This window comes from Mytilus trossulus, unplaced genomic scaffold (genome assembly GCF_036588685.1).
Source record: "Mytilus trossulus isolate FHL-02 unplaced genomic scaffold, PNRI_Mtr1.1.1.hap1 h1tg000373l__unscaffolded, whole genome shotgun sequence".
Taxonomy (NCBI): Eukaryota; Metazoa; Mollusca; class Bivalvia; order Mytilida; family Mytilidae; genus Mytilus; species Mytilus trossulus.
The window spans coordinates 3,903,722-3,975,810 of NW_026963340.1; the positions used below are offsets into that span (position 1 = coordinate 3,903,722).

Genomic DNA, 72,089 nt, shown 5'->3' on the forward strand with positions numbered 1-72,089 from the left:
AGTTTCTTTCGTAGTAAAACGATGTAATATTTTGTATTTCATTTAAAACCATCCATCTTTTTATATGGATCATCACACACTTTTCGTGATTTATCCATTTTGTAAAGTGAGCTAAAGGAAAACAAAACACACTCTTTTTCAACCTTAAGAATATTCATTCTGCTTTTTTCAGATATTGACAAACAAACAATCACGGGGATGGATATAAGGTGACCTGAATATATCATTTTCTCATGACTGGCTTAATGTATCCCATTGGACGTCTAGTAGCCCAGTTGCCGTTTCTAGCCACATCTGCCGATTGTTTTTCAATGTTTTCATTTTGGACATTGATGAGGTATTACGAATGTGTTAATGTGTATGAATAGCTAGATATAATATATTTTCATGCATAGAATTTGTGTAGCAAAAGTTGACAATATATCGGAACACGTGGTAATAAACCAAAACAGCATGCTTTGTGAAAATGTACAGAATTTTGTCTCAAAATACATTTATACACACTTTATCACTTTATCAAATGAATGTCCAACTACAATGCCGAAACTTACCACATGTAATTTTTAACTAAAAGTTTAAGTTGTTCTTGAGTATCAATAAAACGTATTACATTAATCAGGACAATTGATCCACCAGCTTTTTTTTTTCTTTTTTTTTCACGGTTTTTATCAATAAGGTTAAAGGTCAACAATCATAAAGTATTAATCTTTGGAAACAAAACCGGACAAAACTGTACACTTTCCGTAATCATGAAACAATATAGTTTGTAAAATGTATGTAATAACCATGAACTGTAAAACTAACAAACTATCTATAAATATGCATTCACTGAATAAATTCCCTTCTTATCCAGTGACTAATTCACAGGGATACTTGGCCAATTGCTGTAGGTCGAGTTATTTGTTACAACAGCAACGAAAAGTGCAATAAAGATATTTAAAAAAAAAAAAAAAAAAAAAAAAAAGACGAATGTGTTAACTGATCGATTATATGTCTTCTTTCTAAATGAAACCATTATGAAAATTGCCAAACTTCAAACGTACTTTTTTTTTGGTTGATTTTTTAATAACGATTACTAAGTATTCAATAATTTGTCTTGCAATTCGTCCGTGATAAAGGTTATTCAGAATAGTTGAAATGATAATGAAGAATTTCAAATACTATTTATGTTATTATAAATATATATAGTTATCAAAGGTACCATGATTATAATTTAGTTCGCCAGACGCGCGTTTAGTCTACATAAGACTCATCAGTGACGCTCATATCAATATATATATCAGTCTGTTTTTCTTTGGAATTTGAATAAGTCATAACTAACAAAATCACATATTGTAAATTAATATTGGTACTAACAAACTTATATTCAATATGGCAACTTTTCAGAATAAGATATTGGAATCGCTAAGTTTACTAACATCGTATCTTGATTTATCGGTAATTCGTATATTTTCCCTTTGACTTTTACTGCCTAATATTTAGAGTTTTAACGTACTGGCGGTATCACTGAAAATATTAGGCAATACATTGTGTGACGTCATAATTACCGATAAACAGAATAATAGGTAGTTTCGTTTTTTATACTGACTATATCATGTGGAATATCTTAACTCTATTCCACATGATTCCGACTTTTTTAAATTTGTTTGGAAAAGAAGAATGCTTAAAAATCAATTTTATCAATGTTATGGACTTTCATTCATTTTCTAGCCATACACCTGGTATGAAACGCCATGTAATCAAATTGAATCGTAAGCACAGACTTGCCGTTTTTAAATGTTCACATTTTTATCTTTGTTCTCTGAAATCAAATGTCATAAATATAGTTGACGGAAAAGCCTAATACCGATTGTTACCATTGATTTGAATGTTTTAAACTAAAAAAAATCAAAAGATGTATTCTCATTTTTGTGTAAATTTTCTGTGGACAAAAACTAAGATTCGAAACATTTATGATACAACCACGTTGAATTTGCTTTTTTCTGTCTATTTTAAGGTTGAGTATCTGTTTGCTTTGTCACAGAATTCACAGTCAGCTATTCACGTACACGTATTGACAATTAATTCTTTAAAAATGTGCATTTAAAACGATGCAATTTAACGAAAATACTTGCTATGATTGGAAATTGTGAGTCAGCTATTCACGTACATGTATTGACAATAAATTTTACAAACTTAGGACGTGAACGTATTTTCAGAAATGATTTTAAAAAAATAGAAAAACGAATTAAAAAACGTTATTTAGGGAAACTTTTACTGTAGAATACCAATTACAAATTTTGTTTAATAATATTTAATTTTCTACAGATCTTGTGTTAGGCTAGTTGTTAATTTTCTATTTAGATTTCAGTCTAATTAATAAGTAGCTAACAGGTATGAACGCCGTAACTGGTTAAAAACTTATCATTTAAAACAGTGACGACATGATAAGTCAACTCACAACCTCTTTTATTAATTTTAGATCTTATTTTGATTACTATTATTATATAAACAGGTGTTTTCTTATTTTCTGATGTAGTTTATAACAGGAGAAAACGTATTTGAAATATTGCCAATTAAAGAGCAATAACCCCTATTATTATGACTATATTTGTAGAATTTGTCTTGGTGATAGTTGTTGCTGATCAAAGTATAAGAATTTATATTATAGTAAAATAGATTATAGTAAAAAAATCCAAAACGAGAAAATTTAAAGTACTTAAATGTACTTGTCTTTCGATTCGACTTTACTAAATAAGTCTCATTCAGTACTTGATAATCTTGGTGTAGTCTGAAATGGTCTCTACAAATCTTCGACCGGTCTCGGCTCAGTATTTGCCTTCAAATACAACCTTGACTGGTCTGAATCAGCTCATTTTACTCAAATATATATTGATCTTACAAATATCCAGGTAATTTGGTAATTTGGTTTATTCCTGTAAAATTAAAAGATTTAATTAACAGGTAATAAAGCAAGATTTTCAGTTTTGATTTAATCAGATAGTGACATCTAAATTGTTCTATACCTTTTTTCAAATCAACTTGGCTTTTCATAAAACTTCACATCTATCTCATTTATAAATTGACCTCAAATAATACCTTGATGTTTGGGAGTTTAGATGTATTGTTGTCAAATTTAAGGATTTAATTGAAAGTTAAAAAGCTCAAATTTTCAGAAAAAAAACTCAATTTCAGATAGTCAACTTTAAATTTGTTAATTCTTTTTTTCAAATTAATTTGATTCTCATGAAACTATACAGCTATTCCAGTTATATATTGAGCCTAATGATACCCTTGTTGTTATATAATTAAAATTATTGCTGTCAACTTTACCTAAGATAACCCAAAGTTTTTGTGGGGTTCGTTTTGCTCAGTCTTTAGTTTTTTATGTTGTTTCTTTTGTACTTTTTAGCCTTCTTAACTTTGTAGTTCTTAGCCATGGCGTTGTCAGTTTATGTTTCGAATAATGAGTTTTACTTATCCTATGGTATCTTTCGATCCTCTTTTAATGATTTCATGTATCAGTTATTGCAGTAAAAAAAAAAGTCAAATATATTGCAGTTGAGCAAAAACAGTTTTGTAACATTTGATCCAATAAGTTCATAAACATTTTCGTGTTTTTTTTATATCAAAGACAGTCACTCACTGACAGAAATAGATAAATGAAAAGCAATATTGTCTTTCTATTAAACACTACATTAATGCAAAATAATTCAAAAACTATGACACAACATAGCAAATTAAAGAATAAACATCACGAACCCCACCAAACACTAGGGGTGATTTCAGGTGCAAAATAGTGGTTGTTTTATTGTCGTTCTTATTTAATCCATCAGCGCAAAATCATCTTCATCGTGGAAAACCAAATGAAATTGAGCACCGATGTGATTTATTGTAACATAAATGTGAATCAAGAATGGGTTGTCTCCTTGTTGAAAGGAAGGAAGTCAAAAACATTTGAAAGGAAGTGCTGTATATCAATATTATTGTGATGACGATTATCAATTAGTACCTCACGTAAAAAAAAGGAAGCACATGTTCTTCTTAATCGCATATAGTGGTATTTATGACACATTTTGTATGTCAGTAAATTCAATATATATTCTAAGAGAAAAAAAAAAGTTCAACAAAAAAATTAAACATTTTATCACTTAATTTTTTAAACTTCTATAATTGAAGTGTTTCACTTTTTTGGTATAGAGTTACAGGCTTAGAGTAAACGCATTTTGGAGTAGTTCCCATCCCCTTTCCATAATAGTTCTCAAAATTCAGCAATAGAACACGTTTTCAGTTTAATCAAAACAAATTTAGAATAATAGAAGTCCCCCACAGAGCAAGTTTATGTCCCTGTCTGATTATATTTTTATTATGTATTTAGAAGTATGCACAAATAGTGCAAGGTATACATATTTGTGTTTTCAACCCGTAAATAAGGGTTCTATTTTATGGTTCATACGAACTGAATTTCTAACTTGGTCCAGGCAATACACACTTTGTAAACCTATATAAAAGTATTTTAAATACTTACCTTCATAGACATATATATTTTTTTAGGTGTTTTGCATTTATTTTATTACACACACAAAAGTAAAATTCTCTGTCTAGGTTACCAAACATTATCTTTTCTTACATGTAGTGATAGGCAAACTTACACACTAGGAATAGTTGGTTATGTATATTTACACCTTAGGAATGCTTATATGCTAGTTTGTAGTCATGGTTTAGGCATACATATATAAGCATGTAACATATTTATAGGGACAGGTTTTATAGGACACTGGGCAAGTGTTTAACTAGGATTTAGATGTGTGTGCATTTGACTGATTGATTGATTTAGGTGTGGGTTCATATACCGTTAGTGCATGTGTACTTACCTGATACTTACCTAATTTGTGTATTTTTGTTTATTATACTAAGACATATTGTAATAGGAACATATTATTAATATCAGCTTTCTACCTTCCCCTGGGAAGTATGTATTGTATGGAAATAAAGAACATTTATAGAACATTAGGCTTTCATATATAGTTATAGAACCCCAGAATACTACATCTATGTTGAATTTAAAGAGAAACTTTGGTTCAATTTCGGGGAAAGAAAACTGATTATTGACGAGTTCTTACTATTTTGTTTAGATCTTTTGAATTTATATAGCCTTTGATAGTCGTTATTATAAAAACCTGGTTCTCAAATATTTGAGTTAGAGCATTTATAGTGAAAGTGAATCCAGAAGTACATTTTGTTTGCCTTCAATTATATTCTTATTGACCGGAAAGTCCTTGAACATTATCATATGCTGCTTGTTCGGTAGGAACGCAGCATATGTAAATAAGAACATAGAATGGTCCACTCTGATAGTATCTGTTTAGGATAACATGTCTTCCCATAGACTATTACCTAATTAACTATTACGTCACACTTGGCTTTTCGTGTTCGTCTATTGTACAGTGGCATACTACTGTTGCCTTTATGTAGAGCAAGTTTATACTATGGAATGACTGTGATATTTTTTCTGTCTATGAAGAAATAACATAAACAATTTGGTGCACACTGAATAACGCGCGTAGTATTTTCGTACTGTTTCCAATGTACTGTAAATGCAAGTCCGTCAATGTTTTGCGATAAAATGTATATAAAAAATGTACTGTGGTTTCAACAGACTTACATCTAGTTTTAGAAATTTTCTTTTGTTACCTTTTAGGGATAACCTGTTTATTTTCAACTAAGACTAAATAATATAAAATTAGCACGTTCTCGTCGTTATAACAAGACTGTTTCTTTAAATGCGAATCCATCAATGTGTGGCGGTAAAGTCTGCATCAAATCGGCACTGTAGTTTTGTCAGCGGATGAACGTTAACTTTTAGCAAGTACAAATTTTGTTTTGCTTTGCAGGGATAGTCCGTTAATTTTCAACTGTTTTATATGAACAAATACTGGTCAACTCTGATGCTCTCTGTTGAGGGTAATATGGCTTTCTATGGTCTATCACATTATGCTTTTTTTTACGTTAAACCTTCCTCACCGCGTTTGCCTGATATAGAGCAAGGTGATATTTAAATAAAATTAACACGTTCTGGTACTGATATCATGAAATGTTTCAATTGAACTTCAAATGTTAATCAATAAATGTATTGCGGTAAATTCTGCACCAAAACCGCACTGTAGTTTCAAGTTTTAGCCTTTTTGACTTGAAGGGATACATATGTATTTTAAGAATGTTATATGCACAAAGACTTGTCGACCCTGATTCTCTCTGTATAGGATAACATGTCTTCCTATGAACTATAACATTGTGTTTTTTCACGTTATATCTGACTCACCGTGTTCGTATGATATAGAGCAAGATTATATTCAAATAAGATTAAACACGTTCTGATGTTCAGATGTCAATCAATCCATGTATTGCGGTAAATTCTGCACCAAATAGACACTGTAGTTTTCCAGCGGACAAATACAAGTTCTGGTAATTGCCCTTTTGCCTTTTAGGGATAACCTGTGCATTATCAAGAGTGTTATATGAACAAAGACTTGTCGACGTTGGTTCTGTCTGTGTAGGCTAAAATGTCTTCCTATGGACTATTTCCCGATGAACTATTATGCTACACATGTCTCACCATGATCGTCTAGAGAAGAGCAAAGTTATATTGATATGAAATTAGCACGTTCCAGTCCTAATGACATGAAATGTTTCCACTGGACTTTAAAATGCCGAACCATAGATGTATTGCGGCAAAGTTTTCACCAAATCGGCACTGTACTTTTTATGAGCGGATAATGTTCTAGATTTTGTATTCGCCTTTCTCGCGTTTTAGGGATAATGCGTTTATTTTCAAGAAAAATATGAAGAGATACGGTTTGGTACATATCAACAGATAATTGCTACATGACATTATTAACACCGGGAGTATTCTTACAAAAGTTCAAAGTTTCCATCATAACGTACCATTTATAATATATTAAATAACAAAAACCTTCTAATGAATTAGAAGGCAGTAGGTTTCCATACATGAAATGGTATATTTCCTCGACTTTCGTTCCATGAAGATGTACATAAACAAAAGATAACATACTCTTTTAGACTATTTAATCATTCAAAAATGCCTGTACCAAGTCAGTTATATGACAGTGGTTTTTTTCTATTCGTTTGATGTGCTTGGGCGTTTGATTTTGCATTTGATTAGGGACTGTCCGTTTTTTGTTTTTTTTTCTGCTGAGTTCAGTAATTTTGTGATTTCAAGTTTTGTTGGTACAATTTTTCTAAAACAAACAACCCTTCTTCGTTAGGTAAAGTTTTTGTTATGCGTGTTTTTGTTGTGTTGTACTAAGCTTACAAACGCCATATTTATTATTTGTATTGTCAAATGTTATTATTTTTCATTTTCAATTGTTATGTCAAACTGCCGTAACGTTAATGATTTTGTGTTGTGCTGACGAAAAGTGGTTCAACCGATTTGCACTTAGTAATTGACAATGAGAGTTTGGTACAATTCAACAAATAATTACCACATGACATTATTAACACCGGTAGTTTTCTTACAAAGTTCAAAGATCCCATCGTAGCCTGCCATTAACGATATATTGAGTGCCAGTCTTTGTAAGAATCAGGCAATTTTGAAAAAAATCAAAACATGGCTGAAAAAACACCTACCTCGCCATCCTATTTTGAATTAACACTCATCCTGCGTTAGAAATGGTAGGTCTTTAGTGTCTGTGTGTCTGGTAACTTGAGAAATCGTTAGATAAACTTTGGTTAGAATGATAGCAAATTACAGAGTTAGCTCCCCTTAATTGTCAATTTCTAGTGCATTGTAACCAAATTTTATCTCCAATTACCAGAACAGGAGAAGAAAACGAGTGGTATATTTTTGCATCATAATACATTTTGAACATAAATTAATGTCAACTTGAGTGGGTTTTTGTTTGTCATGTTTTCACCGCTGACTGATTCTTAGGTAGACTAACACTTTTAAAAATAACAAAAATGTGCTAATGATTTAGAAGGAAAAAGGTTTACAGACATGACATAGTATGTTTCCACGACTTTCGTTCTATGAAGATGTACATTAACAAAAGGTAATATACTCTAAGATTATTTATTTATTCAATAATGCCTGTACCAAGTCAGTAATATGACAGTGTTTTTTTTCTATTCGTTTGATGTGCTTGAGCGTTTGAAGTTGCATTTGTTTGGGAACTTTCCGTTTTTTTCATTTTTAGCGAAGTTCAGTAATTTTGTGATTTCAATGTTACGGGTACAATTTCTAAAACAAAGAACACTACTTCTTTAGGTAAAGTCTTGTGTTGTTTTGTATTAGGCTTACAAACGTCGTTTTTATTATTTTTATTGTCCAGTGCTAATATTTTTATATTCAATTGTTATGTTGTTTTACATTGTTTTGTCAGACTTTCGTAATGTTAATGATTTCGTGTTGTGCTGACGGAAAGTGGTTAAACTATTTTTTTTAATCTTTGTCATATTTTTTGCATTGGAACATCAATGTTTGTTTACATCTAGTAATTGACAATACGAGTCGGTTGAAAAGAACAGTTAACAACAAAAGAGAGATGATTTCAGATTCCCAATTGTGAACCTTCCATTTCTATGTATCAACATTCGTGCAGCGCCTGCATACGGAGTATTTATCGCCCAATTAATACGATATACCCGGGCTTTTATTTCCTATCATTATTTCCTTGATAGAGGGTTACTGCTCACAAGGAAGCTATTAAACCAATAGTTCTAATGTTGAAGTTAAAATCGCCCATTCGTTAAACTTACGGACCCCATCACGAGTTGGTTGATTGTTATGGACTTTCCGTTTCACCAAAGATAGCGGATATGTTCTTTTTGTCGTAACTTTAATTCTGTTATCGTTTCACGAATGTGACCCACACATTTATTACCGTCTTAAACAACTTGCAGTAAGGTGAAATTTGTTTTGTTATTCCGTGTTTAAGGACTCACTGTTAATTTGAGATGAATCTTAAAATATTTGAAATATGTAGGGTTTGTTTTGGCTTTGCATATACAAGTCAATATTAAAAAAAGACAAAGCCAATATTTTAGAATCTTTTACAATGAACATAATTTATATCTTTAACGAATAAGTTTATTCCTATGAGCGATATTGGTAAATAGAAAGTCTAATGTTAAAAGATAAATAGGTGTTATGGGGCAAAATATTTTACCTTGTATCGTATGGAAAAACAATGAGGAAACTGAACGTTTGACACTTATTCCAAAACCTCACCTAAGTACATCCTTCAATGATGCTTGAGGCAAAATAACATGCTCTTGATGATGGTTATGAAGACGAACGACGAAAATAACTTAAGTTTAACAATAAGCAAGACAATTGACAAGACTGATGATTTGGTATGTGTATCACAGGTAACATATGTTCGTAGTCTTTGATCTTACTACAAGTAGTGTCGTATCTGTTACTTCTCCGATTGTGTCCTATTCCTAGTTGTGACATTCTGAAATAAGAATAAAGAAATTTACCGACCTCCAATGTAACTTCAAAAAGGTTATATCATTTACAACTGAGAAAATCAGACTGAGTGTTTCGCATTCAATATCATTGCGTGCACAATTTCGACATGTGTGATTTATCTCTGCTGGGAGTTCATGCGATTTTCCTTCATTGTTTACTGTGGATTCATTATTATTAATTCGATACCAATTTTTGTGGATTTCGTTGGTATAGGTGAATCACGAAATTTAATGCCCAACGAATGACCAATTTTCTAAATGCGTGTATAAAGATTTAGTCATACTGGCCAGCAGTGACGAGTTAAAACATGAACAAGTGCTATAAATGCTGAACGATTTACTGTAGCTCATTCAGGAACTGGTCTATTTATATTTTTGATGGAATTTGGTTTCCAAAATATACCATAACTGGCCTTTGCCAATGGAGCCAGGAGCAGACTCTTGTTATTGGAGTTCATATACTGTGAACATACAAGATCAATTGAGACAGCTTAACGACAACCGATTTGGCAGATGGTATTTCTACTGATATATCATGTATATTAACAACCTAAAGGTCTTCTTAAAAAATGATTGCTTAGAAAGGCCTATAGGAAAACACATGCAAATTTAATAATTGTATTCAGTTTTTATCTTTGAAAACATAGCTTTCAAATTCATTCTGATTTTAGTTAATAGAAAATAATAGGATATGGAGTAAATGTACATTAGACAAAATCGCACACAATACATAGAAAAAAAAACTATAAATGAACAGGATTTGTATTCCTGTTCTTCATTTTGACAGTTGATGTAGAATCTTCAACAATGAACGAATCTTTCATACCCTACAGTAAGGTCAAGACGGCCCCTAGCGTCGACTTAAGAATATATTCAGTATTCCTTTTCGGGATAATTGCTAAATGGTGGTCAAAATCTACCAGAGAGTTAGCCTGGACTTTCTTTATTTAAAAGGAAAAGACAAGATAAAATAAGGCAATTTTTTAACCTGAATTTGAAAAACAAAAAATCATTTTTAATCTACCATATTACATACATGTATTTCACATAATCAAAAAACATTAGACTATCAAGTATTAGTATTCATAATTTTTGAAATTTCTCTAACATGCTACAAACTTCTTGCGTTATATGGACAAAGCAAAAACTATCAAAATAGACTCATTAAGAGAATCTGTCATCTATATATATATATAAACAACAGCTTAATACAAAAAGACATTTTGCTACAAGATGTATTTCACAAAGACGCAAATATTTGTAAAATATCTTTTTGGGGAAGGCTGTTGCTCATATCTATTTTGACCAATAACGACATGTAAAATGGACATTTTAGATCACATATGTCAATTTTGACGCGTTTATGACATCAAAGCGACATCACAAGTGACCTTTTTGCACAAAATGTCCAGATTATATCAGTCAATTAGATCAGTCGAATGATTTTACTTTGTGTTGTCTTTTCGAGGTAGTTTTGGTTTTATAATCCCAAGCAAAAATTGACACTTTTGATGGTTTATTTTGAAAATAGAAATGTTCTGGAATATTGTCCACCATTTGTTCTTTAACCATGTGTCCGTCGTTATGTCTGACGGTAAGTTTACAAAACCTTAGGTATCCATTGTTTAGTGCTTAGAAATAACTAACTAAATCTCTGGGTACGTTCTTACTTTGCAACCTGCGATGTAAATAATAAGTCATCGTTCATGCTGTAATCGAGTGCTTTTAATAACAAACAACAAGCCGCTGTCTGACGTTTCGGTTATATTCCATGTTATAAGTAAAAAGTTATTGGAAGTAATGTGTTGTCTAATATTTGTAAATGTTTAATATTGCTCTGGTAAAATCAATAAGCTCACTTGTAATCTGTGTCAACAAAATTACTTTCCTTTTCTGTTTTGAATTCGGTATCAAATTAAGAGCCGTCTACATGTAGACTATTTCTAGTAGAGTTATAAATGCAATAATTTCCATAGAGCTCAATAGAATCAATAGGATGCCTTTGTAAAATAGGATTGTTGTTAGGAATATCTATATAACCAATGTGTAAGTAACCAGTCATATTTTAAAATTATAACTATGTACAAGCAAAGTATCACAAGCAGATAAGGAAATGCAATCTTTGCCACGTAAATCAAATAATTCTGTCGGGAGCCTCTGTAAAATAGAACGTTCTCATTTATGTGAACTAAAAAAGTTAATCGTTTGCATTAATGAGTTGTTTGGTTGACATCAGAGTAGTAGAGTTAATTTCATTATCGCCTATTATAAATGATCTGCACGACAAAGATCTATGAGTGCTTGATTTTTATGATATTGAAATCAATTTTACAAATATTTTCTTTGTTGAATTTTGGTCTGCTTGAATCGGTCCCGCCACTGCTCCGTCACTGCAGAGGTTTGAAAATATGTCTTACTTCTACAACTTCATACTGAAAAGATGGGTCATATTTATTAAGTGATTCTTCCACGTCTACGTCCAGTTGTGCCGCATTTTAGACTCTTGAAAGTGCAACAGGACCATGCATATCGGTGAGAGGCTTGTCTTTGATATCAAAATTAAGATGCTGTGACAAAACTAACCATCGATCGTAAATGGCTCCTATGAACTGATTTTGAAATAATCATCATAACGCCTGGTGGTCACATTCTACGATAAATCTACGCGCAGGTATCTGTTAAGTCAATTATACTAGTAACAAATCCTATCAATTCAAATTTAGTTGGTCTGTACGAATTCTTATATGAGTTCAATGATTAGAACCCAAACCGTACAACTCGGAATTATTGCCTGTAGCACTGTGTTTTTGTAAAAGCTTGTAGCCTATGCCCGTCGCTGAACTGTCTACTTTTAGAAAAAATTGCAAGTCAAATGAAAAAAAATCAGAAATGAGCAATACATGTATTTGTCTTGTGTAGTACGTGTCCTGCTCTTGTGACTTCACACATTTAACATTTTTTCGTTAATAATCGAGTAAGCGGTTCGACTACTGAGCTGTAATTTGGAATACACTACCGAAAACAGTAAAACATACCTAACGTACAACGTCGATGTTTAACATTTGAAGGGAGGAAAATTCACACAAAGCATTATACGATGAGGAGGTGGTCGGATGCCTACTGTTGAAATATGGTATCATAATAGATATAGGAAGATGTGGTGTGAGTGCCAATGAGACAACTCTCCATCCAAATAAAAATTAAAAAATTAAACCATTATAGGTTAAAGTACGGCCTTCAACACGGAGCCTTGGCTCACACCGAACAACAAGCTATAAAGGGCCCCAAAATTACTAGTGTAAAACCATTCAAACGGGAAAACCAACGGTCTGATCTATATAAACAAAACGAGAAACGAGGAACACGTATATATTACATAAACAAACGACAACTACTGTACATCAGATTCCTGACTTAGGACAGGTGCAAACATTTGCAGCGGGATTAAACGTTTTAATGGGCCCAAACCTTCTCCCTTTTTCTGAAACAATAGCATAGCATCACAACATATAACAACATACGATAAAATATCAATTGGCAGACTTAACTCAATCAAAAAACGTATGATTACACGATAAGACTACTGATGAATTTGCAAAAATACATTTTGTTTTAATTAAGTTTAAGTACTGCATTACGAAAGCGATCGAAAACATCATGAAGATCCGATATATGATGTTCTATATTTCAGACCACTAATATATCTTGTCTATTAATTACTAAATTAATAAAGAAGATCCGTGTAAATCAATTGTAGTCACAAACCTTTGAAAACCCGAACATATGTAAAAGGTGGTACACTTTGAATCATTTGGTGACAACTTCATTTGCCAAAAACCCACTTCTCGTGTCTATTGCCGATACATAATTTGTAATTCGTTTCGTAAACGATTCTGTTAGCTCTAAATTATCTGAAATAAATAATTAGAAGGTTTAATTTAGGTATTTTGAATAGTGAAAATCTACCCAAAATCTATACTGTATTCAACTAGTAGTTTGGTCACTTATTTGTTGAGGAGAACGTTTAGACCATTTTCCCACTGAAACAACTGGACGCGTAGTCGGTACCTTTTAAGTTGCGTAAAGTTCACAGATAACACCTTGTCTAAAAAGCTGATCAAGTGGTCTCTTAGTACCTTCTTTTTGTGAGGTCTTAATCTTTAAGATGTTTGGTGACATGATATCTTATCTAAGAATGATGTGGTGTTGAGCAATATTGGTTCATCCCAGGTTAGGTCTATCTGTCATGTCCGTTGTAAACAAATAAGTCCTTATTGTCATATAATGATTGATTTAATGCAATCTTTGAATTGTCCTTCAGATCAGCATTTGTTTCAAAACAGTGTAAAAATTCGCAATCTATGCCTTCCCCTCTTTCATTTGGACGTTGTTTCACTACATTAAAATGTTGCACATGTTAAACATGGGTCTGTGCTATTAAAATGTTGGACCTGGTATCATCGGTAAATTAACTCATTTTGACAATGGTTTCAACTTCCGGAATTACAGAAGAATTACAACCTAAATTAAGATTTTTAAAGTGTACCGTTCTATCCTGTGATGGAACTATTTCACACATATCTTTATAATCATAGTCAATATAATTATTTATCAGAGTGGATCTATACTAATGCTTTTCCGATACCTTATATTTGCATGTTTTTGAACTTCTTTAAACTCTCTAAAATCAATAGTTATTTCATTTTCTCCCAAATACAATGTCCCCAAAATAAATGGATGAAACTCCTGCTCCAGTATATACACTTGAAACATTGTTTGTCACCCTTAAAGTAAGTTTTCACTGTAACAGAACATTTTATCTTCACAATTTGGTCATTAGTCAACTTATATTTTTCTGAAATTAGGTCTATCAAACTTTTAATTTTTCAACCCTGTGTACCACCATTCCCCATGTGAAATTGAAAAATCGTCTAAAAGAAATAATCCACAATGAATGGTTTTATGTGATATCCGTTTGACGTGGCTCGGTACTTATACATCTCGTCAATGTGTTTGTATTGGCTTTCATTTTTTGGTGATTTGTTTTGTATATGTGACTCTTTGTATTTCTTTTGTGCTTATAACGTGACTCTGTACTTTAAAAGATCCCGTCAGTATGATATTTGTCTATAATATGTCATTATGATATATTTCTATTATGAATTACTATATACGTTGAACCACAAACGTCAAAATCAATCTATGGCGTAGTGGAATTGACAATTTTTGGATTCTCATAAATTCTATGTATAACTTTTGAACTAGTTTGAATCTCGGTCTATTTCTGTAATTTATTCTTACATACTTTTGATTTTTTAACTCTGTATGCGTACATTGCCTATGAAAAATTTTTAAAATTGTTTGTATGCACATTGAACAACAAATTTATGTGACGTATTTAATTTTTCTAACGTCAGACACTCAAATCAATCCATGTGTTCTTAGACAGTAGATGTTATTGTGTCCTGTTAAATTGTTTCCTTTATAAAGTTTTGGATTCTCATATATTCTATGTATAATTTTTGGACTAGTTTGAATCTCGGTCTTTTTCTGTAATTTATTCTTACATACTTTTGATTTTTTAACCCTGTATGCGTACATTGCCTATATAAATTTTAAAATTGTTTGTATGCACATTGAACGACAAATTTATGTGACGTATATAATTTTTCTGACGTCGGACACTCAAGTAGATCCATGTGTTCGTGGATAGGTTTTTGTGTCCTGTTAAATTGTGCCTTTTAAAAGTTTTGGATTCTCATAAATTCTATGTATAACTTTTGGACTAGTTTGATTTCTGTAATTTATTCTTACATACTTTTGATTTTTTAACCCTGTCTGCGCTCATTGCCTATGTAAAATTTAAAATTGTTTATAATCCAGGTACTTTTGATAACTATTGTATTCACATTGAACGACACATTTATGTGACGTATATAATTTTTCTGACGTCAGACACTCAAATCAATCCATGTGTTCGTAGATAGTAGATGTTGTTGTGTCCTGTTAAATTGTTATACGATGATGACTGATGTTCCCATATTTTGACTATTTTATTGATTGTGACTGTTTATTTAACGCATCATGTAAATGTAACGGAATTTGATGAGACTGTTATTAAAGTGAGAGGGTTAGCGCTATAGAACCAGGTTTTATCCACCATTTTCTACATTTGAAAATGCCTGTACCAAGTCAGGAATATGACAGTTCTTGTCCATTCGTTTTTGATGCGTTTTGTTTTTTGATTTTGCCATGTGATTATGGACTTTCCAAATTGATTTTCCTCTGAGTTCAGTATTTTTGTGATTTTACTTTTCAATATAAAAATGATAGCATACGCTATAAATTTATCACTTTGGGATACCATACGACATATTTTGTTAAAAAAGCTAAATCAAGCTACACAGAGGAATAAGTGATTAGTATGCTGGAGTTTCTTATTAACATATTTGTTGAAATTGGAGGTACACTTTTTCAACAAATTGTTGTCATTCCTAAGGGAACGATCCGTGTGCCTCTCGTTGTCGACCTATTCTTATTATCCTTTGAGTCGGAGTTCCTTCGGACAATTGTCAAAAACAAGAAGATCAAAGAAGCCAAATCATTTAATTTCACATTCAGATATATTGATGATGATAATTTAAAATGTGTTTCATTAAAATATGATTTTTTACTCAGAAACCAAATATATTACCCCCAAGATTTATTAAAGGATAGCAATAATCTCAGTATCGATAAAACTTAGTGTACCCGATTCAGTATAACAATAAGAGGAAAGGTTTGATAGCTAATGAGATACAAATCCACCAAATTAAATATCAAATGAAGATTACTTATGCAACTTTAATTTAGGTTATCGTGTGGCTTTCAACAATAACCAAAACCCATATCGTATTGTAACTTGTAAAAGACCTCGACATGACAAATATCAAAACAATTCAAAAGAGAAAATCAACTGCCAGATTTATATACAAAATAATACACTAATAACGAATATGATAGACAGCAACTAACGACGACTAATTCGTCAGAGGTTCCTGCTTTTGGATGTGCACATACCGATATTGTGATGTTAACCATATTTGCGAGCCCTAAATTCTCCCCTTACCTGGAACATGTGGAACAGATTGCAGTTCCTGACTTGGGTGAAAGTAAAACAACAAAAATATCAAACTCCAAGGCAAATTCAAAACAGAAAGTCCCTTAACAATTGGCAAAATTAAAAGCTGAAACACATCAATCGAATAGAAAACAACTGTCATATTCCTAACTTGGTACAGGCATTTCCTTAGGTAGAAAATGGTGAATTAAACCTGGTTTTAAAGCTACTAAACCTTTCATTGGAATGACGGTCCCATAAAATTCCATTATATTGACAACAATGTGTGAAAAAAACAAACAGACATAATAGGTATAACACAAACTGATTTTGCGTTGTTAACCATGTTTGTGAGCATTTAATCTTCTCCTAACCTGAGACAGAATGAATTTCCTGACTTGGGAAGGACACACTAATATTGAGAGGTTAACCATGTTTGTAAGCACTTAATCTCCACATAAACTGCAATAGAATGTAGATCCTGACTTTGGGCACATATCGATATTGCGATGTTAACCATATTTGCCATTACTGAATAATCCCCTTAACCTGACATACTATAATAGCACTACATAAGAACAAACTGTTAAATTCAATTATAAAAGGTCGTTAGTTTTCTCATTTGAATGGTTTAGCATTTGTCATTTCGGGGCCTTTTATAGTTTTTTAAGCGATATAATGTTTGCTCATTGTTTCATGAAGTACGGTGGCATATAGTTCTTAACTTCTACGTCATTTGATCTTTGGTTGAGAGCTATCTTATAGGTAATTATGCCATATCTTCCTATGTCTATGTTGACTCATAAGGTTGAAATACATCACAAACGAAAACTAACAAAATGATTAATGGAACGAAGTACTGAAATGCGAGACAGCCAGTTAAAAGCCAGTTACAACTCATTAATAAATCATATTTCCTGACCGAAATCTTAACCAGCACACATCCAACGGATATAGTCTAAAGACGTCATAAACAGACTGAGAATGACATGACATGACCGTGTGCAATGCCAACAAATTAGTAACGTATAAATGTAAGGCCGCAAGTGTTAATAATTCCAAAGAAATACATATTTAGTCTTTTTGTAATCATTAAACATTTAATCAAATTAAATAAAATTATCTTCTGTTAATTAGAAGCATAACAAAAATACCGAACTCCGCGGCAAATTCAAAAAGGGGAAGTCCATTAAACCCCATAAAATCAACTGCTATCAATTACCGAATCAAGTGAAAAAAACTGCCATATTCCTGATTTGGTACAGGCATTTTTCGAAGAAAGTGATGGATTAAAGCTGGTTTTATAGCTGGCTAAACCTCCCACTTTAATTAATTTGTTAATGTCATCATCGCCTTACTTTGCTAAATAATTTATATTTGTCTGTTTTATAAGCCGTGTTCCCGCTTTCATTTGATATACAATTGCATGCTTTTCGTGATTTGTTCATTGCGTGATTTGAACTAAAGAATTACAAAACCCACCGTATCCCACCATTGAGAATATTTGTTGATACATGCAATACTACTTTCCTTTTCATAAAATTATTTTTCCAAACTCATTCAGTTAATTAATTTTTATATGTTTATCTCACGAAATATACATGTAATACAGGGAACAGGTGTCATAAACATTGGTAATCTACGATATAGCAAAGTGTGCCTAGTCCAAAATGAGTTTCATAAATTCATTGTTATCATTAAAATATTTGTTAATCATACTTACTTTAAGGTGAAATTTACAAATGTAGATTATCACGAATAAGTATTTCTCACATGTATTTATATAGAAAGTAAAATAACAAAAATTCTGAACTCCGAGGAAAATTCGAAACGGAAAGTCCCTAATAAAATTGCAACATCAAAAGCTCAAACACATCAAACGAATGGGTAACAATTGTCATATTCCTGACTTGGAACAGACATATCCTTATGTAGAAAATGGTGGGTTAAACCTGGTTTTATGGCTAGATAAATCTCTCACTTGTATGACAGTCGCCATTATATGACAACGATGTGTGAACAAAACAATTAGACATAATAGTTAAAAATGTCAAAAATAGGGGTACAACAGCCTATATATCTTATATTAAAACCTGAAAAGTGTGTACCAAACTAGCAGCGTTAGCAAAAGAAAAAAAATATATGTGTATAAACATATATATTTTTTCCAAACGTAGAACAGCTACACGTGACAAACCCTAATATATTGTGTGCATATCTTTTGTCTGGTGAACATTAAAGCATTATTTGTTAAATCGATACTCTTATAAATAACAAAGTGTGTATGTTGGGTTTTTTTTTACTTTCGTAGTGTAAAGATGGACTCTAATGTTTCCGCGAAACCGCCATAGAAATAAAATATGTCAAGCATGTCAATGCATCTAGTCGCGTTCCTTGTGGAGCTCATGCGCTTCCCTCAGTTTGTGTTTGTCACCTTGATTTTCTTAGGAGATTAGAACATCGCTAAAGAACTGTACTCTATATTTTGCGTTGTTTTCATTCTTGTAAAATCGTAGAGCTATCAGTATTTAAGACTTCTTTTAAAATAGACAAACAGTTACCATTCAGACTAATCTTCATTTCAATAGCCTCACATTACTAGTTGGAAATAAGATATAAAATATTGTAGGAAGTTATATTCTCCTTTGTGGTCAAATCAGAAAAAAAATTCCGGGAAATCGTATTCCTCTTTTTGATGTTTTAGGGAAAACTATTGTTGCCTTGCTTATCATGTTAATCATGACTGAATGTGGTGTTTTAAATAACTTCAACAACATATTTCAAGCCATCATAAAACACATTGAATAATGAAAGAACGGAAGCTTAGCAAAAAACTGTACCTTAAAGGTATTTTCATTAAGCCATTATTTTTACATTTTATTTCTTTAGCAGTATATGTTAACATCTATAATATAATAAATACGGACAATACTGCTTTTTCGTTACGTCGAGCTTTCTAAACATAAACTAACACATGTTTTAATGTGTTATACTATTTCTTCTGTCAATTAATTCATGTCACTAGGTAACAATTATAATGTGTTCATGATAACTGTGTACGCATGATGCATTTGTTTGAATTCAGAAAATGATTCCATTTGATACCTATGAGGAATTATCATATAACTCTAAATTCAACTCTTGATAAAAGAGAGGCGAAAGATACTAAAGGGAATTTCAAACTCATAAGTAAATTGTATACTGACAACACCATGGCAAAAAAAGAAAAAGACTATAACACAAATAACAGTACACAAAACACAACATAGAAAACTAAAGACCGAACAATACTACCCCGTCAAAAACCGAGGGTGATCTCATGTGCTCCTGAAGGGTAAGCTGATCCTGCTCTACATGTGACAACCGTCGCGTTGCTCTTTAAAAGAAAATATACTATTGGTGATTTAAATATTAAAAACCTTGAGATAAACTTAGAGCCCCATTAAACATATTTACAAGACTCTTGTATCTTATTTTAGAACGAACAAAACACACTCTGTCACAATTCCATATGAAAATGTCGGCTTTATGTATGTATTCAATAAAATGTCGGCTTTATGTATGTATTCAATAAAATTTCGGCAAAATATAAAGTGAGTTGTAGGCACCAAATAATAATGTGTTCAATATTTGCATTTGCAGAAGTCATTTCAAATTTTAGACAGTTTTGCAAATAATTGAAGAAAAGATAAAAATGTAAGAATTAAATGGAAAATCCGACACATATCACTAAATACAAAAAATGATTGAATAAATGACCAGAGATCTAGCGTATAAACACGCACAGGAGACAACAACACAATAAAACAGCAAAGTAAACTTAAACTCAGTAAAATGGTTAAGCAAAGTGTATGAATCATATATGAATTGGACGAGATCTGAAATAAAATATAAATGCCCTTAGCGTCACATTTTTGAAATGCCAAGACGAAGGAGAAGAGTCATATATCAATATTTCAAATGGTGCCAAAACGCACTATTTTCAAAATTCCAACCGTTGGTCACTTGCAAATTGAAAAGTGATGCACTTATATACACTTACACTGAATGCGGCAAGATATTTACCTAATAATTATAATGGTGGAAGTGAAATTATTTTTTTAGAAAAAAAACCTCAGTCCGGCATTAAGTGACGGAATAAGCATATGTTGTCTTTGAACTATATCGAGATAAATGCGCATCATATAAGTAAATCAGCATACTACATTATCAAACAAGGACAAAAAGAAAGAAGCGTTAGAAAATAAAACAACAAATGTTTGCAAATAAATTACTACCTTATAAGTAAATACTTTTTAGTCGACCAGGGAACAATGTTGGTCAACACAAATGTGCTAATGAAAGAAAGTATCAACAACTGGTATAAATTCTGGAACATCACACAGTTATTACAAAATTATTTATAAGATGTAAAAATATTACAGGTAATATTTTTTATTTTTATTTTATATTTTCATCAACAGAAATAACTCATCTTAGATAACGTTGTCTTCATTTTTAGTTTATGTTTACCGAATCAACCAGCTTTGTTAAGCCCAGGTATAACTCTTTCAGGTAAGGCTTGTGCTAGGCGATTTAAGAACCAAGGAAAAAGTTTTGTTTAAGAAAATTCGCACAAAGCTATTTTGCACCAAATTCAAATATGTATTAAAAAATATACCTTCATGTTCTACTTTTAAAGACAAATGTGGTCACAGTTTTAGACCGTTTTTTTTTACATTTCTATTCTTTGGATAGACATATCTTACTTTTTAACACAAGCGGATTGTTGTAAAACAATTGGAAAATCTTGTTATCACAAGTATGCTCTAAATGTGAGTAACAATTCTTTAGAAATAATTAATTGTTTTGCTGTATATTTATTTAATTTCAAAAATGTTAATTGGTGATTGTTTCATAACAAATGGTACAAATAATCTTCATATATAATCAAGTATACTGGGAATTTAAAAAAGGGGGTTTAATGTACTCGTTTTCGAGCTAATGATAAAGATCAGTCGATAAATGTATCTTTTCCCGATATGTCACAGTTTGACGTCTCGAAAAATTAAATATTTTACGTTAGCAACGTCATTACCTACCTTGTAACTGTATTGTATGTCCTTAAGGTGCATTGTATCAGGTAATCCTCTTTTCTTGTCTTTGTTGAAGAACAAAAAGATACTTAGTTGAAAGAAGGACAACCCAAAATGATTTTTTTTTAAATTTAAGAGATGTTCAACAGTCCAAAAGATGATTTGAAGCAAATATCTAATGCGCAAGCATACAACAAAATAATAGGTAATCAATATTTGCGGCGAGAACAAAGCTGTGAAAACGTTTCAAGTTATGGTAGGGAAAATGCATCAAAATACATCTGCATTTATAACCTCTGATAGCGGTTTTGAGATTTGTGTTTGACCACAGCAGCACCCCAAGTATCCGTTGATTGAATTTGTCATAGACGCTACTGACATCACAGAGGAGCTATTACCGCATAAATGTTTGAGGAGTATAGACGTCTTAAAGTGGACTCGATTCGGTGGATAGAAAGCTAAAGGATTTACCAGGTCGTTTGTCTTTATGAACCATACATTTGCTGTAGATATTTGTTTAGTAATTGAATCTACTCAATATTTCCCTCAGAAAAATTCAGATTTTGTCATTTTTAGTAGAAAATTTGGAATTTTGCTTTCATTCGACTTTTATATCTCTTTTTATATTTATTGTATCATACAAATATTATAGTTTTAAATTTACACATACTTATGGATGTATTCTTCCGATGTTTCAATCTTGTTGAAATCTCGTTCTGGAATTATTTCAAGTGTAAAATATCAATAAATTCAAAACATATTATAATCAAACTTAAATCTATGAAAAAAATGTGTATTTACAATAAGCAGTTTTTGAGTAATACAATTTCAAAATTTTATTACCAATCAAGTCAGTCTCATTAGTCAAAATGTTGAGAAAATAGGTATGGGGTACAAGACATGATTTTACCAGAAACATGTACATCTCATATCAATTTTTCTTTCAAATTTCTTAGATAGTATGTCTTCAATCATTTATAACAAAAAAGTTTAAATAATATTCTTTTTGGTTCAAAAAAATGAGAAGAATTTACAAAATTGACAGCATGATAAAAAACGAGAAAGCAAGAACTTTTTATAAAACTTTCTTATATTAATACCTACCTTTAGATTTTTTTTAAGTTAAATTTATTCAGATTGTTCCACTTCATTATGTTCATCTTTATTGAAATTATAAAAACAAGTTTAAATGTGAAACTGATTTTTTTCATGATAAAAGCCCAAAAATTGGTAAAAATTGATGAAAAGTGGAAGAATAATCAGAATTGGGTACTTTCAAATAGCCGTAGCAAAAATGAAAGTGTACCACCATATGATTTTTGTTTTCACCAATTATTTTTTTACAGTCATATAAACCGAAAAATCAGGCTAAAAAAAAATATTCAATTCTAAAAGAATGCAATGGGGTCCTAAGTGAAACTCCCCCTTTTCTCTTCTTAACCCATTAATTTACGTTGCAGTGTACGTATTTTATGTATTGTTTAGTTTGTTCTCATCCTGAATATCCACCATTTTTCAATATTCGACGTTAAATAAAAAAATTATCTTTAATTTGAACGTCGTAGTCAATTATGTCAATATGGAAATCGGTCGACTTGAAGCTGTTCAAATAAATATAAGAAGATATTGTATGCTAGCTAATGAAATAATTATTTGGTATTTGTGCTTGTGTTTAGTACCGATCTGATGTGCCAAATCTTCTTCCAAAATAGTATTATATTTTGTTTGATATTAAGCTACTAGACCACTATCTCAGGTTATAGTTTATGTTCAGCACGCATCGATAGTTTAACCCCTCCGCATTATTCATGTGTTTGTCCGAAAACAGGGGTCTGTTCTTTGTTTAGTTGTTCACATTTTGCAATTGTCTGTAATTGCTCCATTTGTTTCTATTGGTCATTATAATAATGTCTCATTTGCACTCATACTGTATCTTGTTGTTTTTAGTGTACTAATCTGAAACCAATTTAGAAGGAAAACTGGGACGATGCATGTTGTTTCATTAATTCTAAAACTTATTCTTTGTGATGAAACAAGTAAAAAATCTGCATTTACCTAAACAGTTATCGGGAATATATTTACGTTTTTGGACAGAATATTTGTTCATTTAAAACAAGTAACAAAATAGAAGGCAAAATGCGACAAAGTCCGTTTTGGTATCATAAGTAGGAGACTGGATAAGAACAATATACTGACATCTAAAATAGCAAGCATATTAGAACATGTAGAATGTGTCGCTCCTTTAATAATCGTACTGGTTTTTTGATAACTGAAAACAACTATATTATCTAATCACTTGAAATTATTGTTACTTTTTCAGTTTTTCAGCGAATACATGCCCCTTTTGGACATCAGTGAACAATACGAAGACAAATACCAGTAATGAAGATTATTTATCTGAGTCAACATATAAATCTATTGGGGTCATTATTTGTTTTTTTTCCGTTCTTGGTGTAGCTGTTAACATTACAGTGTTGAAAGTAGTTCTTACAAAAATACACCATCTCAATTCGTCGACTGTGTTTATTCCGGTATTAGCAATTGTTGGCTTGATTGTATCTGCAATTCTTATGCCTTTACACGTTGCAACAGCATTTGACAATAGTGTTATCTTTGGCGAAATCGAATGCATGTTTTATGGATATACCTTTACCTCAATAGGACTCTTATTCATTACTCTTTTAACCGCAATGGTAGTCCAGTCATACAGAGTGATCGTGACAGCTCATTCAACCGAAGTTAGATTAGACAAAAGGTGTTTTATGTTAGTGTTAGGAGGATGCATCTTATTATGTGGAATTGTTTCAGGTAAGTGTGTCTATTTAGACGAACAAATTAGTTTTGTTTTGGATAGGAGATAATACAGCTGTAAATACCAAAGGACAGTTACACATTATAGTAAAAAAAAAGTCATGCAACACAAAGGCAAAACGTAAAACAATGAAAAGACAAAACAAATAATTATTGAACCACCATACTTTCGTGACGTCATCAACAAAAACAAAATAGTATCATACAACAAACTTTTGGCAAATTGTAGAAAGACAGAAAAGAAAAAGATCGTACAAAATCAACTCTTGCTGTTATATTTAGTAAAACATATAATCATATCAACAAAAAAGGAAATATCATTGCACGAAAAAAACGGCTAATTCGTATTCGGAGCTTTAAAATAATATTCAGTTAATATTCGCTGAATGTTGAGCAAGCAACACATATTATGTCGACAACTTAACTCCATGATTTGGAATGCATTTTTCAGCAATAATCTAAAAAATAGACCGATTTCATTGAACGAAACAAACCCTTATATGTATCTTTGTCAGGTTAGAAACATCACCTTTTAGAACGTAATGTTCTCTGGATATTGTTTTCATAAGCGTAAACCAAAATTTCGTAATTCTTTAAAAACGTTCCAACTTATCTATATTCAATCAATGATGTGACATTTTGGGTACGAACAGTGAAATTACTCATAGTATTTTTTATTCTAAAGCAGCGAAAGTCAGAATGGCATTGTATAACGTGACCTTGTTTTATAGCTTTTCCTCTATTTGGGATTGCTGCCTATGAACCTTACCGAAGACCTTCGCTTTGCCATATGAGATGGGTACCATGTAATAATGGGGATGAAGTTTATTATATAAGTCTTCTGATATTATTTTTTGTGCTCCCAACAGTCTTGATTTCAGTGTCATACACTACTATCTATTTCAAGGTGAGTACTTTAGTTGTTGTCGCTTGTGCTTGTGTATTTTATTAAATACATAGAGCTACAGGAATAGTATTCTTGCTCAGCTGACGACATGCTCTGAACATTTGAGGGTCAACACTATGTATTGGTTACCTAAGGGAGTAGGGCCACGAAGGGTCAAAAACGGCCCTGTCTCAGAAATTGACGAAATTACTGCAGAATGATCCCTTACTAGGGTAGTTTATAAATTGATAACAATCAGACTTGTAACTCTGTTTGTATAATTTTCGTGAGCGTCAGAAAAGACCATGGTGAAATCCTATTTTGACAATTTGTGCGTAACCTCAAAATTGTTTTTCTTGACGTTCTTATACTAATATAATTATTTTACCACAAAAATTATTTTGCAAAGTATTTCTTGAATCTCATACACATAGTTCGTTCTTTATATATATATATATTAAGTGAAACTTACTAAAAGACAGATTAAAGTGGCAAACAATGCTCCAATTACATTAGGTACAATTGCACCGAAAACTCGTTTTCGGCTTTGATATTCACGAAATAGAAATTGCAGACAAACAAAATTCTATAGTAAAGATTAAATTCAAAGTGGTATATATATTGTTTCCAAACACATTAAATCATATTAGTCTTATATTTGGCAGAAGGCACATTCATTTAAAGCTGTAAATATCTTGGAGAGCGCAGTACAGCCGATTTAAAATCTTTAAAAATGTTTTACGATAGTTGTCTCATTGGCAATCATGCCATGCCATCTCTTACATTAATATGAATAAAAAACCCGTGATTTCGATGAAACTCCAAAAATGTTAATTGCTGAAAAAAAAATGAAGAAAGAAAACAATTCGTATAGACAATACATATAATTCCATATGATATAATCATATAACACATAATATACAAATGTACCACACGTGCACTCATAAGCACCACCCTCGTTCTGAATGATTTACCTGCCTTCTCTCAAATCAGCATTCAGAATAAAAATATGTATGAACGATTATTTCATTAAACACTGTTCTTTATACACCAACGACCACTGACACTCAAAAATATTTATAATTTATACTATCTCTAATTGTACCTTAAGTGCGTACAACTCTAAAATTAATAAGAATATACTTCATTTGTTCAGTGCATACGTTTCATATATTCCCAAAGGTTTTTATACAGTAATTGTTTTTAAAAAAGCTAAAAAAAAAAATTGACAAAATGCTCACTCTTAGTTGTCAAAAGCGGATAAGTTTATTTACGGATTTACTTGTTGATAGAGTTGATTGAAAGGATATGAATTATATTAACGTATTAATGTAAGCTGTGTCAATTAAAGTTATGTATTATTCACAACTATAAATAACTACAATCGATATACAAAATCTATTATTTTGTCTATATTTTGTTTTCTTCAATTAAAGTTATATGAAATGTCTGATGAATATGTTATATTCAACAATAAAATACTTCAAAACTTTTTAAAAAGTTTGCTCAGTTGAAAAAAAAACCAACATTACAATATATTCAAATAGCGTTCATCATGTTCAAATACATTAACAAGTAGAATACTAAGATAAAGTCAATGAAACAGAGACCTCAACAAGGATTAATATAATATTCTATTCTTCAACGACACTCTCCTCACTGTCACTTTCGTCTACGGCTTGTGGAATTGATGCTGTATCTTCTAGTTATGCTCCCCAATTCTGGACTCCATAAGATATATCCTGATTATGCCTTGCATAACCAGAGTATTGAGGCAATCTGGGCACATACTCTCACAACACGTGCTCCTGTACAGTACCATGCGGTAAGTTCACCAGATTTGTATTCTATCCACAAGATGTAGGTTTTTGAAGATACATGACGGCTCTGAAGTTTCACACGTACCAAATGTTCATCCTCTTTATGAACAAGAATTTGACAATTGCCCTCTAAGTGTTCCTGTATGTAGCTTGTGCTAAGTTTTAATTGATAGACACCGCACGTTATGTTTCTAAGATCTTCTTCATCAAGAAGTGGAAAATCGTCTAAAGTATTATCTGGCTCTTTCCAAATTAATCTACGCCTCTCCAATTTTCTTCTTCTACCCTCTGTTTCAGTGTATTTACTCGTTTCGACAGATGGAGCATTTTTGCAGCCAATACTTCTTCATTATCACATCCTTTTTAAACAAGAAAATTTTAATTATAATACTAGTATATAGTTTAACAATTTTTTAATCAAATATATAAAAAAAAAGTGTGATGTGATTTCCAATGAGACAACTATTTACAAGTTTACCGAATGACACCAAAATTACCAACTCTTAGTCGCAGTATGGAGAGTTGTCTCATTGGCACTCATACCACATCTTCCTGTATCTATATACAAAAGAACAATTGTTTTATATTATCATGTGGTATTATTTATCATTTGTCTTATAATATTATAGGTTTTGTTTAGATTGCTTGTTTGTTGAATTTGCTTTCTATTGAATAGTTAAGGAAAAGTGATTAATACTTTTTAGAGAAGGTTTTTTTTCTTCGTACATTTTTATAAAAACACATTTTTTTAACTAAATGCAAAATGGCAGCTCTCACAGTGCGAATTTCCTAGTGAAAAAAAGGTGTCTTTAAAATATTGCAAATTCGTTTTGATCACTATTTATGATTTGATTATAAACATATACTTATCATAGTTACCAATACGAGCTATCTTAATAGTGAGAATGGTTACCTGGAGACAACGGCGGCAAATATTCATTTGATATTCCACATACAATGCAAACATAATCTCCGATATATGGAACTTGTTTATTTGGTAAAACATGGCTCAAATATTTCCATCTCTTGATTCTTGCATTAGCAGACTCTACTACCCATCAGACCTAGAATGAGAATCAGAGTAATTTAGGGCTATTTTTCTAAAGCATGTATATTAAAGGTTTGGTTGGCTTGCTTGCTTTGTTTATATAACTGTTTGCTCAAACATTTTAATAAAGTTTTACAATTGCAATTAATAGATAGGTACGGTTTCAGCTTATATAATGCTATTGGATGCTTGAGCAAACATTTATACGATAAAAGCAAGAAAGCCAACTAAACCTTTTAACTACATGCATTAAGAAAAAAGCTCTAAACAAAAGGTCTGAAATTCATACCTGGTTGCAATTAAAACTCTGTATGGCTATATTAATTATGTTGTATAAATAGTCAGTTTTGCGAACAGAAACAGCAATACCATTACGTATGCAGAATATAAAACGTTTATGGAAGGTGTGCTACTTTTTTTTGTGGTTTAATTGATGTTGATGTGTAAAAAAACTGTTCATAGGGGAAAACAAAAATTACGCAGTCCTATAAATTACTTTTCTTTATTTTTATTAGGGGCACAATATTCATAGTTTTAACAGTAACTATATGCATATGTGAGTTGGGTGTGCTTCGCACGAATGAGAAAATTTTCTGTGTAGCGATAAACATATCTTTACATGATACTATATAAAGTAACGCAGTCTCAAAATTAGTTTTGAGAGTTATACTACAGTATTTTGGCTGAAGGGTACAAACCTTAGTAACTAATCTGCTTGTATTGGCATCATCTGTTATCATCTGTTTTTGATCTTTCGTTAAAAAACTTGGCATCTGTGCCTTTATTCCTAAATCATCAAGAAGCTCTAATGAGTCCCTGAATCCTCTGTCAACTACAAATATGTCATTGTCTTGCATTCATTCTTTGATATCTTCTACATTTGTGTTAAACATATGTTTGAGGATTGCCGCATCATTATTTTTGCAGTCGGTCAAGTATGGTCCCAGAACAATCACAAAGTACCCTGTAGTAACAACTACCATTGGTTTAACCAGCGTTCGTCCCTTGTGTAAAATGACCGTCTTTGAAAATGAAAGTTTCCGCTTTTCTGGATAAAGATATAGGTGCCATCAAGCACTAATATAGCCTGTGTGTTTGTTCCATCCCCAAATAAAGTCTAAGCTAGTGGTCATGTGTGATAATTAACAACATCGTCATGGCTGATGTGTTTAAACCCCAAATTTTGAGGTCTGAAATTCTGAACTAAAGCTTGTTTAACACATGAAATGGCTCGGCGTAAACTTGAACTTGATATGTTGAATATGGTAGATGGCACTTTATTTGAAATTCCAAATTTAATTTAAAGAGGAAAATTCCAAGAGAAGTTCTTTTTTTAAATAATAACAAGCAACGATATTGGGAGATATGTTTTAGCTATAAAGGATCAACCTTGTTTATATTTTTTTTTTTTATTTCATAGGGCCAATATAGGCACTTCGTGGCCATACTCCTTAAACAAAAAACCTGTGAAATATCGTTTCATCTCGGCCAATAGTAAGTGTTCTACTACTAATCAGTTGGTGCTTTAAACGAGTTCCTGAACTAATAGTACTAGCAAAGAACTTATCATTAATTTTTGTAAAAAAATATGAAAATAGTGGAATTAGCCATTTTGGGAGTGTAAACAATTTTGTTGATGTTTTAAATGTATATTGTGCTTTTGATGGTCCTTTTGATTCAGTTGGCAGTTTAGACTTTCCACTATTTATACTACACTTCCACACAATTTTATCAAACACAAGTTTTCCCTATATATTTAAATGGTTTTTTCCAAAATCTGATTGTAACTTTATTTGCTGCAACTCATATAAGGCCTTTTCTCCAATGATAAAGGTAAATATGCTAAATATACTTACAAGAGGTGTTATGATATTATCAACGCACTAAATGTTCTCCTTGACAACATTTATGTACGTTTCGGCAATAAAAATTCACCGACAGGATGTAGGTATTCCTATGGGTACCAATTGTATCCCTTTTTAGCTGACTACTATCTATACTGTTATGAATCACAGTTTATGGTAAAAAAAACGTCTAAATTCCATTTAACTTATAAATTCAACAACACTTTTCCTAGATTTACATATTTCAGTATAGCACCACAAACTCAACAAAAAAATGTAAGAAAAAAAGGGATGATTGTTCTTTCCCCATTATTATTTTTTTCTTTTTTGAACGGTGATGTTCCTTTGGCATTGTCTTACGATGTTTATATATCCCAACTCGTCCGCGATGCTTGTGTCTGTAGTGAAGTTTTGGATTTCAAAGAACGTGATCTGTGAATCACTAGTAAGTTATTAAGTCTGGGATTTTAAACCTTTACTAAATTATTCCATAGATATAAAGATTTGGTTTGCAAGTTGGGCTGTACCTGTAATTTTTTTTTAATTTCAAACTGAATAGCACATCATAAATTTTACGGTTATATTGTTAACCAAGCGCGGAAATTTAGATACGATCCGGGTAAACGTATCAATCTTTTAAATTAACTTTATTCTAAAATTTTACCTTTTCAGCACTGTAAAAAATCTTTGAATATTGTTTGTATTGGTATAAATATTGATTTTGTTATCTGTAAATTAAAACCATACTAAATATTGCACATATGTACTTTCACGGTACTACAATCTATCGATACCTATATTATGTCATTGCACAAGGTCATGTTTTTCTCTGACTATTAATGACGTCTTTACACTATATCCATTGGAGGTTGGATGTGTACTGATTTGTATTTTAGTCTTAGTTACATGATTTTGTTATTAGTTGTTATTGGCTTTGAACTAGCTGTTAGTAGCTGCGAGTACTCTCCGATCTGTAATTAGTGTCTTTTTTGTTGTAAGGGATGGTGGATAGATATAAACCCTGCCATGTCCTGTCTGTGTTTTTGTTTGATGTTTTTGTTTGTATCGATCTGATGAGTTAAGCCTTTTTCAATTATTTTTTATATTCTTTTATTATGTTGTGCTGTAACATCATTGTCTTAGGTTAGAAGGAGGTTGAGTGCTCACAAACATGTTTAACCCCGCCACATTCGTTATGTGCGTGTCCCAAGTCAGGAGCCTGTAATTCCGTGGTTGTCGTTGTTTCATGTCTGTCATATTTGTTTTTCGTAAATTGTTTTGTTATTAATTAGCCCGTTAGTTTTCTCAATTGAAATGATTCATATTTTTCATGTTTGGGACTTTTATAGCCGACTATACGGTATGGGTTATCCTCATTGTTGAAGGCCGTACGGTTTCCTATCCACTTCATTTAAACATTTCTGGATATATGTCTCATGGCAATCATACCACATCTCCTTATATTCATGATGGTACGTGTATCATAGTTTTTATCCTGTTCAATAAACTGAACGGTCTGGATAGTATTATTCAAATAGTTACAATGAGAAAGCTAGATATCGGAAATTGTATTAAAATGTCATCAAAGATGCTTGGAATATAAGCCTGACGTGCGTTTTGTCTACATAAAAGGCCGAGTTCACATGAAACTCTAGAATCGACTTCAGAGTTTCAAGAGTATCACGTGAACGAACTCGAGTTGCTATTTGGAGCAACTCTAAGTAACTCTAGGGTTATGCCCTGACCTAGCATAAAAAAAAGAAAAACTCTGATTGGTGTGACGTCATTCGATGGCTTCTCGAGTTTAACCCTGGCTCAGTGAGGGCTGGAACCGGAATAAGAGGGGTTAACTCGAGAGGTTCAGGTAAACTTAGATTGTTGAAACCCGAGTAAGTAAAGTTAACTCGAGAAGTTCAAGTGAACTCAGCCAAATACATCAGAAGCGCTGGTATCAAAATAGCCGGAATGCAAAATCAAATAAGCTCTGTTTCCATTAACATTTCCTGACTATTTTTAAGCATTTGATTTAATTTTCAGTGACATACTTACCTGGAGATGATTTTAGTAGTGTTGCAATCTCCGGCGCAGAGTTCATATCCGTTCCATACATTATCCGTAATACTGCACTTAATATTGAGTGTAGTGTTACAAAGTATTGAACAGAACCTCTGCGCCGGAGATTGGTAGTGTTGGTGCCAACACTTACATCCACTGTTCTAAATTAGAGAGCAATGCATATATCTTAAGTATGTCGAACAGGACCGTAAGGCAAACATAATACTCTATCTCAAATATTAAAGATTAATATAAGAAGATATCGCAGGTGTGTTCTTATATATTTAGATATTAAGACTGAACAAAAACCGTCTAAAAATTAGCACAAAATTGTATTGTCAAATTGGTATTATACTTTCAGATTAATAGCTGAAATTTTTAATCTTGGTATCTATGATGAGTTGATTTAGAAAGCAATGCATATGTCCTAAATATGTCGAACAAGACCGTAAGGCAAACATTATACTCTATCTCAAATATCAAAGGTTAATGTAAGAAGATAGCGCAAAAATACACTTTTTGTGTAAGGATAAGGTCCGCCATTGGCTAACTTTGGGCGGCCTAAAATTTGAAGTACATCTGATGAAAGATTTTTTACATTTTTTAAACACTTAGATGTTTACTTCGGTCCATTTAATTAGTTTATCAAAAGATTTGAACTAGTTTGTTCCTTTAAAACGCTCAAATTCGACCTTAAATATAAACACTCTATCAAATATGACAAAAACGTCACTTTTCAGACGGTTTTTTAATTAGATGTGAGTGGCCGCATTCTTGTTCAGTCTTAAACTTTATATACGTTATGTATTATCATCAAATATAACATCTATAATACTACAATAACGAGGTCCAATTTGTTAGCCGGCATGTTGTGAAAACGACGAATCAAAGATTTCAACTTTATACAATACTAATATAGGACAATGGTGCAGATTAGAAATGAAACCACTCCAGGCCCTGTTCCACATAAATAATATTACAAATTATAAACAAGTTCCGTGTGGAATCATATACATATACTTCCGGTTGTATGTATGTTCTGTATCTCCCTCCTAGGGTCAGCACCATGTGGTATGGTGTAAAGGATAAAGGAGGATATTTCACACGCGGTATCGGTACAAATTTAATGTGAGCATTTGCCTACTCAGTTTCTCAGCCATCGATACGGGTATTACAACCAGAAAATTAACCTTCCCCGAAAACAATAAGTACAATGCAGTATAACATGCGAACATACACTTAGTGGAAGATATAAGCAAGCAAAATCGAGGGAATTGTGCAAATGGTGATACAAGCATGAAAATTACCACACATCATCATTGTTATATACTTTTTAAGAAATAACTGCTGGCCATTAAAAAAAATTTTTTTTCAAGATGGCCACGGCCATTTTCTAAAATGGCTGTTTTCTCCAGTTTGAAAATATTGATTTTACTGGAAAACTTTTCTTTGACTTTCTATTGGTAAAAAAAACAATCATCAGGTTTGGCGGCTACCTTCCTTACATCATATATTTAGTAAAAATGAATATTTGACATTTCCAGTATTTGCGCATGCGCGAAAATGTTACAAAATTCTTTCAAAATCATTTGAACTATTTACTGTATACTTAGTGTTTTTGAATTTCTAATGATATTATGAATTGGTTTTATAACATTTTTCAAGGTTATGATACATATGTGTTTAACACTTTTGCGCATGTGCAAACTATTTATAGACATCAAGAGCGATGTGTATGCACTACCAGGCAATTCTCAGGTATTCGATGGATTTGGCGAAAATGTGGTGAATCCCGCAGAAACATCAATTGTAACTGCAGATCAGCGTGTTTTGAAAATGTCTAAGCAAATTCACTGGGAATGATTTGTACGAAAAAGATAAGTTTATCGTCATGTTTGGTGGATTGCACATTGAAATGACTTGTTTTACAACTCTGGGTGATATATTGCGTGATAGGGGATGGACATGTTGTCTACTGAAGCCAATATTGCAACACCAATAAAGGCAGATTCTTTTTATGTATGTATAAATGTACCTAGGACTAAACAGGCGCATCAGACAACTGCATATCTCCCCCTGGTTTGACTTGTTGTGATAATGACTTATAAATATGTAGAAATGATTCATCGGATATAATAGTTTGTCAAGTTAAGAAATTTACAATAAATAGCCTTGCCAGTCATTTATAGTTTGATTGTATATCATAAATAATTCGTTGCATATACTTTTACCAACAATAGTACTACGAAGTCGTCTGAACGCATACATATTGTTGTAAATGAAACTGCTTGCAGACACTACTCGAATGAAGGCAAATTTGTCAATCTAAAGGCAAAGATTGCATTTTTGTAAAGATAGATAATGCAATTTCGCATAAGATTTCCCTTTACGGCTAAAAGAGGGACGAAAGATACCAAAGGGACAGTCAAACTCATAAATCTAAAACAAACTGACAACGCCATGGCTAAAAATGAAAAAAGACAAACAGAAAAACACTAGTACACATGACACAACATAGAAAACTAAAGAATAAACAACACGAATCTAAAACTGTGCCACTTTTACTATGAAGTTTTGTAAAAAGGTATATCCTAGAATGGAAAGTTGATATGCACTGCTTTTTTATTCAAAGGTCAAACATAGGACTGTGCGGCATATTTTCAATATTATATCCCCAAACTTCTTAGAGTTTAAACTCATACTAAAATTCTGCACTACCCCTAACTTCAATTTAGGTCTTTCTCAGAATTCTATTCCACCGTCTACCATGAGAATTGATACTGGTAACTTTCCCAAGTTATGTCTCTATGAGATGAAACATAGAGATCATATCTGGGGACCAGTACGTAAACAAAACAAAATATCTATGAATATTATATATATACCCAAATGAGGCGTGGTTTGTGAAACAGCTGTATTTACAAAGTGCAACCGATTTTTCCATTTATTCAAATAGAAAAATCCTGTAAAACACTTTTTTCTCTCAACAATACTTTTTTATCAGAATCATAGCCTTAAAACTTTAATTTTACAGTACATTGTATTCCCCCCAACCCTGTTTCTATTTTTAAAGAATTTGAAAACAAGACTTTTATTATTGCCAGCTTACCCTTAGTGCATGTTTACCGACATGAAATGTATAGAACCTGTTAGAAACTATTCTGATAACAAATTGAAAACGTTTCAGAATACAATAAATGAAAATTTTAGTATTAAATCATTCTAACATTCAAGATTATATAAAATACCCAATCCTGCCTCTGTCTTCAGTGCACATCTTTCTGTATACCTATTTATCAATAAAAGTTACCTATTTCTGCATCAAATAGTCAGTTTAGAAATACTGTCACAACGATATCATCTCTAACCATATATCTAATATAATTTAGTTAATATATGAACTAAAATTGGTTAAACAAATCCATATTTGCAAAAATTGTATGTATGAAGTTACCAGTCAGATGTATGCATTCACTAAACGTTTTATTAGTTGACTGCTAACATCTGTTTGTTGCACTCTTTTCAAGCAAAGTTATTGTTTTCTTTACAAAAGACATTTATAATAATAAAACCATAGCATTTACAGGTTAAATTACCTGTTGTATGACCAAGGGGATAGGCATTTTTCTCTATATTTTGCCCTGGGACATCAAATTTGATAAATACTTCTGCTGTTTCTGTGAATGTGGAATATTTAGTACATGTTTAGGATAGAACACACTATTGTTAGTTTCATTGAGGTATTTTTGTATTTCTAGATTGTATTTTTGTATGCCGCGGTTACAAAAAGCACATTCAGGTGTTACGGCTTACTTTTGTGTTATCGTCAGGACAAAAACACCACAGCAACAATATTCATCAAGTATGTATGAATTTCAATGACTGCGAAGAGTAAATATAAGCACTTCTAAACAACTTAAATTACAAATATGCTTATATTCTGAAATAACTTTGCATTCAGGGCTTTTAGTAAACTATGCTTACTGTAAACTGTGAATTTATGCTGAGTCATCATAGTAAAGGCCCAGGATTTTCTCAATCTTCATGAAATATTCATAATCCTTTATATTTGAGTTAATTTCATTAAGATCTCTGAGATAAACCAGATTTGGTGAAATCCTACATGTTCTCTTTTTTTCACCCAATATAGGTTGCATTTTTGTAAAAAGATAATTAAATTTTCCATAGGACCTCCCTTTACGGCTAAAAGTGCGCCACTATAACTATGCAGTTTCGTAAAAAGTTATTTCCTATAATGTAAAGTTGATACGCACTACTGTTTTATTCAAAGGTCAAAGCATAGGGTTGTGCGGCATATTTTCAAAATTTATATGCTCCGAACTTCTGAGAGTTTAAACTTATACTAAAATTCTGCACTACCCCTCACTTCGCTTAAGGTCTTTCTCAGAATTCAATTCAACCGCCTACCGCGTGAAATTATACTGGTAACATTCCCAATTTATGTCTCTATGAGTTAAAACATAGAGATCATATCTGGGAACTAGTACGTAAACATAACAAAATATCTATGAATATTATATATATCCCCAAAAGAAGCGTGGTTTGTGAAACAGCTGTATTTATATATAAAATGACTGAATAATAGACAACGATAAATCTTACGGGGCGATGAATCATATAATTATGATACAGTACACTACCAAATATAATATATAACAAGTCTAAAAGGATACAACATCACCAAAAATTAACAATAAAATGAACAAATGTTAAATATTTCGGATAACAGATATCCTTCATCAGTATAAATATAATGTAAACTGAATCTGTTATGATTATAAAACTATAACAATCTTGAAATTTATACAATAAAACAGTTAAACCCGAACATCATAGAGACGCTTGTACAATTCATTTTTTTTAGTAAACATGACGTAGGTTATATAGCTATTGACAACATAGTCTTCAAAGATATGCTTTAAATAAAAATACTAATGGTGCGGTATGAACTGGTACAATTTTAAAATGTAAAAGGTGACGAAAGTAACGTTGATACAAAAACGATTGCGTGGAAATTCATTCCCAATCAACAGCACTGACCGAACTTAGCTTGGATAGTATTTCAAATTTGACAACGGTAGAGTAATTATAACATGTATTTAAACATCCCAAAAAATAAGTAGTTTGAAAAAAATAATAGTAAATTTTGACTAAGGTTTAATAATTGAACGTGACTGCGTACTTAAACAAGGTTAACAACCCTGATAGACCCATTGTATCCGCAAACTGCCACCCGACTGAGAAAATCTCGGAATTCGTAGACTTTCGTTTAAGATCTCATGTAGAAAATCTTCCTTCTCACATTCAAGACACTACAGATTACCTTCGTAAAATTGATTCCATGAACCCTATTCCCCCGGAAACTCTCCTTGTCACTTTAGATGTCACCTCATTGTATACCAACATACCTCATGATGACGGAATACAATCGTGTAAGAAAATATATATGGGACTTGCGCAACATTTTAGAACCACCTACCGAATGCTACTTACAATGGTTCTGAAATGCAACAATTTCACCTTTAATGGTGCACATTACCTTCAGAAAAATGGGACAGCGATGGGGACGAAATTGGCACCGTCTTACGCCAATATTTCCATGGGCAAATTAGGGAAACAAATCATTTCAACATCTTTATCCAAACCTGTCTTGGTTCCGTTTCCACTTTTTATTCTTTTATCTTTCATCAGTATGAGTATATTTTGATAAAAAATGTTATACGCTTCTGTATTTCTCTGGTTGTATGATGATTTGTATGGTAATACTTGTTCCGTATTTATTACCGTGTTTTTCGGTCTTCTTAGTTCTTGGATATATCTAGTGTTAGAATTAGATTTTTATGTTGACAAATTTTTGTACCTCAACGGGATTTGAACTCACACCTTTGATACACTACTGCACACATCGCTTATCCTCATGTCCAGCGCTCTAGACCACACGACTACCTTCGCTATATAAAACAATATTTCAATAACTTCAATAACTTCAATAGTCGTAGTGTTACATGTACCTTGTCACGGAAGGCGAATCTAGATATAGACATAAGGGTACAACATCACCATAAAAAAAAACATGAACGAATGTTAAATATTTCGGAAAACTAATATCATTCATCAGTAGCATGTCAAATGATTTTCATCTTGACATGTGGTAGCAGATGATGAAATATATAGATCAAGTGCGAACCATTTTAAGGGGGCATTAGCTGTCAAATTCATGTTCAGCGATTTGACTCAAATTATCATATGTGATTTATAACATGCTAAGCGTATATATCTGTTACAGTAAACGTTAATATTTAGGTATAATCACTGACATTTTCAAGGATTATGTATGATCACTGGTAACTTTATTTATGGATTATATATACTATAGTAATCACTAAAATTTTCAGGACTATGCATAATCACTAGAAAAAATGTTAGTGATTGCATGGATTAAACATAATATCCGGAATGAAGCGAAAATGAATAAAATAATAATCTACTTTATAAAATCATATTTAAACATCTTTAAATACATACATATTTTTTTAAATGTTAAGCATAATACTCTAATACAAATCATTTATTTTCACAAACACCATGATTGTAAATTTAGATGATATCTAATATTGCACATTTTCAAATCTTCCATGTCCCCTGCTCTGCTTTTCGTTTTTTGTTAAAGCATCCACTTTATGAAATAATGCCTCGTCCATTAAATATTGAATATGATTGTACCGCATGTTAATGAGAGAGAAACAAAGTGTGTATTAGAAACATCTGAAGGTGCCAAACAAAACATTTTTTTGTGAAGGCTCCGAACAAAATTCCATGCTTCGTAGCAGGTAATATCCTTTTTGAAAGTCGTCCATGAACAATGGCCATCATATTTTTGTGATCTTTCTTTCCTTGATCAACAGGCGGAATCCGTATCAAAACATTATCACCAAATATTGCCTCCTCCTAAATTGTGTTCAATCTGTATAGCATGCGTTCTGTCTTTTTTTTTCGTACATTTAGTTGCATTAGTGTGCTAAGTTTATGTTCTTGTTCATAGAAAGCATAAACAAGATGACATTCATCACCGTTTGTTTAACAGCAGCTTACATGCACTGTGCATTTACATTGAGAACTTGAATGTGCAAACAATACAATTGTTGGAAAACATGTGCAGTTATCACTGCCAAATGAGAATGATGGTATTTTTTTTTTAATGTGGTTTTGTATAGCAGATGGTTAACATTTCAGTTGATCAAATTGGTTTGATATCACAAATTGCAATCGTGTAAAAAAAATTAATGTACTGCATTAGGTGGAGAGCAAGACTTACAGTTACGTATTTTGTTCATGAGTTAATTTTGTTTTAGCATAGTTAAATACCATATCACTATGACAACTGTTTAAGATTTGATAAATGGACAGCTTGCTGTTCGGTGTGAGCCAAGGATCCGTGTTGAAAGCAGTACTTTGACCTATAATTGTTAACTTTTTGTACATTGTGACTTGGATGGAGAGTTGTCTCATTCGCACTCATATTTCATCTTCTTATTTATATAGGAAATGCAAACCGTCCACTTAAACCTTAAAAGGGTAAGAAAACAGATAATTTAATTGTATATAATTTATCTATTTTTATTAAACTTAGGATCTTTGTATTATTGATAATTCCTGAAATAATGTCAGTGAATTTGTGAAAGAATTCTTACAATTTTCAGTGATTATGTAAAATCACTGGTCAATTTAAGGGATAATATATAATCGCAAATCATTTAAGTTATTCTGCAAAATTCTTGAAAAATCAGGGATTCTAGATAATCCCTGATTATAAAAATTCACTGTTACATATCCAAATTACAAAAAATCTAAAATGAACAGTTAAAAATGCATGGACTCGATAATATGTATCAACATTTTGTGTTTATTTTTATCTAGACGAGATGACCTCACTAACTACCGGCGGTCATATAAACCGATAAAATCATAAAAATAAATATAAACAGATAACGACCACGTGCAATTGGAATTTTCTATGTCTGTTTGATTTCATATTGTTGGTTAAAAAGTATGTTTATGATCGTTTTTACAGGTATAAGGTTTTTTATGTATCGATTCAGTCAACCAAATAGGTTATCCTTGTTTTACTTTCAATGTTGACATTCTCTTCCATTTGATAGCTGAATGCATGCGTAACCCATCTCCAGCTTATAGGTTAAATTGAAGGTCCCATGAATACGGATTCAATGAGATCGAATTATTCACTTGCAAGTGAGTAATTCATCAGCGATGTGTCTTAGCTTATTTTGACAATATTGAACCAAATTGGCTGCTAAAAGATAATGAGTATTTCACTATATCACTTTCATTAATGATTGAACAAAGAAACATCATATTAATTTAAAGTTTTTGTACATCTCGAAGCTAATGCCCCTTTAAACATTCCCAACGGGATGAAGCTCGCAATGGTTACCAACCAATCAAAAATATTTTTTTAATAAAAAGTTTGTATAAAGTAGTAAACAATTGGCCGTTTCAGAATCTAAAGCATCATGGGTAATTTCATTGTCCGTACCCCAAAATAAAAATAACGTCACGTCATTGGTTAAATTTCCATTGTTTATGACATTTTTAACCAATCAGGACGTTTTGGTGTGCACTTTTGAAAATATTACCCAGGATGCATTAGATTCTGAAACGGCGAATTGTCGTGGTAATGTTGATATGAATGGAATATTCACAGCTTTGAGTATTATCCTTTAATTTACTATTTCAGACCAAAGAATCGTCTTGTCGATCATCAACTTTAACAAGAAATAGACAGCGACAAATGTTCATGTTGAAGACGTTTATTATTATCACAGGTAATTTTAGCTTTTTTGATTATAATTTTAATATATCTTCGTTTAGGATGAAAAAGGTTGATATAGTTATCAAAGGTACCAGGATTATAATTTAGTACGCCAGACGCGCGTTTCGTCTACATAAGACTCATCAGTGACGCTCAGATCAAAATAGTTAAAACGCCAAATAAATACAAAGTTGAAGAGCATTGAGGATCCAAAATTCCAAAAAGTTGTGCCAAATACGGATATCCGATCATTTTTACCGTCAAGATCGATTCAAGGTTAACTTTATCTGAATGAAAGGCAAGTATTTGTGTTCACAAGTTTGGCGTTATTTTCAACAATGAATTTTATCAGTATTGATCTATATATTCATTTTCTATTATTTTAAGTACCCTACCTACAGTAGGAATTTCCGAATCTTTTTCGCAAAGTAGAATTTCGGTATGTTAGATTTTTTTAAATACTAAGGCTTTTATACCTTAGGCATAGATTACCTTAGCTGGATTTGGCAAAACTTTTAGGAATTTTGGTCCTCAATGCTCTTCAACTTCGCACTTTATTTGGCCTTTTTAACTTTTTTGGATTCGAGCGTCACTGATGAGTCTTTTGTAGACGAAACGCGCGTCTGGCGTATATACAAAATTTAGTCCTGGTATCTATGATGAGTTTATTTAGATAAATTTTAATAATATATCTGCATTGTTTAACCTTAGCAGTTAATCGTACTAAGTGTAGGTAAATTTTAACTGATTTTATTAGACTTCAATGGGTATTAATTCAAATGAAAAAAGGACGAAAATTAAGAATTTCTTTTGTTTGTTTACATCAAAAGGAGTCTCTAATGCTGATTTAAAAGTTCACAGTTCTAAAAGATAGGTAACAAAATGCAAAACGAGTTTCCGAGAAAACTAACCAGAAAAATATTTATTTTTATTTTTGTAAACAAATAATGCAAAATACCTGCCAGATTCGTCTATCCTCTCCTATTTTAAGAAGAAATGATTAAATTTCAGTCAAATAAATACTTAAGAAGATACAAACGTTACCTGAATGACCAGTGTTTGTATATATAATGACGTGATATATAAAAAGTCTAATAACATGACAAACATCGGAGACAATGCAGTACTTCATGTTATTTTTCAGCCAAAATTGTGGAACACCTGATTATTTTATTGATCGGGCCTTGATCAGGAAAACAATGGTATTTACACTCTGTTTGTAAATTTTTGATTGGTGTATGTGATTTTTGTAAATGTAATAGCACAACGTGAAGAAAAAATTCAAAGTAATAAGAATTAAAAAAATACAAGTCAAGCTATACATGCCTGGCCAATAGCCTTCATTTAATACATGTTTAAGACAACTCAAATAGCATATATTTAGAGTTTGGAAATGTTTCCATTGCCAAGTAATTTTGTCCTTTTATTTAGGTAAAACTAATATATCATCTTTTATTTCAGTTGCCTTTATATTGACTTGGTCTCCATACGTGGCATGTGTTATCATGGATTTAGCTGGAAATGATTATCATTCTTATTCTCAAAACATCTATCTTTTATGCTCAATGATAGCAAAAGTTTCTTTAACTTGGATCCCAGCAATTTTTATAATCCGTCACAGCCAGTACAGAAAGGAATTAGAAATAATTGCTAATGAAATGATTGAAAAAGTTGAAAAGCTGGTAACGTCATCAGGAGAGTATAATTTAGATAGGGCAGTCAGTTTTGATAGAGAAAAAGTTGAGGGCGAGATTGAACGTGTAGTAGAGGGTGATGACAGGACTGTTTCAATACCTTCGCCTCCGAATTTCATTTCTTATAACAGAGTAACAGAGAATACATTTTAAATTATTCTAAGTATGTCACTGTTCTGCAGATGTCGCTGGTACCAGCTGGTATCAGAAAATTAATTCATCTTTTACTTTAAGCAGACTTTTACTTTTGTCCTCAATATTAGACTATTAGACAAATCTACGTTGTATTGTGTAGTGAAGTAACTATCAAACTGTTTCAAGTCAACAAAATACAATAAATAATTAGTACTGAATCAAATGTTTTGATGCAAATTGTTTCGTTGTCGACCTTTTTTTTAAATTTTAAAGTACGTCTTTGGGATAATATTGTTCTGAACTTTACTTGACCCTAGGATTTGGCTGTTCTGTTTGTTTTAATGCTCCGAAATGTTTGATAATTTTATATTCATAAATTTTTCTTAACGCAAGAACTAGATAAAGTTTATTTTAGAATCATGTACGAATATCATATCACATGTATGTTTACAGTTAAGGTGGTCCAGTATCAAAAAGTGTTTTTGCATCGTAGATTTCTTTGGAACAAACTATGATAAAAACATTTAAGGACTAAAGAAGACTTGTAATCATGTTGTCTTTTATATTGTTAATTTGCGCAATGAAAATGGGTGTCGTTAAAAATGGAAAGGAGTGATCTATTGATTTTATACATTAAGTAGTATATCTTATGTGCAAAGTGGGAAACATACGGTAAGTTGATTTTTGTAAATGATGTTTATCAATTGGTAATGACATTTACTCTTTTTGGAAGTACCCAGTTTGATTGGTCTATTTAAAATAGATATACGAGTTTAAAAAATCTAACTACGTATACTAACTATACATGGCCGTTATATGACGAAATGGAACACGACGAAACATTAAAGCCTGTGAAACCAATTTTGAAATATATTAACAATGTTTAAGAATGAAATAATATAATTCACTGTAGAATTAACATTTTGTATTTGTTTGCTGAACTTTTATTCCCTGGAAGTTCAGTAATTTATCACAGGGGTATCCAGACTAACGCTGTAATCTGGGTAAAATGTAAAACAGCAGTTGTATAATAAAGTGTTGTTTAATTGTAAAACAGAAATGAAACCAAAAGTTTATCGATCATATTAATACCACAAAATTGAACGAAAACCAAATATGACAGAGAGCAAGCAAAGACAACCATTTAACCCGGCTGTATCAGTTACTGATAACAATAAGAATCAGAATAAGATTAATCGGTGTTACTGAAAGCTACTTCAAAGCCAAATTTTCAACCAATTTCTTCTCTGAAAGCAATTGTCGTATTTATAGTTGACGAGAAAAACCTATTACCGATTATTACCTTTGTGTTTAAATTTTAATTCAAAAACGCTTATCACAATTTATTTACACTTTTTGCAAATTTGTTTGGACAAACACATTGATTGATTGATTGATTGATTGATGTTTAGCACCACTTTCAACACTGGACAAAAACAAAACTGCAAAACATTTAAATACAATCAAAGTAAATGATTACTTGTACATGTCATGCTGAGGTTGCAATTATCTGTCTATATCTATGTTAAGTATTAATTTGAGATGTCACGGAATTCACTGCCAACTATGCTTCATACATTCCTATATGGACTAGTGACCGGAAATAAATACATTTACAAATTTAAATGCTCAACACATGTTTTTGCTTCAATTTAACAAGAGTATTTGTTATGAATGGAAATTGTGTAGGTCAAAATTGTTCATTGCCGATTAATTTTGCTAAACCAGGAACCTGTATTTCAATCATAATTTGAGGGATAATACTAAACAACATGAATTGAATTGTTTTAAGCGGCAACTAATCATGTAAAGGACCAATTGCCGATTTCATCCAGAATAACGTATTTATGGATTTTGTGTTTCTAGTTAGTTTTGCTTATTAATTTCAGTCTATTTATAATAACCTGCATGACATTAAGTACAATTGTCAAAAACTGATTACGAATTAATCATTTCAGAACAATTACGCCTATAATGAGTCAACGGACAATTTCGTCCATTTTTACTTATTTGTAGATCTAACTTTGTTGACCATTATGCTATATACAGATCTTTTCTTAATATCTTATATAGTTTCTGATAAAAAAAAGATTTGAAAAATTCGCCATTCAAGAGCACTAACTCCTAATATCATAGGTATATTGACTTGTTTGTAGGTTTTGTTTGGCTGATAGTTTTTGATAATAAAAAAAGCCATATTTGTTTTTTTGAAATCCTTTTGTTAATTGAATTGTTTCATATTTTTCATATCGGGGCCTTTTATAGCCGACTACACGGTATGGGTTTTTCTCATTGTTGAAGGCCGTTCGGTTGCCTATAGTTGCTTATATCCACTTCATTTGTACTTTGGTGGATAGTTGTCTCATTGGCAATCTTACCACATTTCCTTATCTATATCAAGTATATCAATTTCTATTATAGTTTTCCGTTCGTTTGATGTGTTTGAGCTTTCGATTACCCATTAGAAAACTGACTATCTATTCTAATAAATTTGGAGACCAACATTTTTTAGCCGGTTTGTCTCTGAGCCGACGATCGTCTGAAGTATCATATAATAATAAATAGTTAGTGTATGTAATGTACTTCTATAAGATTAAAGTCAAAAACATACAAAGGGAAAAGCAGTCGTTGGAAAGTTGTCTCATTGGCACGTATACCACATCTCTCAAGAGCAATAAATCATTTAAGGCCATTTTACATTTCGATAAATATTTTTTTTGTTGATCATTTTTGCTTTTTACAATTTCAACCTTTTAACTATCATAGATTCCGAAAACATCAGATAAAAAGGTAAAAATAGTCATTCAATGGCAACTTCTCCAATTAGGAATCTATTGTCATGATCGGTCATGTTGACTTATTTGAAGAGCTTGAGTTATTGGTACGTTTTTGTTTTTAAAGATTCTTTCTGTTATTACAAGTTTTTAAGAGATAAACGAAACACAACGAAATTTTCTAACAACGAACATCTCAGGGGCTAGTACTCCAATACCAGTGATCTAAATTCCAAGGTAAAAATATTGTTTGATTATTTTAAAGTTTACAATCACGACAAGAGATTAATATCAATAACTCACATGGCCGAGCTTCTCGCAAGTTGAACTTAAACCGAGACCTGTGCACATTTTGCAATCGGAAATTAATGTTGAATGAATCTATTTGAAAAAGTTTTCGACCTCACGCTTCTTTGTCCTCAAACCATCTCATTTTAGTCCATTTATTTATAAAAACATGCCTACTAAAATTTGAGCTGTGGTAGACGAGTATTGACTAAGCAAATTCAAACGACGTTGAAATTCATTGACTGCATAAAAATCAAAAGAACTTGAGGACTTGAGGGGAAAAAAAGGCTTTTTGACAGAAAACCGAGATCCAGGATACTAAAGCCAAGTTTATTTTCATCTTAATTTTTTTGTGTGCAAAACATAAGCTATTTGTGTATCAGTAAAATATTTTTTTGTCATAGGGTATGACTTTTTATATCTTTCTGGGACTTTCTGCCTCTGAGAAAACGTTTCCGGGGTTAAAATTATGTGAAGTTATCAAAATTGTTCATTTTCATCTGCATAAAATTATTTACTATCAACAAATTAAAATATATTCCAAGCTTAAACACTTTTCATGCAACACCCCTTCCCCCTTTTCCTTGTTGTCAATATAATGGACTTCTATGCGACTGTCTTACGAGTGAGAGGTTTAGCTAGCTATAAAACAAGGTTTAATCCACCATTTTCTTCATGAAGAAATGCTTGTACTAAAGCAGGAATATGACAGTTGTTTTCCATTCGTTTGGTGTGTTCGAGATTTCGATTTCCCATTAGAAAACGGACTATCTATTCTATTAGATTTGGAGACCAAAATATTTTTACCGGTTTGTCTCCGAGCCGACGATCGTCTGAAGTATTATATAATAACAAAAAGTAAGTGTATGTTATGTACTTCTACAACTTAATCTAGTTAATGCTTTAATTAGCGTAGCTTAATTAATTAAATCCAAAATAAAGTTCCGTAGCTGGTTCCTTACCTTCTACGTTTTGTAAGCAGGAGGGTATGGTTTTGTATTCAATTTATCTTGAATTAATGGCAACTCGTCGCACGGCAACTCGCCCAACTCAAACATTCTCACTAATTTTTACCACTTGCATCACTTTATCAAACTCGCATCATTAAAAAAAAAGAAATATAACAAACTGGAAGAAATCTATACTATTAAAATTGGAGACCAACATTTTTTAGCCGGTTTGTCTCCGAGCCGACGATCGTCTGAAGTATTATATAATATCAAATAGTTAGTGTATGCAATGTACTTTATAACTTCAGATATTAATTGCTTTAATAAGCGTAGTTTAATTAATTCAACCTAAAATAAAGTTCCGTAGCTGGTTCATTACCATCTACGTTTTGTAAGCAGCTGGAAATGGTTTTGTATTCAATTTGTCATAGTTTACGACAACAATTTGATAAACCCAGCTGTGAATCACCAGAAACATTTCAAGTAGTCTTTGCGCGGTTTTTTTCTAGTCCGTTTTAAATTTTACCTGGTGTTCGGTATTTTTGTCATTTTACTTTTGTCTAATGAAGGTTATTTCGTGCCGTGCTGACGGGAATTTGTAACATTGTTTGTTTTATCTTTGTCTAATGTTTTGCATTTGCACAGCAATGCATGTTTTACCATTTAGACATGTTGTATATAGAATAATATATTTAACACTTCACAATTTAAGTCAACTAGTTGGAAAAAAGTGTTTGCCAAAATTTCAGTCTATATAACTGGATGGCAACCGGAATGAGCAGGTGATGTCTCATTAGACTCGGGACGGGATTGTGGTTACGATAATCGACCGTGTAACAGATATTTCATAATGTTTAACGAACCCGTGATGGCGTTCGTAAAAGTTTCGAAAAGATGACTGCAACTTTACTTCTTCAAATCTTTGGTTTATAAGCTTCTTTTTTAGCAGCAACTTTCGATCGAGGACATCTAGAAGAGAAACGTACACTCTAGAATATGATATCAACTTGGATATATATTCTCCACATCGAGACGCCACTGTGATGTTGCTACAAAGGGAAAATGAAGATTTCAAAACTGGACAGCTGAAAACATATCTTTTTGTCATGAAATGTTGTTCTCAATCGACCTTCATTGTCAACTTCTAGATGGGAGTAAAGATATGAAGCAGCCTTTTATAGCTGACTATGCGGTATGGGCTTGGCTCATTGTTTAAGGCCGATAGTTGTTAATGTCTGTGTCATTTTAGTCTCTTTGGACAGTTGTCTCATTGGCAATCATACCACATCTTCTTTTTTATATTAACTATATTTGTGGTATCCTTTTTTCGATGGGATCTATGCCTTCAACAGAGTCACCTAAATTTGAATTATTTAGTGCAGGGATATCATCTATTCAACGGAGCTTGAAGTTAACGGATAATGCTAGTTTTTTTTTTCATTTTTCCTAAGAAACTCCTATATGAAGTCTGCCTCGATTTCATAAAGGCACAAGTAGACCAGAAGAGGAGAACATTTCGTTACCATAGGAATTCCGATTGTTTGTTAAAAAACTCGTCTTCCAAACGTTACAAATATGTTATCAATCATGAAATCAAGCATATAAACAATGTCAGATGGCATAACATAAGTACTAGTAATATCGCTTGAACGATGTTGTATTGAAACTGAAATGTTGTCTGCGCATATCCATATGTCAATCATTTAATATCATTAACCGAGCTCGACGTCCTCGCAATTAATATAAATATTAATATATGGATGATTTATGTGATGTAATTCAACTGATACGTTTTGCGCTGGCAATTTCACATCATATTGACTGCATTAGCAGTGTTGTGTTCCTACTAGTGCGGTGACAGAAGTGTAAAAAGTCGTCTAGATCGCGAGTTTAATCTCCCCAAATAACACACGGCTAAAAATGGTCTTAACTTAAAGACAAATATGTCTTCTTTCGTTTTTGCCCTGTCGTCAGAATTTCGTACGGTCACATTTTTCTAAAAAGTCGTTTAAATGACTAGTAGTATATTGGAGAGTTTCAACCCCCCTTTTTCAAAATGAAAAATTGTGTCTGTTTGTCTACATTTAATTGAAATAGTTTTTCCTGAAGCTTTATTTATATGTCAAAATATTCTATTCAGTACTTTATTTTCTTCTAATCTATAAAATTTGCGAAGTTTGACTATTTAAAATTGTGGTAATTTTAATTGCAAATTTAGACACAAACTTAAGTTTCTTCTTCATAGTAGTAATAAAGATTATCCCATTATATTTTAAGCATATAGTATTTCATAAAACTAATAAGTGATCAAAATTTCGGAACCAAAATATGAAAAAAACCTTAAGAAATCAATGGAAAAAGAATGAGTAAAAAACTTTAATCTCAACACGGAACTCAATCACTTGCCTTCCGTCCCATTTTGTGTATTAGTCAATAATTTGCTCTCAACTGATATATGAAATTACTACCTTTTTCGCTATTATATACACACATCTTTATCAAAGTGCACTGATATATGCCACATACGTTGTTTGTATATTTTTATATTCTATGATTTTTTTCTTATAAAACATTAAAAAAAGGGTTATTGTAAAATCAAAATAGTTGACGGATAGTTTCAGTGAATATTCCGTAAAATCAAAATAATTGACGGATAGTTTCAGTAAATATTCCGTGATATGTCAAGTCCGTTGCAACTTGCTCCATTAAGTCCAAAGAATGGACAAAAGTCGTTAAATTTTATGCAGTGCTTAAATAATAGGCCCCCCCAAACAAATTTGACTGAAATTTTGAGCTAATCTACTAGTATAGGGAAGTCGATTTTTGTATCTGCATTGGATAAAAGATAGGATGAGCTGAACATGTTAATTTGAAGAACTCCGTGAAGGCAGATTATCATCGTTCGTGCTACAAAAGTTACACTAGTAAACATATTTGTTCCCCCTTTTAGAGCAAAGAAGCTTCTTATCTCTGATATTCAATGACGACATACAAGTATCTGTTGTCCCTTAGTTTCAGGTATTTGTAGGCGTTCTAGAATGCAGTCGTTCAACTGGGACGCTTTTTTGTTGTTGGAACAAAACATTTTCAAAAGATCAAAAACTACTCAAGTTTGAATCAGATGAGCGTATTAAGAATGTTTTATCAGTGTCAGACAAAGTTAAAGTTGAAATAGTTTCCCGTCCATCTTTTAAACTTCAAGCACTCTGTCATTTTGTTTGCATTGCAAATAATTTGCTAAAAAAGAAAAAAAGAAAATAAAATCCAAACCCGTGGAAGCAGATATCTCAGATCACGATACTGCTTTTACTAATTTTATTTTGGCTATTGATAATGATTTAATGGTCATTCGTTATGACACCGTTACTTGATAAATATCATAGATCTTTCCTTCCGGCTGATTCTAATATAAAATATTCTACTTATAAAATGCAGTCGAAACTCATTGATTTCTATAGAAATACAGCTGTCAAACAACTTCAACAAGTTTAAGGCAAATATAACATAATATTCAGTAGCAAAATAACTGTTTGAGATGCCATATCAGCTGATAGTCAATTGAAAACTGACCTCAAAATCGCAATGTCAACTGTAAAAGATATTAATAACGGACAGATATTTCATTCCGCAGCAAGTATATTTAGAAAAGACATCGAAACTCTACAGAAGAATACCCAACTTCGGATGAATTGTTTCTTCCTTCTTCCATTCAGTCAATGCCTTCGTATTTATTGCAATTTATTTTATGGTTACTCGATAAAACTGCATACAGCCAAGACTTTTCTCAGGAAATGGCACCAGAGAAATTGCATAAATGCTAATCAATTGTTGAGTCAATCGTTTGTGTGGCCATTTTCCTTTTACTCCTTTTCATTTAGAAATGGCTTCACAAATGTACCATGAGTTTAGTTCAAAACACCCTGTTCAAACTTTGAATGCCAATGGATTTTATGCTTCTTAAAGTGAAGTGCGACGTTATATAATGTGTTGCTAACCATGAAATTGAGCGAATTCAAGATAGTGTATATGTCTCGTATAATGTTTCCCCAGCATCTTTAATTTGCAGACAAGCATATGGTTGTCATCATACCTTCCTAAACCCACTTTAAGATATCTGTTAAATCTTGGATGAATTGATAGGAATGGTTTGAAGCTGGTGGTTTTTTTTAAGAACAAATGTCTTCGGACTTCCTACAATACCTTGTCTGCACTTGTAAAGAAAAACTCAAAATAACCTGTTTGCTTTGAGCAGAACCTTTCAAGTGCAGACCTGTGGTCATGAGTAAAATGTATAGAAATATTAAAAATGTCTTGTGACGGCTGATGAAAATGAAGAAGATGGTTATAACGGTTGATTTGGTAGCTTGTTGCACTGGTACACACGGTCCCAGCCCCCAGGTTTGGGGAGTGTTGGCGCGCCCGTAAAAAAATTAAACACCGCCACATTCTGTATGTTTCTGTTTCAAGTCACGAGACGGTAATGCAGTGTTTGTCGTTTGTTTCTATATATTATATTTGTTTGTTTCTTATTTATTTTGAACATCAATCAGGCTGTTAAAATTTTCGTTTGTTTTACATTATTCATTTCGGGAATTGAAGACTATGCAGTATAACTTTTACTCATTTTTGAAGCCCGTACGGGACCTAAAATTGTTAATTTATGTCTCATTTGAAGAGTTGTCTCATTTGTAATCATATCACATCTTCTTTTTCTCATATGGAATACTTTTGAACTTTGTGGTACGTTGCAAGGGCAAAAAGTGGGGATATAGGTACAAAAGCTATAATGTAATAGATTTTAACCAGAGTAAAATACATGTAACAACAGATAATACTATGGAAGCAGTAATAGTTGTGAAAAAAAAAACAAAAGCAATGAGTAGTCTATAAAAAACCTGAAGTATCCGCAAATTCAATTTGAAGTCATATTTGACTGTAGAGTTCTATTGCTTTGGTTTCATACGTCACCCAATATGATAGTTTAAAAAATAATTTCAAAGTATTGTCTTGCATGACACTTAATTTTTTACCTGAAATCGATTTTTTCATAAGGTTAAGGTGCTCAAAACATTTTATAGGTTGAAAACCTGATTTTTTAAGTTTTGTTTATTAAACGTCGTTTTAGTATTTTTTTGATAAAAAAATCTAAGTGATTTAGGTTTATGTATAATAATAAACATTGCTAAAGCCAAAACAGTATCATTTGTATTTAGGTACAGTTTAGAAATAGAAAAAAATGTCAAAATTGAAACCCTCCTAAATTTTCATAGATTTTTACATATGACCTTTGACCTCAATTTGTAAAATATGTGACCATATCAGGTCCTGACGACAGGCATATTATTATAGATCACGATTTCCTCTTTCCAACGATATATTATATAGGTGTGTGTTCGGTGGGGAGATTAAATTCGAAAAAATCTGCCTTCAGTCACCGCACTATACATTATAGCTGCTCTAGCATGGTTGTGAAGACTGAACGACTTAAATCGATTTTTTTTTTTTGTACTTCCTTAAGTTTTACGATAACCATGACGATTTGATTAGACTGACCCGATATATATGTGTCTCAATTCACAAGCAACGTGTGTTCATGTCTTAGATCTTGGCTAACAGTAGTGCCTTTTATGTAAATTAACCGATTGTGTACTATTCCAAATTGTGACATTCTTAAAAAGTGTGAACAAAAATACCGAACAACAATATAAATTCAAAATGGGTAAGTCCAGAAAAACTGACAAAATCAGACTGAGTGATGATTAATGTTACGTTTATCATTCCGAAACATCCGATCTTGGTACGCTCGGATTTATGTATTTTTCTTGAATTGTATATTATTCATTGTGAATGGAATAATGAGATTGAACATACGATTAGATACTGTTGCATCTAATTTGAGACTTTCCAAATGATTTTATCAGATATATTCATAAAACGTGTTTCAAGATAGATTTCAAGGGCAACACAAGTAGGGTTATCGTATTTCTATGACTTACAATAATGTATTTTTTTTTACATATATGTTTATCAAAAATTGATGGGACAAAAGATGGAAAAAATACGATCACTCAAAACATATCACAATGACTTTTTTAATTGGTGTTTGGGTGAATGGATATTTTAGATGATTTTCAATATTTGAAAAATTGTAATGATTTAAAGCTCAAATGTATATCAGGAACTGCTAACTCTGTTGACGCATCCGGTCTAGTTCCGTTCCTCTTCTCCTAAATACAATACCCTTAGTTTTAATGTCTTACATCGTTAAACTACTGTTGCTCCTAATTGATGCCTCAGAATATAGTTAACAAAAGCGTCATATTTCAATGTAAGAGGTTTAATATTTAACATGTTGAATGATTCCCAAAACACTGAATATTTAGTCTTTTGTTATCAATACAGTGTATTTAATATCCTCAGTGTTTGTGTTTTACTTCAGTAAACTACTGTTTACTCTAATTAATGCCTCAAAATATTATGCTTCTTGGTAAAATGTCAACTCTTACGTATTAATCAGAGGGTGACACTCTTTTATAACACATATAACATGTATAATATAACCTTTAAACAAATCGTCAACCCTCAATTATCAGCTCCGTAGTAAGTGCTTCCGTACTGGCAAGATTTATAATATACGTTTCTATTATTCCCCGATGATGAATTAAAACATATTTACAAAGTAAGGGTTAATCCCTCATACGAGGTTAATTATATGAACTTTTTTTAAGTCCATTTTGTTTCTAAGATTTCAACGCAATTTTAAAATTTTAAGTTAAGATCGTTATAAGAAAAAGCGCCTTGCACGCGTTGTACAAGAATTACAAAGGAAAGAAAATCTTATATTCGTATTAATGGCTGTGCAAACGTTTGCCTTACAAGTTGCTATCTTAAATTTTTCAGACTGTATTCTTACGACTTGCTGCAAATGATGAAAGCGATTTTGGAGGATAAAAACTTGACAATTTTATAAATTCATTCAAAACATTCAAACCAAAGTAAGAAAAAAAACGAGAATAACCATGATTTTTTTTTAAAAAGAGGAAGAGATTGTGTGCGTCTCCTGCTATCAAATAAACTCATCATATATACAGGATTGAAATTTTGTATTTGCACAAGACTTGCAAGACGCGCGTTTCGTCTACAAAGACCTCCAATTGACCCTTAATGCGAATCCCCAATCATTCAAAAAGTAATTTCTAAATTGTGTTTGTGATTGGCCTTGTTGCTTGAGGACGGCTTCAACTGGCTAAATTTTTAATAAAACTAATATCAGTGAATATTGTGTTTATGTATATCGTAAAGTTGGTAAATCAAACTTTTGAATTTCTTTGGTCTGCAGAATATGCCAAAACGTCCGGTTTATCCTACAGATTCAATACCAGATGTTTTTAATCAATAAAACGAGATGTGTGATTTACATACAAAAAAATAACCAAGATGTGCTATATACGTATGTGAGATCCTTTTCCAATTAGGTTTAAAATATTACAAGATTATAAAAGTCACTCAATTGACAAGTCAATACGCAGGTTCATTCACGCTGGCATATTATATTCCAACACAATTTGTAGAGTGAGTATGTTTGTCTTCACAACATGTTCTCACCGCAATTAACTATGTTATTAAAAATACATCCATACGATGTACTCACCTACGTCACAATTTGACTGTCGGCATACACATGATACAGTAACTTCAGTTTTAATTTGTCGTTTAATTGAATAATTACAATTGTGTTAACAAAAAACTGAATTCATTATAGGGGTGGTGGCGGATTTGGGTAAGTACACTGAACCCTATTAATTCATTTAAAATCTCTTCTTGAGATTTCAAAAATAACCATTTTAGATGAATTTTGGTTAAATATACAATTACATTTATATTGTATAGTTTATTCACTGATAAGCAAGCAGTGTCTCATTTTGGTGGAGGATAAATTCTCTCACACATATACAATTTACAACATATAAAAAGTATATTTCAAAATTGTTTAAAAAAAAAAGAACTCCCCTAAATTTTGTAAACACTGCAATAAGTCAAACCAGAAATTACAAAATGTACATTTATTACACAATAAAGCTATGTTGTATAACTATATCTATCAACCAAACTGTATGGCAAATCTTTGCAGATTGCATAAATAAAACTTTTAAGAACTAATCGAACCTTAGTATCTGATTTTGAAGCATCTTGCCTTTATCATGTTACTTTTCAACCTTGAAAAAATAGTTTTCTAAACTTTAGTTTCCTTGAAAACATTTAGCTTCTCTCTAAAAAGGAAAATCACAAAAATACCGAAGTCTGATGGATTTTCAAAGCGGAGAGTCCCTTATCAAATGACAAAATCAAAAACTCAAACATATCAAATGGATAACAACTTTCATATTCCTGACTTGGTACAGGCATTTTCTTATGTAGAAAATTGTGGATTAAACCTGGTTTTATAGCTAGCTAAACCTCATACTTGTATGACAGTCGCATACAATTCTATTATATTGACAACGATGTGTGAACAAAACAAACAGACATAATAGGTAAAAATGTCAAAATAGGGGCACAACAGTCAACATTGTGTTATAATCTTAATCATTAAAATACAATCAAATATGTAACAAAGAAACACAAAAGGGAATATAAACAAAGCAAATAAGCAAGAATGAAAGACAAAATACAATCTACCGTAGCACAATAACACAATGACGGGATGTACAAGTACCGGGCCACGTCAAATAGATATCACAAAAAATACACTAAACAGTAAAAGTAATGTTCAAAAAGATATATGAAAGAATACTAAAACATGTTATTAAGATGCTTAACAACGTCATTTCCCAGAATCTATATTCAAGACCATCGTTTATTATTTGTGAAGTTGATACGGAACATGATCAACAAAGTCTTGGTATCTTCCGATGATCTTTTTTAGAAAAAGGATGATACGTTCTTTGACATACTCCTGGTTCATCAACTTTCTGCTCAGAAACTGGTGACGTTTCACGAAGTCTAAGTAGCAGCAAGAAGCTCTTGAATACCGAATACGGTGGAAAATCCCATATGCAGGTGTAGTTGGTATATTGTTACTAAGGTGGGTGAAATTGATAATTTCAAAATTAAAATCGTCTCGTTTGTGATAGATTCTTGTACTGAGATAACTGTGTTACATTCGAGGTTTAAGTCTGAAAATGAGACAGAGGAAGCCGTGTCTGTTGTTTCTTTAATTCTAGTTCTGTGGGATATATCGTTGTCAATATAATGGAAATTGATGCGACTGTCATACAAGTGAGAGGTTTAGCTAGCTATAAAACCAGGTTCAATCCACCATTTTCTACATAAGAAAATGACTGTACCAATTCAGGAATATGACATTTGTTATCCATTCGTTTGATGTGTTTGAACTTTTCATTTTACCATTTGATTGGGGACTTTCCTTTTTGAATTTTCCTAGGAGTTCAGTATTTTTGTGATTTTACTTTCAATAGAATCGAATCAGAAAAGTTTGGATTATTAATAGAAAGAACATAACAATATATCTGAATGTTAAATTAAATGACCTGGCTTCTTTTGTCTTCTTGTTTTAACAGTGTCTGAAGGAACTCATATGAAAATAAAAATAGGTCGGCAAGAAGATAATTTCCCTATCCGACTAAATTTTGAGGTCTGATAGAAATTTCTATGAGAGTGGTAGAACCTTTGAATACAATGTCTACCTGTTCAACAATTAAAAAACATTATTTTGTGTTTCGTACTAGAAAACTAGTGTAAAAATCAAAGAAATGGACAAACCAGTAGAAATGTTTAAGTATACAAGTTTTGCAATGGTATCATTAATGCTTCCACAGATCATTTGGATGTTGAGCAAGCCAAAATCTGTTGTCCTAATTAGCCAAAAAGGGAGCTGACAGATGATTTTCTCAAACTATGAAAAATCTGTCTGTCAATGTTTTTTTTTTTACTTTTCTACTTCTCACAATGGTATTATGTCTAAAATGTAAACCTTTAGGCAACGATTTGTTTTGAATTATAAATTGCCATGCACAGTTCCAAATTTTAAGAAACAAAAGCTTATTGAACAACTCTTGAATTGTTGCTCTTCACGATTGTTTTTATTTGGACATGACAAAGTTTGAGAAATGATTTCACAATCAGAAATACTAAATTGCAACTTAAAGAAAAAAGTCAATTATAGTTCTATATTTAAAGAAAACAAACGATTCAATTTTTCAATTAATGATACATGTTGTATGAAATCGTGTCCAGAAATGCAGATGATAGGTGATTAAGCATTATCGTATCGGTTAAAAAAATTGAAATAGTTCGTGTGCACGGTGTGAAGTAGTCAACTTGACTGTATTATAAACTGGTGTGGACACTTAGTTTTGACCTTTTTATTAATAAAAACACGTGTGTGTGTGTGTGTGTAAAATACTATGTGCATGTAAGACGTAGATGTTTACGTCAGGGAGATCTGACTTACGTGGGTTTTGATCATAACATATATGGTAATATCATAGATATTTATGGACTACTTATACTGAATCGGTTATGAAACTTGTTTATTACTTATATCTTAAGGATATTGGTTAACACCGGCAATTTGAATATTTATGTAAGTATTATATTTATAACCTGGCATAACTAGGATTTATGACTAATAGATAATTTAAAATGTGCTTCAATGAACTATGCATCTTCGCTAGGCCAAGGCTAGCGAAGATGTGAACTATGTTATTTTTAAACAAATTTAGCTTGCCCCTGAATTCGACACTGTCATTTTGAAATGATTTCCTTTTAATCATTTAAATAGTTTATTAAAGGATATGAATCATCGTATAAGCAATAAAACTAAACTTACCCAATTCAATATAGATATTAGACGAAGGGTGTGATTTTCAATGAAACTATCCACCAAATACCAAATGAAGATTTTCGGAATTATTGGATTGTACAGTCTTCAACATTTATCAAAATTTATATCATATAGTAATCTATAAAAGGCTCCGACATGACATAATCTTTACCAATTCAAATGAGAAAACCAATTGGCAGATGTATGTACAAAACAATTAACTAATGAATAATATGATAGATAGCATTGCATTACAGGCTCCTGACAGGAACCTACAGACAGTCATTTTTTCTATCTTTTAAACAAGTTCCACCAGCCTTACATTACTTTTAGTTAATCTATACTATGAAACGCTTCTCTTCCTTCCCCAATCAATTAATCATCATGCCTCTATATCCTGTAAGTACCATGCATAGTCGCATTTGTCATCCATTCTTAAGATTATTCAGTTTTGGATATTTTAGGAGAAAAACAAAGAAAAAGGCGTCCGGATATTGTTTCCGTCATCAGTCATATCCAAAACTTCCGATTTTAAACTTTAAAAGAGGGGTTAAAGGGTTATTTTCGTGCAACGTGTCTTGCCACTGTTTATTTCACATGTAGCCGAGGAAAGACAATAAGGTTCGTTATTCACAGTGTTTCGTGAAATCGATAAAAGATCAACGTGCAAGAAATATTTTAATTGTTCGTTCATCGTGAAATAGCAATTTTATTTCGAGTTCTTCCGTGCAGATATCGGCCCCCTTACTCCCCTCTTTAAACATGATTTCTATAATTACTCGGGGACAGGACAATTATTTTCGCGTTATTCTGCATGTAAACTATGATTATAATCCTATAATATAAAGAGACTCTCTATATAATATAGCAGTAATTGTCGTGGATAAGAAACTTGGAATTGATAGTTAGTAGCAAGTACACTTTATTTATATTATATGGATGTTCATAGTATACAGAAACGCGAAAATCATGGAATTTAACAGAAAGCAAAACATAACGGACTTTGGAAAAAGGGAGAGGCTTAAAATAGTTGTCATGTTTCCAATTGCCTATGACTATATAATATAGCAGTGATCGCCGTGGAGAATAAACTTGAAATTGATAGTTAATAGCAAATACACTTTATTCATATTATATGTATGTTCATAGTATACAAAAAACGCGAAAATCATGAAATTAAACAGAACTTTCTGAAATTCTGTACACATTAAATATTTTACAAAAACACCCTACAACAGTTTACATGCATTCAACCAAGCTCTAAATACCCGCGATTTCGCGTGTGTATTCTAGTTAGGTATTTAAAATTGCGGGAATGTGTATGTTCCTTTTTAGTCAAATAAATCAATATTGCGAGTACTCGTTTTCTTCTATGATGTTAAAATACAAACTAACGTTGCCTTAATTTTTTGTTGGATTTATGACTAAATATTCTGTTAGAAAAAGATACTTACCCTGAATAACGGTAAGGCATAGATTTGATTTGGTTTTCTGTGTCTTAACGTCACTCTTAAGCAACGCTGTTGGGCTATTTCATGGCTGCCAGTTTTTATTAGTGGAGGAAGCCGGAGTGCCCGGAGAAAACCACCGACCTTAAATAGGAAAAATTGCAGTCCTAGTCAAATAAGATTGGAGTCGAGTGCACCCGCACGAGCGGAGTTCGAACTTACAACCTCGTCGTTGACCGGATAGTGATTACAGTAGGCCCCAGGTTATGCATAAAATTAGGTCAATAAGATGTCAAAGCCAAATAATACGCATATAAAAATAAAATGACAGAAACTAAGCAGAAAATTTAACAATGTAGGCACTTTGAATTAACCATTATGTTTACATCAAGTTTCTGAACAGTAGATTCATCCATCTATAGACAAATAAATAAATACGCACAAACGATGACTGTAGATAATGTTCTGACTGAGTCAAGGCAATTCTATCATATTTCGTCATATACACTTATCATAGATACCAGTATTAAAATTCTGTATTTACGCCAGACACTCGACTAAAGTTTAAACATTAAATAGGCCAACTGTCTATACTTAAACTCGACCCTTTTTGGTTTGTGTTTTTCTTTCATTCTTCTGCCAATGTATTCTAGTCCGAGGTTATAAAAAAGAACATGTGGTATGATTGCTAATGAGAAAACTCTCCACAAGAGACCAAATGACACAGAAACTAACAACTATAGGTCACCGCACGGCCTTCAAAAATGAGTAAAGCCCATACCGCATAGTCAGCTATAAAAGGCCCCGAAATGACAAAATTTAATGTAAAACAATTCAAACGAGAAAACTAACGGCTTAATTGAGGTACACAAAATGAACGAAAAACAAATATGTAACACATCATCATACGACAACCTCTGAATTACAGGCTCCTGACTTGGGACAGGTACATACATACAGAATGTGGCGGGGTTACGATACTTTCTCGTTAACCTATATAGCTAGTATGCATTATCCGTTGGATCACATCTATTCCATCGAACTTCAAATCAAGTATAATACAGATACACTTAAGTATGCTTTCATTTTTTACTTACATCTACAAATTGACGAATGAGGGGAGGTTGCAAACAACACTTCATTTTCATTTTCATTTCCAAATTGTAATCTTTCTGGTACCTTTGCATTAGCGCCTGCATATTGATAAGTATCCGATACTGTAATCCAAAGCTATATTTCAATGATATTTAGTTGCTGCTGACACAAAGAGTTCCAACTGGTAAAGTTGAAATCATCACTTTAAAATGTTTACGAGTTTCGTAGCCACAATCCCGTCCTCCTTGTCTCGAATATGACTTAACGTGTTAGATTTTACTTGTACTAGCATAGCATTATGTCCTATATGGAACAGGATATACTTACCATTCTGGAGAAGTTGTTATTGTTACTCAGTCGTTGGTTTTCTTGTGTTGTGTTTTGTATACTGGTTTTCTTTTTCTTTTTATTATTTTTTTACCTGAAATCCCATTATAAATTTTTATAAGACTCTTTGATTTCTAATTTAAGTAAAAGCAATAAACACCCTCACACACATTTATTTGTTTACAGACAAACAAATATGCCTAAATTTCTAAAAATGGATATAATGCTACTTTAAAAACTTCAACAGTTGCATAGAGAATCTGACATACAACACTAAATGAAAACCACTTTACATAAGACCAGAGATCTAGAAAAAAAAAACGGGACGGCAACACGCTAAAACTCAAACAGACAAAATAATAACACTGAGTAAAATGTATCAGAAAAGTTAATATAACATGAGAACAAATTAAACAATACATCAAATACGCACTCTTCAAATTAAATGTACCCCTCTCTTTTTCTTATCTATTCTATTTATCGTTTAATTTGAAGAATGCATATTTGATATTACATACAAAAAATAACCAAGATGTGCTATATACGTATGTGAGATCCTTTTCCAATTAGGTTTAAAATATTACAAGATTATAAAAGTCACTCAATTGACAAGTCAATACGCAGGTTCATTCACGCTGGCATATTATATTCCAACACAATTTGTAGAGTGAGTATGTTTGTCTTCACAACATGATCTCACCGCAATTAACTATGTAATTAAAAATACATCCATACGATGTACTCACCTACGTCACAATTTGACTGTCGGCATACACATGATACAGTAACTTCAGTTTTAATTTGTCGTTTAATTGAATAATTACAATTGTGTTAACAAAAAACTGAATTTATTATAGGGGTGGTGGCTGATTTGGGTAAGTACATTTAACCCTATTAATTCATTTAAAATCTCTTCTTGAGATTTCAAAAATAACCATTTTAGATGAATTTTGGTTAAACATACAATTACATTTATATTGTATAGTTTATTCATTGATAAGCAAGCAGTGTCTCATTTTGGTGGAGGATAAATTCTCTCACACATATACAATTTACAACATATAAAAAGTATATTTCAAAATTGTTTAAAAAAAAAAGAACTCCCCTAAATTTTGTAAACACTGCAATAAGTCAAACCAGAAATTACAAAATGTACATTTATTACACAATAAAGCTATGTTGTATAACTATATCTATCAACCAAACTGTATGGCAAATCTTTGCAGATTGCATAAATAAAACTTTTAAGAACTAATCGAACCTTAGTATCTGATTTTGAAGCATCTTGCCTTTATCATGTTACTTTTCAACCTTGAAAAAATAGTTTTCTAAACTTTAGTTTCCTTGAAAACATTTAGCTTCTCTCTAAAAAGGAAAATCACAAAATACCGAAGTCTGATGGATTTTCAAAGTGGAGAGTCCCTTATCAAATGACAAAATCAAAAACTCAAACATATCAAATGGATAACAACTTTCATATTCCTGACTTGGTACAGGCATTTTCTTATGTAGCAAATTGTGGGTTAAACCTGGTTTTATAGCTAGCTAAACCTCATACTTGTATGACAGTCGCATACAATTCTATTATATTGACAACGATGTGTGAACAAAACAAACAGACATAATAGGTAGAAGTGTCAAAATAGGGGCACAACAGTCAACATTGTGTTATAATCTTAATCATTAAAATACAAACAAATATGTTACAAAGAAACACAAAAGGGAATATAAACAAAGCAAATAAGCAAGAATGAAAGACAAAATACAATCTACCGTAGCACGATAACACAATGACGGGATGTACAAGTACCGGGCCACGTCAAATAGATATCACAAAAAATACACTAAACAGTAAAAGTAATGTTCAAAAAGATATATGAAAGAATACTAAAACATGTTATTAAGATGCTTAACAACGTCATTTCCCAGAATCTATATCCAAGACCATCGTTTATTATTTGTGAAGTTGATACGGAATATTATCAACAAAGTCTTGGTATCTTCCGATGATCTTTTTTAGAAAAAGGATGATACGTTCTTTGACATACTCCTGGTTCATCAACTTTCTGCTCAGAAACTGGTGACGTTTCACGAAGTCTATGTAGCAGCAAGAAGCTCTTGAATACCGAATACGGTGGAAAATCCCATATGCAGGTGTAGTTGGTATATTGTTACTAAGGTAGGTGAAATTGATAATTTCAAAATTAAAATCGTCTCGTTTGTGATAGATTCTTGTACTGAGATGACTGTGTTAAATTCGAGGTTTAAGTCTGAAAATGAGGCAGAGGAAGCCGTGTCTGTTGTTTCTTTAATTCTAGTTATGTGGGATATATCGTTGTCAATATAATGGAAATTGATGCGACTGTCATACAAGTGAGAGGTTTAGCTAGCTATAAAACCAGGTTCAATCCACCATTTTCTACATAAGAAAATGACTGTACCAATTCAGGAATATGACAGTTGTTATCCATTCGTTTGATGTGTTTGAACTTTTGATTTTACCGTTTGATTGGGGACTTTCCTTTTTGAATTTTCCTAGGAGTTCAGTATTTTTGTGATTTTACTTTTCAATAGAATCGAATCAGAAAAGTTTGGATTATTAATAGAAAGAACATAACAATATATATGAATGTTAAATTAAATTACCTGGCTTCTTTTGTCTTCTTGTTTTAACAGTGTCTGAAGGAACTCATATGAAAATAAAAATAGGTCGGCAAGAAGATAATTTCCCTACCCGACTAAATTTTGAGGTCTGATAGAAATTTCTATGAGAGTGGTAGAACCTTTGAATACAATGTCTACCTGTTCAACAATGAAAAAACATTATTTTGTGTTTCGTACTAGAAAACTAGTGTAAAAATCAAAGAAATGGACAAACCAGTAGAAATGTTTAAGTATACAAGTTTTGCAATGGTATCATTAATGCTTCCACAGATCATTTGGATGTTGAGCAAGCCAAAATCTGTTGTCCTAATTAGCCAAAAAGGGAGCTGACAGATGATTTTCTCAAACTATGAAAAATCTGTCTGTCAATGTTTTTTTTTTACTTTTCTACTTCTCACAATGGTATTATTTCTACCCTCTAAACCTTTAGGCAACGATTTGTTTTGAATTATAAATTGTCATGCACAGTTCCAAATTTTAAGAAACAAAAGCTTATTGAACAACTCTTGAATTGTTGCTCTTCACGATTGTTTTTATTTGGACATGACAAAGTTTGAGAAATGATTTCACAATCAGAAATACTAAATTGCAACTTAAAGAAAAAAGTCAATTATAGTTCTATATTTAAAGAAAACAAACGATTCAATTTTTCAATTAATGATACATGTTGTATGAAATGCAGATGATAGGTGATTAAGCATTATCGTATCGGTTAAAAAAAAATGAAATAGTTCGTTTGCACGGTGTGAAGTAGTCAACTTGACTGTATTATAAACTGGTGTGGACACTTAGTTTTGACCTTTTTATTAATAAAAACACGTGTGTGTGTGTATGTGTGTGTGTAAAATACCTTGTGCATGTAAGACGTAGATGTTTACGTCAGGGAGATCTGACTTACGTGGGTTATGATCATAACATATATGGTAATATCATAGATATTTATGGACTACTTATACTGAATCGGTTATGAAACTTGTTTATTACTTATATCTTAAGGATATTGGTTAACACCGGCAATTTGAATATTTATGTAAGTATTATATGTATAACCTGGCATAACTAGGATTTATGACTAATAGATAATTTAAAATGTGCTTCAATGAACTATGCATCTTCGCTAGCCAAGGCTAGCGAAGATGTGAACTATGTTATTTTTAAACAAACTTAGCTTGCCCCTGAATTCGACACTGTCATTTTGAAATGATTTCCTTTTAATCATTTAAATAGTTTATTAAAGGATATGAATCATCGTATTAGCAATAAAACTAAACTTACCCAATTCAATATAGATATTAGACGAAGGGTGTGATTTTCAATGAAACTATCCACCAAATACCAAATGAAGGTTTTCGGAACTATTGGATTGTACGGTCTTCAACATTTATCAAAATTTATATCATATAGTAATCTATAAAAGGCTCCGACATGACATAATCTTTACCAATTCAAATGATAAAACCAATTGGCAGATGTATGTACAAAACAATTAACTAATGAATAATATGATAGATAGCATTGCATTACAGGCTCCTGACAGGAACCTACAGACAGTCATTTTTTTCTATCTTTTAAACAAGTTCCACCAGCCTTACATTACTTTTAGGTAATCTATACACTATGAAACGCTCTCTTCCTTCCCCAATCAATTAATCATCATGCCGCTATATCCTGTAAGTACCATGCATAGTCGCATTTGTAATCCATTCTTAAGATTATTCTGTTTTGGATATTTTAGGAGAAAAACAAAGAAAAAGGCGTCCGGATATTTTTTCCGTCATCAGTCATATCCAAAACTTCCGATTTTAAACTTTAAAAGAGGGGTTAAAGGGTTATTTTCGTGCAACGTTTTTTGCCACTGTTTATTTCACGTGTCGCCGAGGAAAGACAATAAGGTTCGTTATTCACAGTGTTTCGTGAAATCGATAAAAAGATCAACGTGCAAGAAATATTATAATTGTTCGTTCATCGTGAAATAGCAATTTCATTTCGAGTTCTTCCGTGCAGATATCGGCCCCCTTACTCCCCTCTTTAAACATGATTTCTATAATTACTCGGGGACAGGACAATTATTTTCGCGTTATTCTGCATGTATACTATGATTATAATCCTATAATATAAAGAGACTCTCTATATAATATAGCAGTAATTGTCGTGGATAAGAAACTTGGAATTGATAGTTAGTAGAAGTACACTTTATTTATATTATATGGATGTTCATAGTATACAGAAAATCATGGAATTTAACAGAAAGCAAAACAAAACGGACTTTGGAAAAAGGGAGAGGCTTAAAATAGTTGTCATCTTTCCAATTGCCTATGACTATATAATATAGCAGTGATCGCCGTGGAGAATAAACTTGAAATTGATAGTTAATAGCAAATACACTTTATTCATATTATATGTATGTTCATAGTATACAAAAAACGCGAAAATCATGAAATTAAACAGAAAGCAAAAAAAATAACGGACTTTCTGAAATTCTGTACACATTAAATATTTTACAAAAACACCCTACAACAGTTTACATGCATTCAACCAAGCTCTAAATACCCGCGATTTCGCGTGTGTATTCTAGTAAGGTATTTAAAATTGCGGGAATGTGTATGTTCCTTTTAAGTCAAATAAATCAATATTGCGAGTACTCGTTTTCTTCTATGATGTTAAAATACAAACTAACGTTGCCTTAATTTTTTGTTGGATTTATGACTAAATATTCTGTTAGAAAAAGATACTTACCCTGAATAACGGTAAGGCATAGATTTGATTTGATTTTCTGTGTCTTAACGTCACTCTTAAGCAACGCTTTTGGGCTATTTCATGGCTGCCAGTTTTTATAAGTGGAGGAAGCCGGAGTGCCCGGAGAAAACCACCGACCTTAAATAGGAAAAATGGCAGTCCTAGTCAATTAAGATTGGAGTCGAGTGCACCCGCACGAGCGGAGTTCGGACTTACAACCTCGTCGTTGACCGGATAGTGATTACAGTAGGCCCCAGGTTATGCATAACATTAGGTCAATAAGATGTCAAAGCCAAATAATACGCATATAAAAATAAAATGACAGAAACTAAGCAGAAAATTTAACAATGTAGGCACTTTGAATTAACCATTATGTTTACCTCAAGTTTTTGAACAGTAGCTTCATCCATCTATAGACAAATAAATAAATACGCACAAACGATGACTGTAGATAATGTTCTGACTGAGTCAAGGCAATTCTATCATATTTCGTCATATACACTTATCATAGATACCAGTATTAAAATTCTGTATTTACGCCAGACACTCGACTAAAGTTTAAACATTAAATAGGCCAACTGTCTATACTTAAACTCGACCCTTTTTGGTTTGTGTTTTTCTTTCATTCTTCTGTCAATGTATTCTAGTCCGAGGTTATAAAAAAGAAGATGTGGTATGATTGCTAATGAGAAAACTCTCCACAAGAGACCAAATGACACAGAAACTAACAACTATAGGTGACCGCACGGCCTTCAACAATGAGTAAAGCCCATAGCCCATACCGCATAGTCAGCTATGAAAGGCCCCGAAATAACAAAATTTAATGTAAAACAATTCAAACGAGAAAACTAACGGCTTAATTGAGGTACACAAAATGAACGAAAAACAAATATGTAACACATCATCATACGACAACCACTGAATTACAGGCTCCTGACTTGGGACAGATACATACATACAGAATGTGGCGGGGTTACGATACTATCTCGTTAACCTATATAGCTTGTATGCATTATCCGTTGGATCACATCTATTCCATCGAACTTGAAATCAAGTATAATACAGATACACTTAAGTATGCTTTCATTCTTTACTTACATCTACAAATTGACGAATGAGGGGAGGTTGCAAACAACACTTCATTTTCATTTTCATTTCCAAATTGTAAACTTTCTGGTACCTTTGCATTAGCGCCTGCATATTGATCCGAGTTGATACTATAATCCAAAGCTATATTTCAATGATATTTAGTTGCTGCTGACACAAAGAGTTTCAACTGGTAACGTTGAAATCATCACTTTGAAATGTTTACGAGTTTCGAAGCCACAATCCCGTCCTCCTTGTCTCGAATATGACTTAACGTGTTAGATTTTACTTGTACTAGCATAGCATTATGTCCTATATGGAACAGGATATACTTACTATTCTGGAGAAGTGGTTATTGTTACTCAGTCGTTGGTTTTCTTGTGTTGTGTTTTGTACTGGTTTTCTTTTTCTTTTTATTATTGTTTTACCTGAAATCCCATTATAAATTTTTATAAGACTCTTTGATTTCTGATTTAAGTAAGAGCAATAAACACCCTCACATACATTTATTTGTTTACAGACAAACAAATATGCCTAAATTTCTAAAAATGAATATAATGCCACTTTAAAAACTTCAAGAGTTGCATAGAGAATCTGACATACAACACTAAATGAAAACCACTTAACATAAGACCAGAGATCTAGAAAAAAAAACGGGACGGCAACACGCTAAAACTCAAACAGACAAAGTAAATATCACTGAGTAAAATGTATCAGAAAAGTTAATATAACATGAGAACAAATTAAACAATACATCAAATACGCACTCTTCAAATTAAATGTGCCCCTCTCTTTTTCTTATCTATTCTATTTATCGTTTAATTTGAAGAATGCGTATTTGATGTATTGTTTAATTTGTTCTCATTTTGAATACGAATGATATTTATGACTTTCAACGTTTAAGAAATAAGTATCCACCAATTTATCTTTTTCATTTATTTGATAACTGAAAACAATGAACAGTGAGTTGTCTTTTGCACTCATTCAACATCTTCTTGCATCTATTTAAACACGTATTGTATCAGGTGTGTAGTTATTTTTTTGTTGGGATTTTCACAAATGTATCATATCATAAGTTATTGCAGAATTTCTAGGGGTCAATCCAAAAACCATTTATTATGAAATATAAATTTGTCGTTAAATAGTCATATCAATTAAATGTGTGTTCTTAATATAATATGAAATTTATTATACAACCGATTTCTTAACGGGATATCGAAGTGCACAGCAGTGCTTGATATCGTATTGGTTAATGGCAAAACTGAAACAGTTTGTCTGTCCGTTGTGAATGAGTAACCTTGATCTTATTATCACCAAATGATTGCTGAAAATTAACACTAATTCATAGGTTTTGACCTTTATAAATACATACACGTGTGCGGAAAGCACTTTCCCATAAAAGAAGGTGTGCCGGTTTACGTCAAAGAGATCTAGCTATCGGACCATATATGGTAATACCATAGACACAGTTTGACTACATAAACTGAATAGGTTTTGAAACATGTAAAACTTGTTTACATCTTAAATCTTTAGGAATGTTGTGTTTAACACCTGATATATTTATGGGGATATTTATGTTGGTATGATAGTTAAAACCTTGCAAAACTATTTGATAATTTAAAACGTGATTCAATAGAATACTTTTTTTTAACAGAAACTATATTTAACCAACAACCGAAGATTTATCATAGGATGCAAATACTCTAAGTAACGATTAAACATAATGTGCCCAATTGGGAGAAAGTACATTATCTTCTAGGAAAAATGAATTTTCAAAACTTATAGTATTTGGATACAAAATAATAGATCAAGGGTATAACGGTTTTAATTATTTCTTGACAACTATAGGTTTTTGTATTAGAAGTTCTACTATGCATCCGAGCAAAACTGAAATTTTTAAATATGTATGCTTTGTTTATATAGAGCAACGAAGGGTTAGGAATGAGAACAAAACAGTAACTCGACATGTATTTTTTCATAAAGTTAAAAAAGATTGATATAACTGATGGAAAAAATGTTTATATTTTATTATTTTCTGTATATTTTCCTGGTCACTCAGAAAGTAATTCACACACAGGAATACTTAATTGAAGCTTAAACAATGAAGTACAATTATAACAAGCAATCTGAAGAAAAAAGAATATTTATTTGTTGTTATAAAAAAATAAAAAAATAATGTGCCCAATTGAGTATAACACTAAGAAGAAGAAACTATTTATCAAATATTCATTTCAGATTATTTAATCAACTATCGATTACCGTGCAGCCTTTAACAATAGCCAAACATCAAAACCAAATTGTTGTTTATATAAGTGCCACGACATGACAATATTTGAAACAACTCAAAAGAGAAAACCAACAGCCATATGTTTATACAAAACAACTAATGACGTATATGACAATCAGCATCTTACGACAACAATTTCTGAACAGGTTCTTGCTTTGGACAGTATATATCCAGATCTTACTATTTTAACTATGTTTGCAACTATTGAAGTATTCCTTCACATTTCGGGGCATTTTACAGCTTTTTATTCGGTACAAGTTTTGCTAATTGTTTTACGCAGTATGGTAACCTATAGTTACTATGCGTATTGGTGTGTGTTTGTATTGCATTGGCTAGTAGTATTAGGGGTGGATTTCTCACGAAACATTTTCAACAATGCTGCAATTTTCGCCTTTCCCAAATCTGGAATGTCTGGCCTTTGTTAGTTTTGCATTGTTTTTTTTCTAATTTGATTCATATACACATGTTATATGATTTGTAGCTTAGTGTGACGTCATTTTTTCGCTAAACTAGTATACATTAATGTTAAAGATCTAGTTGTAGGAATACATTTTTATGGAACGCCACAGCTGTCTTCTGTGGAACTCTGATATTACTTTATGTTGTTTTATTATTACTTAATGATAGTTTGTCTTTACTTAATATGGTTTTGACATTACGTAATGACGTTTTAATATAACTAAATATGGAATAGTCATTACTTTATGATATTTCGATATTACACGATATGGTTTCGTATTGACTTGATATAGTTTTGTCATTACTCAATATGGTTTTGTCATTACTCGATGTGGTTTCACCATTATTTAATATGGTTGTGTCGTTAGTCAATATGGTTTTAACATTACTTGATGTGTATGTGACTTTACGTAATGTAGTTGTTTCATTACATGATGTGGTTTTGTTATTTCGTAATAATGATTTGTCTATTCTTTATATGGTTTTAATATAACGTAATGATGTTTAAAAATTTGACGATTTTACACTACTTCATGTTTTTGTTTCATTATTTGATGTGGTCTTGTCATTCTTTGATGTTGTCCTGTCATTCTTTGATGTGGTTATCCCATTACTTGATGAGGTAAAACCACGTGACCAATTCGGAAAACCTGTTCTATTTTTAGATAGATTTCCAGGTTGTATGTGCCTTGAATGCGTGTGGCCATCCATCTTATTAGTGTTCAAATGAAAGTTCGGGTTACTGTTTTAGTTAAACTTTGAGTTATTTTTCGAATTCAAGTCAAGCTTAGAATTAAAGTTCTAGGTAGCATTGAGTTTCGAGTTGGACTTCGAGATTGAGTCACATTTAAAGGCAGAGTCAGTCTAGTTACAACTTTGAATTTGAGTTACTTCTTGAGGTAGAGTTTGAGTACAATTCGAATTTAAGTCTCATTTAGATTAATTAAGATTTCGAGTTGAAAATCGAGCTATTTTGTATGTCTTTTTGAGTTCGTAATTAAATTTTCTATCGCGGAACAAGGGTTTTTGCTCGGCCTCCGAAAAGAGGGCTCCAGGATTTGCGTACTAAATAAACAATGTTGCAGTATACAAAGCGCAACATTGGAGTTGACATAAAGTTAGATGTGGTGTGATTGCCAGTGAGACAACTATCCACCAGAGTTTAAATGCAGTGATGTACGAAATCATATATAGGCAACCGTACAGCATTCAACACTCCGTATATTCAGCTACAAAAGGCACGCATAGAACATGCACGTGGCGGATTTGAAAAGGTATGTTAAATAGACTTATTAAGAAGGGATATAGTTACGATACTGTTGTCAGGTCATTAAAGATTGCATATATTGGCGTTAATATTGATTCACTTATAGGGTCTTTGCATCGGAACTAAACAAATTTATTCAAAAACCAGTGGTTGGCATGACACGGGTTATGTTCTTCTCATATATGTTATGATGGTATGATACTAAACCCCTAACGGGGAGGATTGTGCCTGGTATTCATATGATGACATCATAATCTTTCAATCAGTTTAATTGAAGTCTGGAACTGGCATGTCAGTTTAAACAGATCCTGCTCCGCATGTTGAACCCGTCAGTTAATCATGTTAGTACAAACCAAATAAATAGTCAAATTCGGTAGGTAAATTTGTTAGAATTAAGGGAACCGGATTGTAGTTATGACAGCATTCAACGTCGAAATTACATACAATGAACATTGCAAACACCAAAGAATAAAGAATAACATTGTTTATTGAAAAAGGGACGAAAGATACCAAAGGGACAGTCAAACTCATAAATCTAAAACAAACTGACAACGCCATGGCTAAAAATGAAAAAGACAAACAGAAAAACAATAGTACACATGACACAACATAGAAAACTAAAGAATAAACAACACGAACCCCACCAAAAACTAGGGGTGATCTCAGGTGCTCCGGAAGGGTAAGCAGATCCTGCTCCACATGCGGCACCCGTCGTGTTGCTTATGTGATTACAAATCCGGTAAATAGTCTAATTCGGTAGGTCAAATTCATGAAAGGGAAGGGGATTGTAGTTACGACGTGAGGAACATATCCGATATCATTTGTGAAATGGTTATTCCATAACGGTCAACCAACTCGTGATGGCGTCCGTAAAATTTACGAAGGGATGATTTCAACTTCACCATTTGGAACTCTTGATTTAATAGCTTCCTTGTGAGCAGTAACCCTCTATCAAAAAAAACATGATAGGGAATGCAAGCACGGCAATATCGTATCAATTGAGAGATATATACCCCGTATGCAGGTGCTCCTGGAATGTTGCTACTTAGAAATGGAAAGTTCACAAT

The 72,089-nt window shown here is 32.0% G+C and overlaps 1 pseudogene; it reads right to left on the reverse strand.

Moving 5' to 3' along the window:
• Nucleotides 1–27,094: 27,094 nt before the first annotated feature.
• On the reverse strand, nucleotides 27,095–32,170 carry LOC134702034 (uncharacterized; annotated as a pseudogene).
• Between the last annotated feature and the right edge of the window lie 39,919 nt (nucleotides 32,171–72,089).